Source organism: Somniosus microcephalus, chromosome 5 (genome assembly GCF_052327205.1).
Source record: "Somniosus microcephalus isolate GS21.2 chromosome 5, FLI_Smic_1.0, whole genome shotgun sequence".
NCBI classification, from domain to species: Eukaryota; Metazoa; Chordata; class Chondrichthyes; order Squaliformes; family Somniosidae; genus Somniosus; species Somniosus microcephalus.
The window spans coordinates 65,204,785-65,265,732 of record NC_140991.1 but is presented as its reverse complement, the minus strand read 5'-3'; the positions used below and the strand labels follow the sequence as shown (position 1 = coordinate 65,265,732).

The 60,948-nt window shown below is 45.6% G+C and overlaps 1 protein-coding gene across 1 annotated transcript; it reads left to right on the top strand.

Moving 5' to 3' along the window:
* Window positions 1-17,537: 17,537 nt before the first annotated feature.
* LOC147117080 (patched domain-containing protein 3-like) lies at window positions 17,538-45,320 on the top strand. Its single transcript, XM_085987700.1, has 4 exons — window positions 17,538-18,375; window positions 24,169-24,290; window positions 24,397-24,542; window positions 43,462-45,320. The coding sequence occupies exons 1-4, from the start codon at window positions 17,647-17,649 to the stop codon at window positions 45,123-45,125; spliced, it is 2,661 nt and encodes an 886-aa protein (XP_085843826.1). The 5' UTR covers window positions 17,538-17,646; the 3' UTR covers window positions 45,126-45,320.
* The last annotated feature ends 15,628 nt before the right edge of the window (window positions 45,321-60,948 follow it).

The following is a 60,948-nucleotide window of genomic DNA, read 5'->3' as shown; positions in this document are numbered from 1 at the left end:
CTAGTTGCCACGGCCATGATTCTGCCCCTGCCAGTGATGGCTAGCATGCTTTCTTCTAAGGGGAATGGGGTGTGCGGGTGGGCTTGGCTTCATCCGCTGGCAGTGTGCTCTCTGGAGTTGTGCATGACCTTCTTCTGCAAGGAAGAAGGGAGTGTGATATGGGCTAATTTTAACCCCAATAACTGGTGGGTTTAGGTCGGGTGGGAGGTTAAAATGTTAAGAATCTGAATCGGGAACCCAACACGCCTCGAACCCGCCCACTTCCGTTTTTAACGTAGGCAGGACGAGGGGTGGACGACCAATCCGCTCTCAAAAGGTAGGTCGGTCGTGCCTCCATTTTTACAGAGTTTTTATTTTTAACCCATGTCTGCTGGGTTTCCCGGGCCACGGGAAACCCGGCAGGTAAAAGGAGGCGAGAAGGGCCAGATCATTTAGGTAAGTGCCTTTACAGCACTGCTTGTGGGCCAGCAGGAGTGTTTCCTACAGGCCCAACAAGCTAACCTGTAAACAAGCTCCCAATCTCCCCGCGATCACCGACTCTCAACCGAACCCCCCATCTCATCTCCGATTTCTCCCCGCCCCGTCCCCCCTGATCACCAAACACACCCCTCCCGATCTCCTCCCCCCCACTACAAAACTTAGCTGATCCTAGGCTGCGGCTTTTATTGGAGCGTGTCCCACCCGACAGGCAGCCAATCCTGTCACTCAGGCTGGCTTCTGGGCGAGGAATCTGTTTAAAAAAACCACGCATGCCATGGATTTAAAACTCAGGCGCGTTTGGGGAAACCCAGACTTCCCATTGGCAGAGATCTCGGGGTGGGCACAGATCACGGGAGGGAAGAGAGATTGCAGGGGGATCCAAGAGATTGAGGGTCAAGCATCGGCTCCCGCCTCTCTCTAGCTGCCGGGCTTCCCAAGCTTTGGGAAATCTGGCCTGCAGCTGTTAAATTCAAATTGATAATAAAATCTGAGGCACACAGCCTCATTTAAATATTATAATTACTGACCCATCTCTGCAGAGCGGGTTACTCGTCCAACCCCAAACCCGCCCCGGTTAAACTGGAAGTTCACAGCGGGTCGGGGTCAGCTTTCCTATTTTTTTCAAATTTAGCCCCATCTCCCGCCCATCATGGTGGGGGCAGTGGTGGTGGTTAATATAACTCCCATAGACATGGAGGGAATATGGTTGAAGCTTTTAAATAGATGAAGGGATTGGATGCAGTCCGGTTGCATCACTTATTTTTCAATGGGTAAGGGTGGTAGGACTAGCCAGAGAATCACCTGCAAAGGAGTTGCCGGAGAATCATCCTTGGCCCATTCCTATTTCTCATCTGCATGCTGCTCCTTGCTGACATCATTCCAAATCACAATGCCAGGTTCCAGATGTACGCTGATGACACCGCAGCTCTACCTCACCACCACTTGTCTCGACCCCTCATTCCTCACTGCCTGTTTGGTATCCGTTTCTGGTGGAGCAGAAATTTCCTCCAACTAAATATTGGGAAGACTGAAGCCATTGTCTTCGGTCGCGCCACAAACTCCGCTCCCTAGCCACCGACTCCACCCCTCTCCCTGGCAACTGTCTGAGGCTGAACCAGACCGTTTGCAACCATAGTGTCATATTCGAACCTGAGATGAGCTTCCAACCACATATCCGCTCCATCACCAAGACCGCCTACTTCCACCTCCATAACATCGCCCGACTTCACCCCTGCCTCAGCTCATCTGAGGCTGAAACCCTCATACGTGCCTTCATTACCTCTAACCTTGACTATTCCAATGCTCTTCTGGCCAGCCTCCAATCTTCCACCCTACATAAACTTGAGCTAATCCAAAACTCTGCTGCCTGCATCCTAACTCGCACCAAGTTCCGTTCACCCATCACCCCTATGCTCACTGACCCACATTCGCTCCTGGTCCGGCAATGCTTCGATTTTAAAATTCTCGCCTTGTTTTCAAATCCCTCCATGGCCTCGCCCCTCTCTATCTCTGTAACATCCTCCAGCCCTATATCCCTCCAAGATTTCTGCGCTCCTCCAATTCTGGCCTTTTGCGCATCCCTGATTTTAATCACACCACCATTGGTGGCTGTGCCTATAATATTCAGAGGTAAAAAGTTATGTTAGATGCCAGGAAATATTCTATTTACAGAGAATCATCACCCCCTAAGACATGCTGAGACATATGGTGAGTACGGAGTTGCTACCGACTTTTGTAAAAGGGACTTGCTAAGTTCCTCAGAGAAGAAGACATTTCCATTTCTAAGGGGTAAGTTGCTAGTTAGTTGTAGTAATGAGGAGTCCTGGGCTACTACAATCTCCTAGAGCTTGCTTTAGGAACTTGGAAAGAAATTTTCCAGCTTTTTTCCTGAATTGCCAGCAAGTTTTTTTTCCAGACTTCTTTTGACCAGGACCGAGTACGATAAGTGGGTGCTTCCTGCTGATTACCACCTGCTGCCCTCCCTCAGCTGATGAATCAGTACTCTTCCATGTTGAACACCACTTGGAGGAAGCACTGGGCCACAGAATGTACTCTGCGTGTAGGACTTCAATGCCTATTGTCAATTGTGGGGCTGAATTTTGCTGGAGCTCAGAGTGCGGGTTTGGAGGCGGGTCCGCTGTCAAAATTGAAATGATTGACAGCGGGTTGGGAGCCCGCTCCGAACCCGCCTCCATTTATGTTTCCAAAGTGTCGGGTCTGCAAATTCAGAACAGACCCGACACCAAGCGGCGGGGGAGGCATAGTTAAATGCTTGTTAAACACTTATTAACTACTATTTTGCCAGCATATTTCTATGTTACCACTTTTTTTTTTACAAGGTTCACGTTCAGAGATTACGTCAGGTAAGTAGGTTGGGTTCTCTATGTCTCCCCATTGCTGTGAATAGGTGACAGCTGCAAAAGTGGTATGAAAGCTACCATTTCACAGCTGGTCGCTTTCCAATGTCAGAAGCTTGAGCCTTCAGGACTTGGAAGACACTTTTGAGCTGTATGCAGTTTGGAAGTGTCTGAAGTAAACTCTCTCTCCACGGTCACCTCCTTGGAGCAAGCTCTCTCACCATTGGCAGATCACTTCTGTGATCTCAATTTCAGCTGCCATCTATTCCAGCAACATTGGTCCACTTGAAAAAATCTCACCTTGAGCCTTTGAATCCCTCCACGATCAGCCACAACACCAACATCACCAGGCACACCATCACCAACCTGCTCCGTAATCACCTGATGTTGCACAGGACACAGGCCATCAGCACCCAACCACATTGCTGCCTGGAAGGCCAGCGATGGAATCACCATGGCCAGATTTACTTCACTTGACACTGTACTCCCTGGCTGCCACATGATTTGCCAGGTTGACACCACCCCACACCAGCACCATAAAGCATCCCTACCACGTCCAAGCCATTCCTTTCATGCTCTTCACATTTGTGGGGGGCGGGGCGGGGCGGGGCGGGGGGGGGGGCGGGCGGGAATTATGTCTCAACATTCACTGGAACTCACTAAGACACTTCCAAAGGTGAGCACAGATCTGTTCCATAAGGAAAAGTGTGGAAAATAAAGATTTCAATGTTTGATAACACAATGGCCCAGAAATTCGGGTCCCAACGCGTGAGTACACACGGGGTACTCACGCGTGGACCCGATGGAAGTGCCGGTTTCTTGGATGCACTGCGCATGCGCGGGAAACCGGCACTTCCGTTCCTCTGAAGGAAGGGGTTCAGAGGTCGAACGCGTGCGCGCGGGAGTCTGCACGTGCGCTTTGAACTTACGTTTTTTTTTTACTGGTTTTTCCATGAGGGTAAGTCTTCAGATTTTAGAAATGTAAAAACCAGGCGTAAGGCCTGCATTTTAAAAGGTAAGTGGTCAATTAATTAAAATGAAAACATTTTTTCCACAGGTTTATTATTTTTAAATACTTTAAAGCAAGGTAAGTTTATTTTTAGCCCCGTTTTTTATAAAATTATTTTTTTCAAAAATTTAAATTATTTAAAATAGTTATTTAATGTAATTTATAGTTTATTTAAAAAGTGTGATGAATTTTTAAAATTTATTTGAAGGTTTACTACTATTTTGGGGCCGGAGTATTCATAAGTTTAGACAGGTCTTCCTGTCAATCTTATGAATGGGCTTTTCCCTCCTCCGATTGGCTGCCCATGGCTCACATGATCCCAGGGGACGCATCGCACTAACTACGCCCCTGGGACACGCAAGCACAGTGCGCCGGCAACTGGGCCAGGCCCCGGAGCGGAATTCCACGGGAACCCAGAGCTCAACTGCCGGCGCGCAAGGTAAGTGCAGGTCGGGGGCTTGCACCCGCGGGAAGCCCCCGACCCGAATTTCTGGGCCATTAACAGAAAAATTTCATGAATATTGCATAAGACACCCAAGTGCCTACCCTTGTGTGTTGTTAGTTGGTGTGATTGGACTAGGATAAGGGTGAGTGTGAGGGGTGGCTCGTGAGATGGGGAAGTGATAATGTAGATAGAGAGGGATGGGTGGAGGTGCAAGGTAAGTTGGTGTGAGTAAAGATGTGCATGAGTAGAGTAGGGAAGGCAGAGTGAAGGGGATGTGATGAGTGGCACAGCAGGATGAGGTTGAGTGTGGCTTGGCAGTAACATTTTGTGATCTACTCAGATCATTGAAAGGTTTGCGCCACTACAGCCTGGTCCTCCTGATGACATCCCTGCTTGTGTCCTCCTGTGCAATGTGCAACTAGGCTGCGTTGATGTCCTGAAGAAGTCTCTTCTGCCCATGGGAAGGGAAGAGATATTAATTGGCCAGGGAGTCTGAGGCAATCCTGCTCCTCCTGGCCCCAGAAAAGAAAGTAAAAAAAAACCCCTCACCTTTCAGAGTCTCTTCTCCTGATTTGCTTCAGCCTGGCGGGAAAGCTGCAGCAGCTTCCCTGCTCAGGGCTGAGTTAAAATACCGTTGAACTTCGATTGACTTCATTGGACTCCGATTAGCATATTTAAAGAAGAACCCCACCAGCTTTAGGCAGATGCCTTTGCCACCTGCTCAGAAGAGCAGGTTAAAGTTGGGCGTGGCAGGATCCAGGCACTTCCTGGTGGGCGGGTAGAGTTAAAACCTCCCCCTTTCTGTGCAGTTCGAATTGAGGAGGGTTCTTGCAAAATGGATTCCTGACAATTTACCATTCCTTGCACATCTGTTTCATGCTGGTGGGACTCATTTTACTGGCTGGAAAGTCCACTCCTAATTTTTCCAGCAGCACGTCCCCAAAAGGTGGGAGATTTCCATGCTAATCAAAAAATGTACAAAATTTAAGGGCCATCAGATTTTCAAAAATTTACATGCATAAACACCAATGAGAAAAAAAAGCCGGCTCATCTCTCGCACTAGTGCTTATGAGATCCGCCCTTTCCTGGAGTTTGCTTCCCCTGTGGCAAGTCACATGTCACTGATGCTGCATTTTACCTCAGTGAAACCAGAAGCAGCTTGTGCCTCTGAAGAAAAGGAAAGGCCTTTTCAGCTTATTGCATGGAATAAACTTATTTGAAATTGATTTTACCCACATGTTTCTACAGTTGGAAATGTCTGCATCCATCAGGTAGGCTTCTTTATACATTTTTGATATATTGCCAATCTGCTTAGTCACTATAACGTTGACACAATGTTGTTAATCTGTACACATCCCCTTTAAAATGGTGGAACATCTGTTGCAAACTGTAGCCATGGCAATTAGACCATTTTTTCTTCATTAAGTTTGTTGAGTTTTTTTTGTATGTTAGTAATTATTGTTAATGTGTTATAGTTTCATTGAGATAATGATCTGCAAGTCAGTTGCAATTGTTCTGCTTTTTAGCTAATCTGCTGTGGTGTAGTTTTAAGTTGACAAGCACTAAGTAAGTGTAAGGTCAAAGTAGAAACCACAACCTGAATCAGACATCACGAGTAAGTCAGTCACAAGTTGTACAAAATTCAAATTAAAAAAATAAATTACAGAATAAAATGCATCACTATCTATAGTATAATTATCCTGATAGCTGCACACTTTGTACGTGCATGCAGTACATGAGGTAACAAATTCTATGGGTTGGGATTATTTATTTAGAGTTTTATGATTGTCAGTGCTCTACCCCCTTCCCACCACCGACTTTTTTTTTACTTTATTGGTGAATATAGAAACAAGCTTAGATTTTTAACACGGTTGAACATTTTTGGCTCCAGAAGGCTGAATAAGAGCAAAACCCATTGTTTGGGGAGGGGGGGGGGGTAATATCGAGGCCTGTGTGTCCAATCCAAATTGAATCAAATTCCTGACAGTATTTTAATGCATTATCAAGTTCCAATTTTTGTTTCTGGGACATATATTTATCCTGATATATCCATGATTGTGTAACATTTCCCAACTTACTGCATTTACAGAGTTTTAATATATTATTTTTGGTTTAAGAAACATATAAGATTATTGCAAATGTACCACAGAACAGGAAGCACCAATTATATTTGTGCCTTTCAACTTGCCCTCCACACCTGTCTCTGAACGTGGACATCAGTTCGTCGATGCTCTAAGCTGACTCCACCCATTCTGCATCAACTTTATCCCACCACGAGACCACTGACTTTAACTTTGGATTCCCTCCTTTTGTCCCCTCTCTATTCCCCTATATATCCTAATCTTGCTTTGTAACCATGGCTATGTGACTTGAGATCACCTGTCCATTGGCGTGCATGTTTTGGCTGCCGCTCCGAACCCCAGTCCATCACTTCTATTTCCCCTTTTTTTCTTCTTTTCTCTTTACTCCTTCTAGGCCCCTTTCTCTTGTCGTCATGCCTCCTTTCATTTCTCTCCTCTTGGGTACTCTGCCCCAAATCCCCACCCCAACGCTTCAGCACTCCTCAACCTTCATACTTTCCTGTCGCCATCCCAGGCTTGAATCCCTTAGATAAGTGTAAAGCTTCCCTTTATGCCTCCCTTGGTATCCTCCGAAGGGCCCATCAAGGCACTCGTCTCTGCCTCCTTATGAGCAGCAACCCAAACTTCCCTATCCTACTCTCTCACCGACCTTTGTGCCCAGCGTGTCTGCTGGGGGCTAATCTTGCCAATCCCCTTCCTGTCCCACTCACCCCTGCCAGCGCTGACACTGTGGACTCTGCCAGTGGATCAGCGATCACCCCACCCCCCCAACCCCCGCATCACCCTCCCGAATGTGCATTCATGTGTGAACAAGGACCTTGCCATCCATGAGCTTATTGTGGATGATTGCATAGACATCATGGCCTTGACAGAAACTTGGCTAATGGCCCCCTTAATGAAGCCTCCCCGCCTGGCTATACCTGCCACCATTTGCCCTGTTCAGATCGCCGTGTTGGCGGTGTGGCCCTTATCACCAAATCACATGTTGGTCTGTCCCCTACTCCTCTGGCACCTTCTCCTCGTTTGAGCATTTCACTTTGTTCCACCCCTCTCACCTCTCCTTTAAAATTTTCATTCTCTACCACCCACCCAAGATTCTCTTAGAGTCATAGAGTCATAGAGTTTTACAGCACAGAAAGAGGCCCTTCGGCCCATCGTGTCTGCGCCGCCCATCCATCCCTGTCCAGTCTAATCCCATTTTCCAGCATTTGGTCCATAGCCTTGTATGCAATGGCATTTCAAGTGCTCATCCAAATGCTTCTTGAATGTTGTGAGGGTTCCTGCCTCCACCACCCTTTCAGGCATTGAGTTCCACATTCCAACCACCCTCTGGGTGAAAAAGTTCCTCCTCAAATCCCCTCTAAATCTCCTGCCCCTTACCCTGAATCTATGCCCCCTTGTTATTGACCCCCCCACTAAGGGGAAAAGTTCCTCTTTATCTACCCTATCTATGCCCCTCATTATTTTGTACACCTCAATCAGGTCCCCCCTCAGCCTTCTCTGCTCCAAGGAAAACAACTCCAGCCTGTCCAGCCTCTCTTCATAGTTGAGGCGCTCCATCCCAGGTAACATCCTGGTGAATCTTCTCTGCACCCCCTCCAAAGCAATCACATCCTTCCTATAGTGAGGCGACCAGAACTGCACACAGTACTCCAGCTGTGGCCTCATCAGCGTTTTGTACAGCTCCATCATAACCTCCCTGCTCTTATATTCTATGCCTCGGCTAATGAAGGCAAGTATCCCATATGCCTTTTTAACCACCTTATCTACCTGCTCCGCTGCCTTCAGGGATCTATGTACATGTACACCAAGGTCCCTCTGACCCTCTGTACTTCCTAGGGTCCTACCACTCATTGTGTATTCCCTTGCCTTATTTGTCCGTCCAAAATGCATCACCTCGCACTTTTCAGGGTTAAATTCCATTTGCCACTTTTCCGCCCATCTGACCAACCCGTTTATATCGTCCTGTAGCCGGAGGCTTTCCTCCTCGCAATTTACCACCCCACCAATTTTCGTGTCATCTGCGAACTTACTGATCATACCTTTTACATTCTCATCCAAATCATTTATGTAGATCACAAACAATAAGGGACCCAGCACCGATCCCTGAGGTACCCCACTGGACACAGGCTTCCAGTCACAAAAGCAACCTTCGACCATCACCCTCTGCCTCCTGCCACTCAGCCAGTTTAGGATCCAACGCGCCAAGGCACCCTGGATCCCATGGGCTCTTACCTTCTTGACCAGTCTCCTATGTGGGACTTTGTCAAAAGCTTTACTGAAGTCCATGTAAACCACATCCACAGCATTTCCCTCATCCACCCCACTAGTCACCCCCTCGAAAAATTCGATCAGATTTGTTAGACATGATTTACCCTTGACAAAGCCATGCTGACTATCCCCGATTAATCCTTGCCTCTCCAAGTGGAGATTAATTTTGTCCCTCAGAATTTTTTCCAATAATTTCCCCACCACAGATGTTAGACTCACTGGCCTGTAATTCCCTGGTTTATCCCTGGTTTGTCCCCACTAAAACCATTACTCGCTCTCACCCTGGTCATTCCCCCTGGTACGGCCCTCATCTCTGCTCCCTTAAGGCCATGGGATGCAGACTTGAACGTTTATGGCGGACAACTGGTTTAGCCATTCATCGCCAGATTTGGCTGGATGACAGAAAAGACTATCGGGTCCTGCTCTCTTCTGCCAAAACTGCTCACTATTCCAGAATCATTCTGGAATGCAAAATAACCCTGGCTTCTCTTCTTCACTACAAAGTGTCTCCTTAAACCCCTCTCCCCTGCCTCATCCACCCTCACCTCCAACAAGTGCGAGGAGCCCATGGACTTCTTTGTCACTAAAATTGAGACCATCCATTCAGTTGACTCTGTCAGTTACCTCCCTTCCTGTAGCCTACCAAGCCAAACTTCCCCATAGGTTGCTCCCCTGCCCTTGCCCTGAACTCACACCTTTCTCTAGTTTCTCTCCTAACTCCCCTCATGTCCTCTCCATGCTCATCTTGTCCATGAGACCATCTCCTGTTCCCTCAACCCTATTCCCACCAAACTGCTGACCAGCCAACTTCCCTTCCTAGCCCCCATGTTAGCCAATATTGTTAACGGATCCCTCTGCTTAGGTACTGTCCCCCTCTCCTTCAAATCTGGTGTCATCAACCGCATCCTCAAAAAACCCACCCTTGACCTCTCTGTTCATGCAAACTAACGCCCCATCTCCAACCTCCCTTTCCTCTCCAAAGTAATTGAACATGTTGTTACCTCCCAAATCCATGCCATTCTTAGCTATTCAGTCATAGCCAGAGAATCACTTGCAATGGCTTCTCTTCCCGCTCCCCCACCATTACCTCTGGAGTCCTCCACGCACCTATTCTTGGCCCACCTCCTATTTCTCATCCACATGCTGTCCCTTGGTGACATCATCCGAAAATACAATGCCAGGTTCCAAATGTACGCTGATGACACCCAGCTCTACCGTACCACTAGCTCTCTCGACCCCTTCCATTGTCTCTGATCTGTCACACTGCTTGGTCAACATCCAGTTCTGGATGAGAAGAAATTTCCTCCAACTAAATATTGGGATGACCGATACCATTGTCTTCAGTGCCCCCCCCCGCCACGAGCTCCATTCCCTAGCCATCGACTCCATCCCTGGGCACTGTCTGAGGCTGTACCCAGACCGTTTGTAACTTTGGTGTCCTATTTGACCCGAAGATGAGCTTCCAACCACATATCCAATCCATCACCAAGTCTGCCTACTTCCACCTCGGTAACACTGCCCGCCTCCGCCCCTGCCTCAGCTCATCTGCTGCTGAAACCCTCACCCCTGCCTTTGTTACCTCTAGACTTGACTATTCCAACGCTCTCCTCGCTGGCCTCCCATCTTCTATCCTCCATAAACTTGAACTCATCCAAAACTCTGCTGCCCGTATCCTAACTCGCACCAAGTCCCATTCACCCATCACCCCCGTGCTCACTGACCTACATTGGCTCCAAGTCCGGCAATGCCTCGATTTTAAAATTCTGATCCTTGTTTTCAAATCCCTCCATGGCCTCACCCCTCCCTATCACTGTAACCTCCTCCAGCCCTACAACCTTCTGAGATCTCTGCGCTCCTCCAATTCTGGCCTCTTGTGCATCCTCGATTTTAATCACTCAACCATTGAACATAAGAACATAAGAAATAGGAGCAGGAGTAGGCCATTTGGCCCTTTGAGCCTGCTCCACCATTCAATATGATCATGGCTGATCTTCTACCTCATCTCCACTTTCCTGCACTATCCCCATATCCCTTGATTCCCCTAATATTCAAAAATCTATCAATCTCTGTCTTGAATATACTCAACGACTGAGACTCCACAGCCCTCTGGGGTAGAGAATTCCAAAGATTCACTGCCCTCTGAGTGAAGAAATTTCCCTCATCTCAGTCCTAAATGGCCGACCCCTTATTCTGAGACTGTGACCCCTGGTTCTAGACTCTCCAGCCAGGGGAAACATCCTCCCTGAATGTACCCTGTCAAGCCCTGTAAGAATTTTGTATGTTTCAATGAGATCACCTCTCATTCTTCTAAACGCCAGAGAATATAGGCCTAGGCTACTCAATCTCTCCTCAGAGGACAATCCCCCCATCCCAGGAATCAGTCTGGTGAACCTTCGTTGCACTCCCTCTATGGCAAGTATATACTTCCTTAGGTAAGGAGCTCAATACTGTACACAATACTCCAGGCTCACCAGAGACCTATATAACTGCAGTAAGACGTCTTTACCCTTATACTCAAATCCTCTTGTAATAAACGGCAACATATCATTTGCTTTCCTAATTGCTTGCTGTACCTGCATGTTAACTCTCAGTGATTTGTGTACAAGGGCATCCAGGCCCGTGTGAACACCAACATTTCCCAATCTCTCACCATTTAAAAAATACTCTGCTTTTTTATTTTTCCTACCAAAGTGGATAACTTCACATTTCTCCACGTTATATTCCATTTGCTATGTTCTTGCCCACTCACTTAGCCTGTCTATATCTCCTTGAAGCCTCCTTGCATCTTCCTCACAACTTACATTCCCACCCAGCTTTGCATCATCCGCAAACTTGGATACATTATATTTAGTCCCCTCATCCAAATCATTGATGTAGATTGTGAATAGCTGAGGCCCAAGCACTGATCCTAGTCACTAGCACTAGTTGATGTGCCTCAATAAATCCGAGACTCGATGTTAACTGAACAAAGCAAGGCTTTTATTAACTTAGAAGGTAACACACAGTGGAGAAGTGTCTCCCATCCAGAGGTCGGCTGTACTGGATGTGAGACACGCTGGGCCTGCTTAAGTAGGGGCCAGGTATGGGCGGAGCCCTACACACAATAAAATACAGGTGAGGAAATGGAACTGAGGTAAGGGAAATGAAACTGAAACTAAACCACAGTCACAGGCACAATCACACACAGAGAATACAGATGAGTGATGAATGGCATATTTCATCACACTAGTCACAGCCGGCCAACCTGAAAATGACCCGTTTATTCCTACTTTCTGTTTTCTGTCTGTTAACCAATCCTCAATCCATGCTAGTATATTACTCCCAATCCCATGAGCCCTAATTTTGTTTAATAACCTCTTGTGTGGCACCTTATCGACTACCTCCTGAAAATCCAAATATACCACATCCACTGGTTCCCCCTTATCTATTCTGCTAGTTACAACCTCAAAAAACTCATCAGATTTGTCAAACATGATTTCGCTTTCATAAATCCGTGTTGACTCTGCCCAATCCTATTATTATTTTCTAAGTGCCCTGTTACCACATCCTTAATAATAGATTCTAGCATTTTCCCTACTACTGATGTCAAGCTAACTGGTCTGTAGTTCCCCGTTTTCTCTCTCCCTTCTTTCTTAAATAGTGGGATTACATTTGCTACCTTCCAATCCACGGGAACCATTCTAGAATCTATGGCATTTTGGAAAATTACAACCAATGCATCCACTATCTCTGTAGCCACCTCTTTCAAAATCTTAGGATGTAGGCCATCAGGTCCAGGGGATTTATCGGCTTTCAGTCCCATTAATTTCTCCAGTGCTATTTTTTTACTAATACTAATTTCTTTCAGTTCTTCATTCTTGCTAGACCCTTGGTTCTCCACTATTTCCGGGAAGTTTTTTGCGTCTTCTTCTGTGATGACTGACACTTGGGCCGGAATTTTGACGGCGCTCAGAGTGCGTGTTTGGAAGCGGGACAACTGTCAAAATCTCAAAGATTGACAGCGGATGGGAAACCCGCTGTCAACCCGCCTCCAATCAATCTTCCCAAGTGTCGAGTCTCCAATTTGTGCATGGACCCGACACCTAGTGGCGGGAAGAGGATTAAAGCCACTTACATGCCTGTTAACAGATACTTGATAGTAGTTAACAGGCTCTTTTTCAATTTTGCCGCTTCTGCCTCGGGCTTCCCAACATCCGGACACCATGCCAGGTAAGTGTGGCGTGTTGTGAGTCTGCTCTAATATTTCTGCATTGATGACAGCTGCAGAAGTGGTTTGAAGGATCCAATGGTGCAGTGGTGAGTTTCAGAGGTAAGAAAATGTTGGGAAAATAATTTTTAATGCATTTACACTTTTCTGTAGGTAACAAGTTTTGAATTGGATGTCTAGTCCCACCTCATTGGGAGAACCTCTCTCACCAGTGACAGATCGCTTCTGTAACCTCACCTGCAGCTGCCATCTGTTCTAGCCTATGGAGGGAGTCATTGGAGAGCCTGGGTGCAAGAGCTCACCTGTGAACAGTCATTGTCAGTATTTGCAGCACCTCAATGCTGTCAAACACTGAGAAATGAGCTGTCAAAAAAAAATTGTGCGTGGTTCCTTTAAGAAAACCGGCAGATGACGCGTCATCAAATGGCGTCATCTGACCGGCTTCCTCCTAATTGGCTGGCCAGCCCGCAGGGCAGTGGTCCCGCTTCCAAGGTCAATCAAGGGAAAATCACATCCGTGAACCAAATGCAGTTGGGGGCGGGACTGGAACACGGAAACCAGCTGACCTGCTCTCAAGCCGCATCTTTTTACAAAATTGCGGGCAAAGTATTTGTTTAATTTCTGTGCCATTTCCTTATACCCCATTATAATTTCTTCTGTCTCAGTCTGTAAGGGACCCACATTTACTTTCGCTAATCTTTTCCTTTTTACATACCTATAGAAGCATTTTACAGTCTCTCGCTAGTTACTCTCATATTCTATTTTCCCTTTATCAATTTCTTGGTCCTCCTTGGCTGAATTCCAAAATCCTCCCAATCCTCAGGCTTACTACTCTTTTTGGCTACATTATAAGCCTCTTCCTTTGACCTAATACTATCTTTAACTTCTCTTGTTAGCCACAGTTGGACCACTTTTCCTGTGGGGTTTTTATGCAAAGGAATGTATATTTGTTGTAAATTATGTATTAATTCTTTAAATGCTAGCCATTGCTTGTCTACCATCATACCTTTTAATGTAGTTTCCCAATCTATCTTAGCCAACTCGCCCTTCATACCTATGTAGTTTGCTGTTTAGATTTAAGATCCTAGTTTCGGATTTAACTAAATCACTTTCAAACTCAATATAAAATTCTATCATATTATGGTCACTCTTCCCTAAAGGCCCCTTTACTGCAAGGTTATTAATTAACCCTTTCTCATTGCACAATACTAGATCTAAAATAGCCTGTTCCCTAGTAGGTTTCTCAACATACTGATCTAGAAAACTATCTTGCATACATTTCATGAATTGGTCCTCCACACTATTACTGCAAATTATTATTAAAGTCCCCCATGATTACTGGATTACCCTTGTAACATGCGCCTCTAATTTCCTGATTTATACTCTGCCCTGCATTACAACTACTGTTTGGGGGCCTATAAACAATTCCCACCAATGTTTTCTGCCCCTTGCTGTTTCTTAGCTCCACCCAAACTGATTCTACTTCTTGATTTTTGGAGCTAAGATCCTTTCTCTCTACTGTCTTTAACCCATCCTTTATTAGCAGGGCTACCCCTCCTCCTTTTCCATTTTGCCTATCTCTTCTAAAAGTTAAGTATCCTGGAATATTTAGTTCCCAACCTTGGCCACTTTGCAACCACGTCTCCATTATTGCTATTAGATCAAACCTGTTCATTTCCACCTGCGCTATTAATTCATCTATTTTGTTGCGAATGCTTCGCGTATTCAGATATACTGGCTTTAGCTTTGACTTATTTCTATTTTTCCCTGATGTCACCTTCATCACTGATGCCTTATTACCTTTGTTACTCTCTCTGTCCCTTCCTGACCCACTTTGCTTATTTTTACCCAAAGCTCTACTCTGCTCTAGAGCCTTGACATTTCTCTCGCTGCTTTTAAATTTACTCTTTCCTGAATCCTTTCTCCTCCCTCCCCTTCATTAGTTTAAAGCCCCATCTACTGCCAGTTATTCAGTTCACCAGGACATTGATCCCAGCGGTTTAAGTGGAGCCCGTCCCAATGGTGTCAGTGCCCCATGGACTGAAACACCTTCCTCCCACACCACTCTTTCAGCCACGCATTTAAACCTCTAATCTGTTTGTCCCTATGCCAATTTGCATGTGGTTCAGGTAACAATCCAGAGATTATTACCTTTGAGGTTCTGCTTTTTAATTTGGATCCTAGCTCCTCAAACTTCCTCAGCAGAACCTCATTCCTAGTTCTACCTATGTCATTGGTTCCTTCGTGGACCAAGACAACTGGATCCTCCTCCTCCCACTCCCACTCCCACTCCAAGTTCTTCTCCAGCTGTGAGGAGATGTCTTTAACCCTGGCACAACCTTCGGAACTCTCAGTCGCGGCTGCAGAGAACAGTATCTATCCACTGACTACACTGTCCCCTACCACAACTACATTCCCTTTCACTCCCCCCACTTGAATGGCCTCTTGCACCATGGTGCCATGGTCAGCTTGCTCATCCATCCTGCAGGCTTTTCCCTCATCCGCACAAGCAACAAGGGCACAGGCTGAGGCTGCTCCAGCACTGCACCTGGGGTCCCCTTACCTGCCTGAGCAGGAGTCACACCCTCCTGTCCCTGACCACTAACCAGACCCGTACCATTACCTAACCTAAGGGGTGTGACTGCCTCCTGGATCAAAGTGTCCAGGTAACTCTCCCCATCCCCGATACCCCGCAATGTTTGCACCCCAGACTCCACCTCAAAAACTCTGAGCTGAAGTTCCTCAAGATGCAGGCACTTACTGCAAACGTGTTTGTCCGGGATCACAATGCTCTCCACAAACTCCCACATGCTGCAGTTGCGGCACACCACCTGCACTGCCATCCCTATATGACCTTGTTTTATTTAATTAAATTTGTAATTAGGCTACTTAGTTTACAGTGTAGTTTCTTGACTACTTACTTGATCTAGATTAAGGTAAGGATATTGAAATTAAATATCTACCTATAACACAAAGCACTACAAGTAGTGCCGGCAAAAAGCAGCAACTCCTTCCCCCCTCTTCTCCAAATTTCCACTCTTTCCAAATTCCCAAATAAAACACTCTGTTCAATTCCACTCCGTTTAATGCTGTTCTGTGCTCTGCAGAAATGTTTACTTTTATACACGAGGAGCTTCACTCAATTTACAAGAGATGACTCAGCTCCCCTGCTCTTGGTGATCAGCGCCTATTCAACATAAACACTTACAGCTGACTGACAGTTAACTGCCACTGGTGGTCAGCTTCTGTTAACTACAGTTTTTATAGTTCTAGGTTAAAATCAAAATCTTAAACTAAATTTCACTTTTTACAGCTTCGACTGACCCAATCCTCACCAGAAATTCCCACTCTTTGCAAATCTTTGACGGCCATGCCTTCAGCTGCTAGGCCCTAGGCTCCTGAATTCCCTCCCTCAGATGAGGGGACCACGTGTAATTTATCCAAGTTTGCTGATGACACAAAGCTAGATGGGAAAGTGAACTGTGAGGAGGACTCAAAGAGGCTGCAAAGGGGAAGAAGGTGGCAGATGGAGTATAATGCTGGGAAGTGTGAAATTATCAACTTTGGTATGAAGAATGGAAAAGCAGAATTTTTTTTTAAAGGTGAGAGACTAGTAAATGTTCGGATTCAGAGGGATCTGGGTGTCCTTGTACACGAATCACAGAAAGTTAACATGCAGGTACAGCAAGCAATTAGGAAGGCAAATGCTATGTTGGCCTTTATTGCAAGGGAGTTGGAGTATTGGAGTTAGGTAGTCTTGCTGCAATTATATTGGGCTTGGTGAGATCACACCAGGAGTACTGTGTACATTTTTGGTTTCCTTACCTAAGGAAGGATATATTTGCCTTAGAGGGGCTGCAATGAAAGTTCACTAGATTGATTCCTGGAATGAGAGGGCTGTACTTTGAGGATAAATTGAGTAGAATCGGCCTATGTTCTGCGGAGTTTAGAAGAATGAGGAGTGATCGCATTGAAATGTATAACATTCTTAAAGGCTTGACAGGGTAGATGCAGAAAGGATGCTTCCCCTGGCTGGAGAGTCTAGAACTAGTGATCATAATCTCAGGATAAGAGGTCGGCCATTTAGGACTGAGATGAGGAGAAATTTCTTCACTCAGAGGGTTGTGAATCTTTGGAATTCTATACCCCAGAGGGCTGTAGTTGCTCAGTCGTTGAGTATATTCAAGACTGAAATCGATAAATTCTTGGGCACTAAGGGAATCAAGGGATATGGGGAAAGTGGACTGGATGTAGCAGTTCAGCCATGACTTCATTGAATGGCGGAGCAGGCTCCAGGGGCCTTGTGGCCTACTCCCGCTCCTATTTCTTATGTTATTATGAACTTCTGTTAAATCTACCCGCCTCTCTACCTCTTTTTTCCTTTAAGATGCTCCTTGGAACCTATCTCTTTGACCAAGCATTGGCTCGATGTCAAATTTTGTTTGATGACCCTCCTGTGAAGCAGCTTGGGACATTTTACAATGTTAAAGGTGCTATATAAATGCAAATTGTTGTTGATGATATACTTGAGATGGCCAAATTTTACCAGTTCCGAGCTCCTTTTACTGAATTGAACCCAATCATGGGTAACCAGAATGGTGGGTAATCTCTCTGCCCAGACATTTCTAATTTAGAATCGGTTATTCTGTAGTTGACAGGTTTTACGCATCACATGATGTAACCCAAATGTAAAGATCCATGTTATGAAAATCACTTATTCCTGTGTTTGTTTTACAGAACATTGAGTTTGCTGTGTTGAAAGTCTTGGGGCCAAAGCTTCAGTTCGAACTTTTATTATGGCTTGGTGTCAGACGGACTGTATTGAAAAACCTCTCTGTACAGCATTCAGGAAACTGGGAACTTGTGTTGGTCAAAACCCCTGGTGGTTCTTGCTGATCCCTCTCTTGGTTTCTGGAGGAGTAGGGGCAGGATTTTGTTTCTTTGCTCAGAATGAAAGCAATAACATAGAGGATCAGTTCACTCCTATTAACGGGCCAGCAAAGTCTGAGAGAGAGTTTATTAAAGAACATTTTCCAACCAATGATTCTCGATCCTTCTCCAGGCAGAGGCTTTACACAGAGGGAACATTTGCTTCTTTCATTGCTGTTTCAAAAGATGGCAACATCCTTACAAAAGCAGCATTTGAAGAAATTCTATCACTTGATAAAAAAATCAAAGACTTTCAATTTTATGACAATGGCACTGCCTACAATTATTCTAATCTTTGCGCAAAAATAGGAGGCACTTGCTTCTCAAATGCACTCTTAGATTTGGTAAATTATGATCCCTACCTGGTTGAGAGCACAAATATTTCTTACCCAATAGCAAATCATGCTTTTATAGCTATTACAGTTGGTGGTGTTGAGTTAGATGAAATTGGAACCGTTATCAAAAAGGCAAAAGCTTTTAGGCTGCGTTATCCTTTGAGAGAAGATGATGAAAAAGTGAAGAGACTCAGTTTACTGTGGATTGAGAAGTTTCTTAGTGAATTCCCAATGGACTTTACACATTCAACACATATTGAGGTAAGGATTTTAACTAAGCACATTAAACTATTTTGGAGGACCCCCTCTCTTCCCCCAGCAGAATCTGGCCATCTGCCACGATGGGAAAAATTCTATTTAGTTTCCTATCACATTTTTAAAATCACTCTCCATCCTTGTAAATATAAATTTGAGATATTTGGATAATAATCTGCCTGTGACAAGCCTGAAAATTTTCCAAACTCGTACAATAATTTTGAAAATATTACACTGCAAAAAATTGCAACTTTATCACATTACAATGAGAATTGGTACAAGGAGGTGTAAAAGTGCCGTGCTGAGGGACTGCTGCACTGTCGGTGGTGCCGTCTTTTGGATGAGATGTTAAACCGAGGCCCCGTCTGATCTCTCAGGTGGACGTAAAAGATCCCCCACGGCACTATTTCGAAGAAAAGCAGGGGAGTTATCCCCAGTGTCCTGGCCAATATTTATCCCTCAACCAACATAACAAAAACAGATAATCTGGTCATTATCACATTGCTGTTTGTGGGAGCTTGCTGTGCGCTTTGGGACGTCCTGAGGTAATGGAAGGCGCTATATAAATGCAAATATTAATTTTTTTCTTTTTAAAAATAACAGGGAGGTCCTGAAAATGTCCACATATTTATACTGTTGCCTTACTAACTTGAAATTGTATTTACATTTCATCAAGCTATTTTAAAATGTTTTGGAAACCAGCTGTGCCTTTGTCTAAGTGTGTGCAGCATTGTTTTCAGTCTATATATTGTTTGCATCAGGCGAGGTATTTCTAAAACATATTTTTAAAGGTCAATGATTTGGGTTCGATTAAATCAAAGTTAATTATGTTAATAAGTTTTCAGCAAGGCAGAGTTAGTCATCACTTGCTGAACCAGGATTGTCATATTAGATTGTAAGAAACCTACGACATTGTCATTTATATATCTAGTATAATTTCTCCAAATTCAACTGTGGTCCTCACTCAAAGGGTACTAGAAATCTGGAACTCTCTCCTTCAAAAGGTTTTGGATGCTGGGTCAGTAAAGCTTTCAAGACTGAGATCAATAGATCTTTGTTAGGTAAGGGTATCAAGGAATGTGGACCAAAGGTGGGTAAATGGGGTTGAGTTACAGATCAGCCATGACCTAAATGAATGACTGAACAGGCTCGAGGGGCTGACTGGCCTCCTGTCCCTATGTCCCAAGAGCCAAGTAGGTCAAATTTATGAGCGGTCTGACCTTGTTCCATTTGCAACTCCTCAAATAACGAAGCAGTCCATGCCCTCATGCAATACCTTGACAACATTCAGGCTTGGGCTGATAAGTGGCAAATAACATTCACGCTACCCAAGTTCCAGGCAATGACCATCTCCAACAAGCGGGAGTCTAACTGCCTCCCCTTGACATTCAACGGCATTATCGTCGCCGAATCCCCCACCATCAACATCCTGAGTGTCACCATTGACAGGAAACTTAACTGGACCAGCCACATAAATACTATGGCTACATGAGCAGGTCAGATGCTGGGTATTCTGCCACGAGTGTCTCACCTCCTGACTCCCTAAAGCCGTTCCACCATCTATAAGGCACAAGTCAGAAGTGTGATATCATACTCTCCACTTGCCTGGATGAGTACAGCTCCAACAACACTCAAGAAGTTCGACACCATCCAGGACAAAGCAGTCCACTTGATTGGCACCCCATCCACCACCTTAAATATTCACTCCCTCCACCACCAGCGTACCGTGGCTGCAGTGTGTACCATCTACAAGATGCACTGCAGCAACTCGTCAAGGCTTCTACGCCAGCACCTCCCAAACCTGCGACTGGGTCAAAATCCTGGAACTCCCTCCCTACCAGCACTGTGGGAGTACCTTCACCACAGAGACTGCAGCGGTTCAAGAAGGCGGCTTACCACCGCCTTCTCAAGGGCAATTAAGGATGGGCAATAAATGCTGGCCTTGTCAGCGATGCCCACATCCCAGGAACGAATAATAAAAGAAAAAGTTGTTTCTGCAGATTCCTATTGCTCGGGCAACATATATAGTGCCTTTATGTAACGCCTTTATAAAACATTTATCGTACCTTATGTCTGAGGAACATCTCAAAGCACTTCACACACAGTACTTTTGAGGTGCAGTCGCTGTTACGTAAGCAAACAGCAGCCAATTTTCACACAACAAGCTCCCACAAAGCTCCAGTAATCTGCCATGCAAAGAAATTTTTCCTAACCTCACTCCTCTTAGTTACAATTTTAAATTGATGACTCTTCATCACTGACTCCCCAACCAATGGTAATAGTCTTTCCCTATTCACTCTATCAAAATTTTCACAAAACCTCTATTAAATCTCCTGTTTTTTCACTCCAGTGGAAACAGTCCCAGTATTTCTCCTTGTAAATATAGCTTCCCATCTCTGGCTTATCCTGGTGAATCTGCATTATATCTCCAAGTTTGCAGATGACACAAAGCTGGGTGGGCATGTGTGCTGTGAGGAGGATGCCGAGAAACTCCAGTATGATTTGGACAGGTTGGGTGATTGGGCAGATGCATGGCAGATGCAGTATAATGTGGATAAATGCGAGGTTATCCACTTTGGTGGCGAAAACAGGAAGGCAGATTATTATCTGAACGGCAATAGATTGGGAGAAAGGGAAGTGCAACGAGACCTGGATGTCCTTGTGCACCAGTCGCTGAAGGTAAGCATGCAGGTGCAGCAGGTGGTTAAGAAGGCAAATGGTATGTTGGCCTTCGTAGCGAGAGGGTTTGAGTACAGGAACAAGGATGTCTTGCTGCAGTTGTACATGGCCTTGGTGAGACCACACCTTGAGTATTGTGTGCAGTTTTGGTCACCTTATCTGAGGAAGAATGTTCTTGCCATGGAGGGAGTGCAGCGAAGATTCACCAGACTGATACCTGGGATGGCAGAAATGACGTATGAAGAGAGATTGGGTCGATTGGGCTTATACTCGCTGGAGTTTAGAAGAATGAGAGGGGATCTCATTGAAACTTATAAAATTTAACAGGACTAGACAGACTAGATGCAGGAAGGATGTTCCTGATGGCGGGGGAGTCCAGAACCAGGGGTCACAGTCTAAGGATAAGGGGTAAGCCATTTAGGACAGATGAGGAGGAATTTCTTCACCCAGAGCGTGGTGAACCTGTAGAATTCTCTACCACAGAAGGCAGTTGAGGCCAATTCATTGAATATATTCAAGAAGGAGTTAGATATATTTCTTAAGGCTAAAGGGATCAAGGGATATGGGGAGAAAGCAGGGACAGGGTACTGAGTTTGGATGATCAGCCATGATCTCATTGAATGGCGGAGCAGGCTCAAAGGGCCGAATGGCCTACTCCTGCTCCTATCTTTTATGTTTCTATATGCTCTCTATGGCTTTAATGTCAGCTGTGGCTCAGTTGGTAGCACACTTGCCTTTGAGTTCTAGAAGGTTGTGGGTTCAAGTCCCACTCCAGGGATTTAAACACATAAAGCTTGGCTGACACTCCAGTGCAGTGCTGAGTGAGTGCTGCACTGTCAGAGGTGCCGTCTTTCAGATGAAATGTTAAACCGAGGCCCTGTCTGCTCTCCCAGGTGGACATAAAAGATCCCATGGCACTATTTTGAAGAAGAGCAGTGGAGTTATCCCCAGTGTCCTGGCCAATATTTATCCCTCAACCAACATAACAAAAAGATTATCTGGTCATTATCACATTGCTGTTTGTGGGAGCTTGCTGTGCGCAAATTGGCTGCTGCGTTTCCCACATTACAACAGTGACTCCACTTCAAAAGTACTTCATTAACTGTAAAGTGATTTGAGACGTCCAGTGGTCATGAAAGGCGATATATAAATGCAAGTCTTTCTTTCTTTCTTTAATATCCTTCCCAAAACCGTGCACAGTACTCTTAACTGTGGCATAATCAATGTTTTGTACAAATGTATCATTAATTGTTTACATCTGTGCTTTGATCATAAAATCACAAATGCTGATGGACTGTTTTTTATGGCTTTAACTTCCTGCACTTGCACTTTCAGGGAATTATATATTTTAACCCAGGTCGCTCTGTTCATCCACACTCTTCAGTGTCTTTCCATTGAGTGTATTCTTCCATTTCTTGCTTTTCTTCCCAAAATGTATTATCTCACACATCCACATTAAATCTTCCATCTATCGGCCTATTTCACTAACCCATCAATGTCTTCCTGAAGTCTTTTGTAGTCACTGTACTATTTGCCAAACCCCTACTTTTGTGTCATCAGCAAATGCTGAGATTGTGCTCCATATGCCCAAGTTCAAATAATCTGTATATGCTGAGAAGCTTCTGAACTGTGCCACCATGGAGCATACAAATGTGGACATTGAGTCCTCAAGCGATCAGTTTCCAGTTAGGATAATGAAAACCCACCTAAGCACCAGATAACAGGGGCTTCAGCTTCTTTCAGACAAGCTCCAAGCACAGTTATGGATATAGAACAGAGTAAATTAAATAATAGCCAACAACAATGATACTAGTGAGCAAATACAATAGCTCTTTGCTTTCTATCTTTTGCTGTCTCCTTGCCCTCTTTACTGACCTTTCTGGGTTTTACTTTACATATCTAACTCTTCTTCCCTTCACCACAATCCCATCTTCCCACTGCCCAGCTCCCAGGATCATTACACACGACTCCCATAATATCCAAAGGATTTTTATGTTTGTGCACAAATTCTGTGTCTGTCACCAGACTGATAATGGATCAAACCAGTTATAAATGTTTTGTTTGTTCAGCTGGATGGCTGACACATGGAAATCCATCACCATATTTAAGAAGTTCCAATTCAAGTTGCTTGAGAAATCTGTATCCACCTGTAGGGTTTCTTTTTCCCCTAAAATGGACTGCCTTGTAAAGTGCTTTAGGAGTTTTAAGGCAAGCAATCTCAGCTGTTGTGCTCTCCCTCCCCGAAGGGAAACATCCAACTTACATCCAGAGAGCTCAGGTGTGGGTTGGTAAAGTCACAGTTTGAGGACCCCTTAGGTATATAGATTCAAAGGAAATAAAACTTGGGAGAGGTGTAAGATGGGCTGTCGATTCACTATCACTCATTTTACATTATTGCACAATGTCAAAATCTACCCCATTGTGTGCAGTTGATGCAGTGGCTTTTTTATGACAGTTATGCATTTTGTGGCAAATTGTTTCAATTGTGTTACTATATTTTACAAACAAAAATGTTTGCCAAATACAATTCTTGAAGTCGACACTTATTTTAAATATAAGATAGTCACTAATAAATCCAACAGTGAATTCAGGAGAAACTTCTTTACCCAGAGAATGGTTAGAATGTGGAACTTGCTACCACAGGGAGTAATTGAGGCGACTAGCATAGATGCCTTAAGGGGAATCTGGATAAGTACATGAGGGAGAAAGGAATAGAAGGACATGCAGATAGGGTTAGATGAAGTAGGAAGGAAGGAGGCATGTGTGGACCATAAACACCAACACAGACCAGTTGGGCCAAATGGCCTGTTTCTGTCCTGAAAATTCTATGTAAAACATGCTAACACACTGTAAAAAAAACTTTGAAAAATTATTAATTGGCTGGTAAATCCTACAAATGATCTCAATGCATGTCATATGTAAAATATATAAATGCTTATCATGTATATCAAGCATAATGTTGGATTTAAGTCATTGAATATGCCCAATGGCTTCCTTCTGTGCTATAAGATTCTATGAATGGGACAACATCAAGTGGTCTTCTCATTTGCTAATGTAAGGTGATGCATTTGCTTACTTAATGATAGTATGTAAATAACTTTTATTTTTACTGAATTACAGGTTTCACATTTTACCTCTGTCTCAAGGCAAGAAGAATTTGGAAAAAATTCCAAAAGAATTATTCCTCTTTTTTCTGTCACATATTTGCTTTCAATATCCTTTTCCATCTTGTCTTGTATGAGGTAAAGTCAATTTCTATGAAACTTGCAGCACACTTTTATTCCATAAATATGTCACACAAAATGTTAAAGCTTTTCATTTTACCAAAGGTATGTCATTTATTTTCAGGTTTGACTGTGTGAGGAATAAGGTCTGGGTCGCTGCTCTTGGAGTCATATCAGCTGGATTAGCTGTACTAACTGGCTTTGGATTGCTGCTGTATTGTGGGATGTCATTTGCCATCAATACTGCCAATGCACCCTTTCTGATTCTAGGTCAGTATCTCCTCGGCAATTTGTGGAATATCATTGTCCGTCAGGCAGGCTTGTGTTTAGATTTTGTTCTGGCAGGTTTTAGAGAAATTGGTAGTACAATACAAACTGGCAGTATTTTGGCCATTGCAGGTGCCTGTGATTGAAACCTACCCTAAACAAAAGACATAAATACTGGGGTACAACTTCGCATCTATATATCTCCACATATAGTTGAGTGTGGCTAACTCTAATGTAATGTTACATGACAAACATAAGTAAAGCACTGCATTGTATTTATGTTAACTAGCATATCTTTTACAATTTATATATGCTACAGAAAGCCCAGGTGTAATTTCACTAATTTTTCTCTTTTGCTAATAGCCAACCCAAAGCAGCAAAACATAGAAACATAGAGATAGGAACAGGAGTAGGCCATTCGGCCCTTCGAGCCTGCTCCGCCATTCAATGAGATCATGGCTGATCTTCGTCTGAGATCATAGCTGATCTTACCAGTTCAGTACCCCGTCCCCGCCTTTTCTCCGTAACCCTTAATCCCCTTAGCCTTCAGAAATATATCCAATTCTCTCTTGAAAATATTTATTGAATTAGCCTTCACAGCCCTCTGTGGCAGGGAATTCCACAGGCTCACCACTCTTTGAGTGAAGAAATTCTTCCTCATCTCTGTTTTAAATGATTTGCCCGCTATTTTTAGACTGTGGCCCCTGGTTCTGTGCTCCCCGGCCATTGGAAACATTCTCTCTGAATTCAGCCTGTCCAGGCCTGCCATAATTTTATATGTTTCGATGAGATCCCCTCTCAATCTTCTAAACTCCAGTGAGTACAAGCCCAAACTATTTAATCTCTCTTCGTAGGTCATTCCCGCCATTCCAGGTATCAGCCTGGTGAATCGCCGTTGCACTCTTTCCATGGCAAGAACATCCTTCCGCAGATGGGGCGACCAAAACTGTACACAATACTCCAGATGCGGTCTCACCAGCACCTTGTACAGCTGTAGTAAGGTATCCCTATTCCTATACTCGAACCCCCTTGATATGAAGGCCAACATACCATTTGCCTTCTTAATCGCCTGTTGCACCTGCATGCTCTCCTTCAGTGACTGGTGCACAAGAACACTCAGGTCCCTCTGCACTTCCCCATCTCCCAATCTATTGCCATTTAGATAATAATCTACCCTCCTGTTTTTACCCCCAAAGTGGATAACCTCGCATTTATCCACATTATAGTGCATCTGCCACGTATCCGCCCATTCCCCCAACCTGTCCAAATCGCACTGTAGCCTCCTGACATCCTCATCAGAGCCCACCCCTCCTCCTAGTTTAGTGTCGTCAGCGAATTTGGAAATATTGCATCCAATTCCCTGATCCAGATCATTTATATATATTGTGAACAGCTGGGGTCCCAGGACAGATCCTTGCGGCACCCCGCTGGTCACTGCCTGCCACTCCGAAAACGAGCCGTTTATTCCAACTCTCTGTTTTCTATCCGCCAGCCAGTTCTCTATCCACGTTAATACTTTGCCCCCAATCCCATGAGCCTTAATTTTGCATGATAATCTTTTGTGTGGAACCTTATCGAAGGCTTTCTGGAAGTCAAGGTACACCACATCCACTGGCTCTCCCCCATCTATTTTACCAGTTACTTCCTCAAAAAATTCCAGCAGATTAGTCAAACACGATTTACCCTTTGTAAATCCATGTTGACTCTGTCCGATCCTTTCCCCATTTGTCAAGTGCTCCGCTATTTTATCCTTAATAATGGACTCTAGCATTTTGCCCACAACCGATGTAAGGCTTACTGGTCTATAATTCCCTGCTTTCTCTCTACCCCCCTTTTTAAATATTGGGGTAACATTAGCTACCCTCCAATCCACGGGTACTGTTCCCGAGTCAATGGAGTTCCGGAAGATGATCCTTAGAGCATCTGCTATCTCCAGGGCCACCTCCTTAAGTACCCTAGGATGTAGTTTATCAGGCCCCGGGGATTTGTCGGCCTTCAGTCCCCTCAACTTACCCAACACCATATCCCTAGAGATACTAATTTCTGTCAGCTCCTCCCTCTCATTAGTCCCTATGTTTGCCGATATTCCTGGGAGGTTATTTGTGTCCTCCTTTGTGAATACAGAACCAAAGTATGAGTTTAATTGGTCTGCCATTTCCTTATTCTCCATTATATATTCTCCCGAATCGGACTGCAAGGGACCGACTTGGGATTTTACCAGTCTTTTCCTCCTGATATACCGATAAAAGCTTTTGCAGTCTGTCTTTATGTTTGCTGCAAGTTTACTTTCGTATTCTATTTTCCCCTTCCTGATTAATCCCTTTGTCCTCTTTTGCTGTATCCTGTACTGCCCCCAATCTTCCGGTCTGGTGCTTTTTTTTGCCAGTTGATATGCCCTTTTTTTTGATTTTATGCTGTCCCTAATTTCCCTCGTTATCCACGGTTGAGTCACCTTTTTAGGTTTATTTTTATGCCAAACCGGTATAAACATGTTCTGGAATTCTTCCATTCTATCTTTGAATGCTTGCCATTGTCTATCCACTGTCAATCCCCCCAGAAACACCACCCAATCAATCTTACCCAATTCCCGTCTCATACCCTCGTAATTCCCTTTATTTAAGTTCTGGACCTTAGTCTCTGATTCAATTTCCTCACTCTCCATCTCGACTGAGAGCTCGATCATATTATGATCGCTCTGGCCCAAGGGGCCTCGTACAAGAAGATTGCTGATAAGTCCCTTCTCATTGCACAATACCCAGTCTAAAATGGCCTGATCTCGAGTCGGCTCCTCGACATATTGGTCCAGATAACCGTCCCGAAAACATTCCAGGAATTCCTCCTCCTCAGAATTTTTACTAATTTGGGTAGTCCAATCAATATGTAAATTAAAGTCACCCATGATGACAGCTGTGCTCTTATCGCACGCTTCTCTAATTTCCCTTTTTATGCCTTCCCTCACCTCCATATTACTATTTGGAGGCCTATATATCACACCCACTAACGTTTTCCTCCCCTTGCTATTTCTCATTTCTACCCATACAGATTCCGTTTCATCCGAGTTAATATCCTTCCTTTCCATTGCATTAATCCCCTCCTTTACCAGCAATGCTACCCCACCTCCCCTACCTTTTTGCCGATCCTTCCTAAATATTGTATATCCCTGGATGTTAAGTTCCCAGCCTTGCCCACCCTGCAGCCACGTTTCTGTAATCCCAATCAAATCATACTTGTTTACCTCTATTTCCACAACTAATTCATCCACCTTGTTCCTAATGCTTCTAGCATTAAGATACAAAGCCTTCAGGCTTGCTTTTTTCACACTCTCATTATGAATTAGTTTGGCCCTTTGTGTTTCTCTCCTTTGCTTATTGCTTCTCACCTTTCTACCATCTATTTCTGACTTCATATGACTTCCCTCTTTTCCACTACCTAGGTTCCCATCCCCCTGCCAAATTAGTTTAAATCCTCCCGAACCGCCCTAGAAAATATTACCCCGAGGACATCGGCTCCCTCACAGTTCAGGTGTAGACCGTCCCCTTGGTACAGGTCACTCCTCCCCAAGAACTGGTTCCAATGCCTCAAGAATTTAAATCCCTCTCCCTTGCACCACTGCTCAAGCCACGTATTTAGCTTATCTATCTTACTCTCTCTAAACTTATTAGCTCGTGGCACTGGTAGCAATCCAGAGATTACTACCTTTGAGGTCCTACTTTTCAATTTAGCTCCTAACTCCCTAAATTCAGCTTGTAGGACCTCCTCCCTCTTTTTACCTACATCGTTGGTACCTACATGTACCACGACAACTGGCTGATCGCCCTCCCCCTTCAGAATGCTCTGCACCCGCTCCGAGACATCCTTGACCCTTGCACCAGGGAGGCAACATACCATCTTGGAGTCTCGGTCTCGGCCACAGAAACTCCTATCTATCCCCCTTACAATTGAATCCCCTATCACTATAGCCCTATCCCTCTTTTTCCCGCCCTTCTGTGCAGCAGAGCCAGTCATGGTGCCCTGAACCTGGCTGCTGGTGCCTTCCCCTGATAAGTCATCTCCCCCAACAGTACCCAAAACGGTAAACCTGTTTTGGAGGGAGACGACCGCAGGTGACTCCTGCACTACCTTCCTGCCTTTACCCTGCCTTTTGGTCACCCATTTACTGTCTGAGCTAGCCTTTACCTGCAGTGTGACCAACTCACTGAATGTGCTATCCACAACATCCTCAGCATCGCGTATGCTCCAGAGTGAGTCCATTCGCAGCTCCAGCGCCGCCATGCGGTCCGCTAGGAGCTGCAGCTGGACACACTTCCTGCACACATAGTTGTCAGGGACAGTGTCCCTGATTTCCCACATGGCACAGGAGGAGCATGACACGGGTCCGAGCTGCCCTTCCATGACTTAACCCTTACAATACCCTTTTATTTACTACGATTTAGCTTAATTATTGAATTCTACTTAGAATAAGTTTGTGAAAGTACTCACCAACCAGTCACCTACCTGTTTTCTGGTGTTGTATTTTCACTGCCGCCTCCTGTCCTGGAACCTTTTCCACCTAGGTTAGGCTCCTGAAATAAAATAAATTGAACCTACCTTTTCAACTTCCCCTAACCCCTAAAAGGTTAGAGGAGGTGGAAGGGTGGGAGACACTACACTGTAGTGTTTCGGGTTTAGCAACAGCTCCACCTATATAAGAGTTACTGGCCTCCTGCTCTCCCGACTGCACCAGCTGTGAAAGAAAAAGCCCGCGAAAGGTGAGCTTTTAAACTCACCAGTTACTGGCCTCCTGCTCTCCCGACTGCCCCAGCTGTGAAAGAAAAAGCCCGCGAAAGGTGAGCTTTTAAACTCACCAGTTACTGGCCTCCTGCTCTCCCGACTGCCCCAGCTGTGAAAGAAAAAGCCCGCGAAAGGTGAGCTTTTAAACTCACCAGTTACTGGCCTCCTGCTCTCCCGACTGCCCCAGCTGTGGTCTCGGGCCTCGCCTCTCTCCGGTTTTTATACCGGGCTCCGACTCACTGCTCCCGACTGGTCTCGGGCCTCGCTGGTCGCCGGGTTTTCTCCCGAGCTCCTCCTCGCTGCTCCCGCTGGTCCCGCTGGTCAACTCTATCCCATGGGTGGTATAGAAAATAAAAGCAAGTTTGAAATTGCATTTTCATTTGTCCTCCAGTTTTCCCACAAGACATGCCAGTAACAGAAGCTTCCATTCTATCCATGTTGTCAATCAAACTTTCCCAGACAACTCTACTAATGAAGAGCTATTGATCCTCCACAAACTTTCCCAATGTCCAGCATTGTGTGACTGGGAGGGATCACTTCCAGAAGAGACACAGACCCTTTGAACTCTGAACGTTCCACATTTTATTGTTAACTGCAGACCTCTTATTACTAAATCCCCTTTCTAACCAAGTACTCTGGATGTGTGAGTCAATGTACCAACACATTGGACTGACCTAGCCACATTAACTATTTTGCTTTATCTGTACAGAAGGAATTTAAAAAATGGTAGGCACTCAATTCTAGAACGAGGTAGCCTATAGAACCTACTGATGCATATTAAACCACCTTTATGAAAGGTTGTGATAATATAAATAGGGAAAAACATTTCCACTGTTCGGTGAGTTGGCAACAAGAGGATGCAAATTTAAGATCAATACCAAAAAAATGAAGGGAGTGGTTAGGATAATATTTTTTATATAGAGGGTTGTTAGGACATGGAGTGCCCTACAGAAACACTGATGGTGGAAGCAAAATCTATAAAAGTTTTAAAATGGTAAATGGATAAATATTTGAAAACGAAAAAAGAAAAACAGTGTGGGGACAGGGCAGTGGAATGGGACTAATTGGAAAGATTTTGCAGAGAGTTGTTGCAGAGAGTTGGTACAGGTGTGAGGGGCCAAATGACCTCTCTGATTCTTTGATACATGGTTGCAATTATGTTCATTAAATAGATTGTTGTTTGAGAAATAATCTGAATTCGTACTTGTGTAGTGGATAAATTTATTGGGCCAAATATTCCGATCCCTACGGGTGGGTGCGTGCTGTGTACCCACCCGTAGGGACATCAGAAATGCCGGTATCAGGCATGCACTGCGCATGCGCTGGAAACCGGCATTTCCGATCTGTCAAGAAAGCTCTTGACAGATCCTCCGGCTGCCCGGGAGAGGGGCCTCTGCAGGCGGATAATTCCGCTTTTTGGAGACCCTCTGCCCACAGAAAACCCTTACAATTTTTGCGCCTGGTAAAAGCAGGCGCAAAGCCTGCTTTTACCAGGATAAGAGTTGAAGAAGTAAAAAAAAAAATTTTTTCCCACTGATTTATCATTTAAAAATACTTTAAAAAAAGTACGTTTATTTTTAGCCCCGTAAAAAACTTTAAATTATTTTTTTCAAAAATTTAAAGTTTTGTTTAAAATAGTTAATTTATTGTACTTTCAAGTCATTTTAAAAATGTGATTAAAAAAAAAAATTATTTAAAGTTTTACTATGTTTTGGGGGTGATCCCCATCAAATGTGTTGTGTCGGTACCTTTCTACCTAGACACAATTTAGGACTCAGAACTCAGAGATTCAAACATGAAGTGCTTTATTGGAAGGAAAGGAAGTTCTGGCAAGTTCCGAACAAAGAGAGCTAAACTTAACAGAGAACACCCAACCATTTATCTCCTGTGACAGGTGGGAGGAGAACACACAATAGAACACACAATACATAACATTTCCTCCCCTCTTAAATGGAAGGTCCACGTTATTCCTCAACAGGTAAGTTACTTTCAATGCACTCAACGAACCTAGGGTAGAGGTAGACTGCCTCAAACCCTGACTTTACCCTGGGGTTTATTCTGCCCCAGTCTTGTGGGTAAGTCACTAAGCCTACAGATCCAAGCGTCTTGGAGGCTGCCGCTCTCTGACAGGATACCGGTGGTCATCGCTGGCTTCCACAGCAGTAGGCATTGACACAGGCCTGGATGGAGAAGGTGCCTGTGTCAGTCGAAAGTCAGGAGTTTGCACAGGTGGAACAGTCTCTTTGACTTCCTGTGTTGGAGAAGAGCACTGTGGCAAAGGATGCTGGTTTGCGGTATCATCCGGAAACAGTTCAGGCCAACCAGCCGTTGGAGCCTCTGTGGCTGTCTCTGCTCCTAGCAACAGTTGATCTGTGTGTCTTCTCCAGACGACGTCCTCAGCAGTCTCAACCGTGTAAGACACAGGGCCCGTCTGCGCGATCACCGTAGCAGGAACCCATTTCGGTCCAGTGTTGTAGTTTCGAGCTAGGACGTGCTCTCCAGGGTGAAACCGTCTCTCCTTGGCTCTTTTCTCTCTCTTTTCAACTTGAGCTTGTTGTTGACAATGGACAACCTGTTCTGCCCTTGGAGGTTTGAGTAAGTCAAAACTTGTCCGCAACTGCCTCTTCATCATGAGCGAAGCGGGGGAAGTTTTGGTTGTGGCATGCGGCTCGTTCCTGTAGGACAACAGGAAGCTGTTCAGACGTTGGTGGATTGAGCCCTGACCTTGCGATGCCTTCAAGGCGTGCTTCAAAGTTTGCACAAACCTTTCTGCCTGGCCGTTAGTAGAGGGATGATAGGGCGCAGACCTGATGTGTTGGACACCATTCACATGCAGGAAGGTTACAAACTCCTGTGATACAAATTGTGGACCGTTGTCACTTACGAGTTGTTCCGGTGAGCCATAACAGCTGAACATCTCACCAAGTTTCTCAATTGTTTTCTCTGCCGTGGTAGACCTCATCACAGCGACCTCCGGCCACTTGCTACGAGCGTCCACAACCACCATAAACATCTTCTCTTCGAAAGGACCGGCGAAGTCCACATGTACTCGCTGTCACACTTCTGCAGGCCAATCCCAGGGGTGTAGGGTTACCAGCTGTGGAACATTCCGGACCCTTTGACATGGGGAACATGTTTTGGCTTTCTCCTCAATATTCCCATCGAGACCTGGCCACCAGAAGTAGCTTCTTGCCATTTCCTTCATCCGAACCATCCCACTGTGGCCTGTATGAAGTTGTTGCAGTATAGGTTCCCTCAGAGGTGGCGGAATGATGACACGGTGTCCCCAAAGAAGACAACCTGCCTGGACGGAGAGCTCATTTCTTTTTGAAACGTAAGGTTTCAAACTAGGAGAATCTCCTATAGCTCTCCCTCGAATGACATCGTCCATTACCTCAGACAGGACTGGATCGTTGCGGGTGTACCTCCGCACCTGAACTGCAGTGACAGGTGCTCCCTCCACTTGTCTAAAGTAGAAGATGTCTATCTGACGAGGCTCTGGGGGAGTAACAGGCAAGGGTAGCCTCGAGAGACCGTCTGCGTTGCCGTGCAAGTCTGATTTGCGATATTTGATGTCGTATGTGTGTCCTGACAACAGTGAAGCCCACCTTTGCATCCTGCTTGCAGTGAGAGACGGAATTCCGGTGTGGGGCCCGAAGATTGAAGTCAATGGACGGTGGTCCGTCAGGAGTGTGAACCTTCTCCCAAACAGGTACTGATGAAATTTTCGAATTCCAAAAACGATTCCCAAGGCCTCGCGCTCGATCTGCGCATAGTTACTCTTGGCCTTGTTCAAGGTGCGTGATGCGAAGGCGATAGGTTTCTCTTCACCCGAAGGCATGATGTGGGATATGACTGCTCCCACACCATATGGTGATGCATCACATGCTAGCTGCACGGGTAGCTTTGGGTCGAAGTGTGTCAGGACCTCCAATTTCAGCAATGCTTTCTTTGCTTGGGCGAAAGCTTCGTTGCACAGTTCAGTCCATTTCCATGTTTTGCCTTGACATAGCAACTGATGTAACGGCTTCAGCAATGTTGCTAAGTCTGGAATAAACTTCCCATAGTAGTTAAGTAGCCCCAGAAATGAACGTAACTGGCTCACATTCTGGGGTGCTGGGGCCTCCATGATCGCCTTGACCTTTGACGGCGCCTTATGCAGGCCAGTAGCGTCAATCACATGCCCCAGGTACTCAACTGAAGACTGAAAGAATTCACATTTGTCTTTACGAACTCTAAGTCCGTACTCTTTCAGTCGTTGTAGTGTCGCATCCAAGCTCAGAAGATGATCCTCCTCATTTGTCCCAGTGACAAGGATGTCATCCAGGTAGCACTGGACTCCTGGCAGTCCACTCAAAATCTGATCCATTGCCCTTTGGAATAGAGCAGGGGCCGATGTAATTCCAAATGGAAGGCGGCAGTACCTGTATAGCCCCTTGTGTGTCACAATTGTCAGCAGCTCCTTTGATTTGTCATCGACATGCATTTGTAGATAAGCCTGGCATAAGTCTATTTTGCTGAACTTTTGCCCTCCGGCCAGGCCCGTAAAAAGATCATCAATGAGGGGAAGAGGGTACTGTTCCGCAGACAGCACCGGGTTAATAGTCACTTTAAAATCCCCGCAGATTCGAACAGATCCATCCTTTTTCAGGACAGGAACAATGGGTGTGGCCCATTTGCTCACGCTCACAGGCTCCAGGACTCCATTCTCGACTAAGGCCTCCAAGTTAGCCTCAACTTTTGGCCTAATTGCATATGGTACAGGTCGGGCTTTGTGAAACTTCGGCTTGCTGTCAGGTTTAATATCCAGTCTCACGCTGATCTTTTTCATGCTCCCAAGTTCCCCATTGAAGAGTTCTGCATGTTTGTTTAACACTGCAGTCAGACCTGACTCCCCTTTTGACATCATGCGGACTGCAGGCCAGTCCAGCGTGATTTTCTCGAGCCACGCACGTCCCAGTAGCGATGGGTAATTTCCCTTTACCACATATAGTGGCAGTTTTGCAGTCTGTCCATTCAATTTAACTGTCACCTCAATGACGCCTCTCATGGCCACAGGTTCGCCGGTATACGTCTTTAGCACAATGTTTGTTGGCTGAAGGGTAAGATGCTTTAGCATTTTGTTGCAGACAGTGTCTGAAACAAGGGACACAGCCGCGCCTGTGTCCACCTCCATCCGCACTGATTGTCCCTCCACCAGTGGTGACACCCAGTAGCCATTTGAATCACCTGCAACCATCAGTATGTGCACCTCTTCCTCCTCAGAGGTGTCGCTCCCCTCTGTTTTGCTTGTTCCATCATACTGCACTGAATGAACACTCCTTTTCCTCTCTTGTCCAAATACAGACATTTTGCTTTCATGCTTCCCAGCTCTGTCTGTTCTTTTTTTACCTCTACAGGTGCGTTCAATGTGACCCTTTTTGCCACAATTTCAGCATTCCAGCTCCGTACACCAGCAGTCATTAGCGTGATGGCCTGTTTTCCCACAACGGTAACATGTGCCGTTCCGCGCACCTTTAGGCTCAGACGACACCTTGTGAACTCTCCCTGTTGAACTCAACTGGTGAGCCTCCTTTTCCGCCATCTCCATGTAGACACTAACTTCAATGGCCTTTTCAAGAGTAAGGTTGTCCTCAGTAAGAAGGCACTTCTGTGTGGCTGCATTTTGCAGACCACACACAAGTCTGTCTCTAATGGTGTCATTCAGCACCTCCTTGAACTGGCAGTGTTCCGACAACCTTTTTAAAGCAGCAATAAACATCATCACTGATTCCGCCTCCTCTTGATTCCGTTTGGTTATTGCTGAGAGATTTAGATTTCACAGAGGTTTTGGTGAAAAATGTGTTTCAAGAATTTCCACTAGTTGCTTATATGTTTTAGTTCCTGGCTTATCTGGTTGCACGAGGCTGCGAAGTAAATTGAATGTCTTCGGCCCGATTACACTTAAAAAGGTAGGCACGACCTTTTCATTTGCCACCGCATTCGCCAATACAAAGTAGTCAAAACGTTCCGTATAAGCGCTCCATTGCTCCACATTTTCATCAAAATCACCGATGTTTCCTAATATAGTAGCCATCTCACGTTTCAAATTAAATTTTCTGTTTACTCACTGCACCCGTAACATACGCAGATTCATCCGCTCCTCGTTGCCACTTGTTGTGTCGGTACCTTTCCACCTAGACACAATTTAGGACTCAGAACTCAGAGATTCAAACATGAAGTGCTTTATTGGAAGGAAAGGAAGTTCTGGCAAGTTCCGAACAAAGAGAGCTAAACTTAACAGAGAACACCCAACCATTTATCTCCTGTGACAGCGCCACCACAGGTGGGAGGAGAACACACAATAGAACACACAATACATAACATGTATGAAGGGAGATTCCCTTCTTTGATTAGCTCCCCATGGCCCACGTGATCCCAGGGACGCTGCAAACTACCTGCGCCTCTGGGATACGTGGGCCCTGCACACCGACAGTTTGGAGAGGCCCAGCATTGGAATTGAGCGCGTCCCGGGAGCCCTCAGGTAAGGGCGCAGATTTTTCCAGATCGCAGGTCTCCGCCCGCGGGAGGCCTGTGATCGGAATGTATGGGCCATTGAGTCATCAACACAGTACTTAGTTACAGTAGAAAAGACAACTGATGTACCAGATCGCAGGTGGCACAATGCAATCAAAAAAGTATATTGTTACCTTGTAAGACCCTATTCGGAGTAAAGTGCAGTACTAGTCACCTAATCAAAGGAAGGATATTATTACCCGTGAGGTACAGGGGTGAGCCACAAAGTGATAAAGACATAGTAAAAATTACTTTCGTTAGAAAAAAGAAGTCTTTGAGGTGATGTAATTGAATTTTTCAGGACTATGAAGAGAATTGACAAAATTAATCCAGGTTTATTTGTTACTATGTTGAAGCTTTCAAATCCCAGGAGACACATGTTAAAAATTAGGGAAGTTAAGAGTAAGAAGGCAATTCAAGCAGGGCTTTCTAATCCAAATTGTTATAGAGATGTGGAATAAGTTGCCAGAGGGGCCACTTAAGCAGACAATATGGCCGCGATTTTACCGGCGCTCAGAGGGCGGGTTCGGAGGCGGGTCAGCTGTTAAATTTGGAATGATTGAGGGCGGGTTGCGAACCCGCCGCGAACCCGCCGCAAACCCACCTCCATGTGAGTTTCCAAATTGTCAGGTCTGCGAGTTCAGAACAGACCCGACACCAAGTGGCGGGGAAGGCATTTAAGATACTTAACTGGTTGTTAAGTGTTTGTTACTTGCTATTTTGCCAGCCTTTTTCTATTTTGCGACATTTTCAACAGGTTTCACACTGTTCGCAGATCACGTCAGGTAAGTATGTCGGGAGGTACAACGAGCTCAATAGCTCACAGCTGCAACTTCAGTATAAAAGCTAAACTCTCACACCTGTTTACTGTCAAATGTCAGAGGTTGCTGATTTCAGGATTTGGAAGACAGATTTGATCTGTATTGAGGCTGCAAGTGTGTGTTGTGAACTCTATATGCACTGTCACCTCCTTGGAATAACCTCTCTCCCCATTAACTGGCTGCTTATAACATCTCATCCTCAACTGCCATATATAACAGCAGAATGGGAACCATTTATACTCTGTCATCCTGGCCCTCAGAATCTGAAGAGGATCAGCCGCAGCAGCAGCAGAACCAGGCACATCAGCATCACCAACAACAAGAGCGCCAACCTTCTCCTCAACCACCTGATGCTGCACAGGGCAGCGCAGTGCTGCACCGTGCTGGAGGCGATACCCCCAACACAGGGTTTACAGGCAGAGGATGAGCTTCCTCAACATGACTGAGCAGCAGTGCCAAAGGAGGCTGAGACTTTCGCGAGAGGTAGTTGCAGACATTTGCACAATGCTTGATCAGGACCAGCAGCCCAGAGGAGCAGGTGGACACGCCTTACCAGTGGCTGTCAAAGTCACCACCGCCCTCAACTTCTTTGAACCAGGCTCCTTCCAGGGATCAGCAGCAGACATTAGCGGCATCTCCCAGTCGGCTGCCCACAGATGCATCACGCAGGTCACCGATGCCCTATTTTACAAGTCCGCAAATTACATCGACTTTTCCACTGATGAAGCCAGCGTTACCGAGTGGGCGCTTTGTGTTGTCTGTCTGGTTGGCTTCCCACGGGTGCAGGGCATCATCGACTGCACACATATGGCCATCAAGACACCCCATCAGAACCTAGCAGTATTTGTAAACTGCAAGGGCTTCCACTCCCTTAACGGGCAGCTGGTCTGCAACCATAGGAAGAGCATCGTGCATGTGTGCACAATATTCCCTGGCAGCTGCCATGACTGTTACATCCTGTGCCAGTCCACCCTCCCTCAGCTGTTCACACCATCAAACAAAATTTCCGGCTGGCTCCTTGGAGACAAGGGCTATCCCCTGAAGACATGGCTAATGACACCATTGAGGAGGCCCTTAAATGAGTCCGAGGAGCGCTACAATCAAAGCCACGTTTCCACCTGATCTCTCATAGAGCAAACAATAGGGTTGCTCAAAATGCGCTTCAGGTGCCTGGACAGATCTGGCGGAGCCCTTCAATACGCACCAGCCAGGGTCTCGAGAATCATCGTTGTCTGCTGCGCCTTGCACAACATCGCACTGCAACGAAGATTAGCGCTGCATGAGGAAGAAGGCGCAGAGCTCACAGCCTCTTCTGAGGAGGAGGAGGTGGACGACCAGAATGCGGGTCAGCAAGAGGAGGACCTGGAGGAGCCGGCTGCCCCAGTGCGACCAGCACACGAGCAAATTGCTGCCCGTGATGCCAAGGATGCCCTAATCAATGCCAGATTCACGAACCTTTATGCAGCACAGTCATGTGGCTGCCACATACACATGAAGGTTAGCATTACAGAAGAACATAACATAAGAAATAGGAGCAGGAGTAGGCCATTTGTCTCTTCGAGCCTGCTCCGCCATTCATTAGGATCATGGCTGATCTTCTACCTCATCTCAACTTTCCTGCACTATCCCCATATTCCTTGATTCCCTTAATACTCAAAAATCTATTGATCTCTGTCTTGTATATACTCAATGACTGAGCCTCCACAGCCCTCTGGGGTAGAGAATTCCAAAGATTCACCACCCTCTGAGTGAAGAAATTTCTCCTCATTTCAGTCCTAAATGGCTGGCATCTTATTCTAAGACTTTGACCCCTGGTTCTAGACTCCCCAGCAAGGGGAATCATCTACCCTGCATCTACCCTGTCAAACCCTGTAAAAATTTTGTATGTTTCAATGAGATCACCTCTCATTCTTCTAAACTCGAGAGAATATAGGCCTAGTCTACTCAATCTCTCCTCATAGGACAATCCCCCCATCCCAGGAACCAGTCTGGTGAACCTTCGTTGCACTCCCTCTATTGCAAGTATATCCTTCCTTAGGTAAGGAGACCAAAACTTTGCACAATACTCCAGGTGTGGTCTCACCAGGGCCCTAAATAATTGCATTAAGACATCTTTACTCTTATACTCAATTCCTCTTGTAAAAAAGGCCAGCATACCATTTGCTTTCCTAATTGCTTGCTGTACCTGCATGTTAACTTTCAGTGATTCGTGTACAAGGACATCCAGGCCCCTCTGAGCACCAACATTTCCCAATCTCTCACCATTGATTTCAGTTTTACTAGGGCTCCTTGGTGCCACTCGGTCAAAAGCTGCCTTGATGTCAAGGGCAGTCCCTCTCACCTCACCTCAGGAATTCAGCTCCTTCGTCCATGTTTGGACCAAGGCTGTAATGAGTTCGGGAGCTGAGTGGTCTTGGCGGAACCCAAACTGGGGATCAGTGAGCAGGTTTTCGGTGAGTAAGTGCCGCTTGGTAGCACTGTCGATGACACCTTCCATCACTTTGCTGATGATTGAGAGTAGACTGATGGGGCAGCAATTGGCTGGATTGGATTTGTTCTGCTTTTTGTGGACAGACATACCTGGGCAGTTTTCCACATTGTCGGATAGATGCCAGTGTTGTAGCTGTACTGGAACAGCTTGGCTAGATACGCGGCTAGTTCTGGAGCACAAGTATTTAGCACAATAGCCGGGATGTTGTCAGGGCCCATAGCCTTTGCTGTATCCAGTGCGCTCAGCCATTTCTTGATATCACATCAAGAAACTCGACACCATCCAGAACAAAGCAGCCTGCTTAATTGGCACCCCATCCACCACCATAAACGTTCACTCCCTCCACCACCGGCGTACCATGGCTGCAGTGTGTACCATCTACAAGATGCACTGCAGCAACTCGCCAAGGCTTCTTCGGCAGCACCTCCCAAACCTGCGATCTCTTCCACCTAGAAGGACAAAGGCAGCAGGCGCATGGGAACACCACCACCTCCAAGTTCCCCTCCAAGACACACACCATTCTGACTTAGAAGTATATCGCTGTTCCTTCATCGTTGCTGGGTCAAAATCCTTGAACTCCCTACCTAACAGCACTGTGGGAGCTCCTTCACCACACGGACGGCAGCGGCTCACCACCACCTCTCAAGGGCAAATACGGATGGGCAATAAATGCTGACCTTGCGATTAAAGTTAAAAAAAAAATACTCTGCTTTACGACACTGCCACACCACAGAGCATCTCTACAATGAACTGTTCAATCCTTGCACTGTCACCACCATTGCTGGACAGTAAAGGCACCCTTACCCTTGTCTGCACCACCTCAATTTGTGACCATACATATGGCAACATCATCAATCTTTCACAATACATTACTTTATTATAACAAAATAAAAGAACTGACACTGTCACATTCATTTATAGGAAAACACCCAAGTGACTACTCTAGTGTCTATTTATGTGTGAGCTTTCTTTTACGCGTGCTTCTACGAGGTGCTACCTCTGTGGCTTCAGCAGATGTAGAGGCAGGCTGCTCACTTCCCTGCTGTGCCTGCTTAGACGCCTTTGGTGGTCATCCTCTGGGTTTTGGAGCCCTTAAGGGCCCCACCAAAGTCTGCTCCTCCTGCGGCCCTGCAGGGCAGACTTGGCCATCTCTGTTCGGGGAGGCATATGGGGCTCTGACCAAGGGGTTGGTAAGTTGGGGGAAATTGGAGCGCTTGGAGAGGAGCCCCCACTGCCATGTCCCCGCCCACCATCATCCCTCTCATGGGTCACCCGCACTTCTCTGCTAACAAGTAGCTGGAGAGCACCTTGCTGCACATCAGTGGGGCCATGAGGATCCATTTCTGTGCTGACATTCCTCATAACAAGGACGTCCATGAGCCTCTGGTTTCTCTCCTCAATAGACTCCCATCTATCCTCCATAGATGACCATCTATTTAGAAGCGTTACTATGTTCTCCTGAGTCTGGCAATTTATGTCCTCCATGGAGGTTGCCATCCTTTCCAAGGCAGAACCTACAGTTGCCAGTCTGCGCGCCATGGCATTGCTCATATTTGAAATGGACTCCTCCATTCTCTGCACACTCACAATCACCGTGGTTGCAAACCCAGTCAGAGCCTCCTGAACTTATTCCGGAAGCTCCAGGATCGCTCTCTTCCTGGATGGCCCCTGAGGCTCAGCGTCTGCGTGCAGCTCTGCAGAGCTAGGAGACGCCTGCGGCCTCTGACGAGGAGTCTCCACTGCTGTCCCTGTCTCCACCATCTGATCTTGCTCACTTGTGACTTGTGATACACCAGGTGACAACACTACTCTATCTCGCATAGGACCCACTGAGTTGTGCGTCTCTGCGCTGGTGCTGGGTGCGCTCATTTCTGCTGACGCTGATCCCTCAGAGGTTGGAACACCCTCTGAGGAGTGCTCCTGATCTTTTGTCTGGACAGTGGGGGGCCGAGCTCTTGATGGTCCTGTGGGAGAGTAAAGACATGAGTTAGACATGTGATATGTAGATTGCAGACACATCCCATTGTGCACGTGATTGGCACTCAATTTCTATTGACATCAGGTCCCAATCGAATTATTCATGAATGCCAAATAAGATGGATGGAAAATAATTCTGTCACCAGGTTGTTCTAATGAGCCGCTCTCTCTGCCCCCCACTTCAGGCTGCTCAACTTCTCCTGCGATCTCCGGAGCTGCCTCCTCAGCGCTGGTGAGATCAGTGGTCCTCCTCCTGTTCTCTCCCTCTCCCTCTTATTGTGGGCTCTCTTTTCCTGCAATGAGGGAAAGAAGTGCAGTTTTAGTGAGAGTGATGGAATGAGTGTAAACAATGGATAACATAAATGGTTAGAGGGAGACTATGATGGAGTGGGGTGCCAATACCAAATTTCCTCCTTTTCAGTTGTTAGGTGTTGTCATTACATAACGTTGAGGGTGAGTGTGAGGGGTGCATAGTAAGATGGGGATATGATTCTGTAGATAGGGAGAGAGGGATGGGTGATGGTGCAAGGGATGTTAGGGTGAGTTGGGATGTGTACGAGTAGGGTTGGTAATGCAGAGTGATGGGGATGTGATGACAGGCACAGCAGAATTAAGGTAAGTGTGCTCACTATTCCTGAATGCAGGAGATCATTGAACCTCTTCCTGCACTGCACCCAGGTACAAGCAACAACAGACCTTGCAGTGACCTCCTCAGCTATTTGCAGCCAGCCTGCCTTGGTCTGGTGAGGAGGTCTCTTCCTTCCATTCCCAGGGAATAGTACCTCCTTGCGTCCTCGGACTCCCTCCTCAAGAACATGGAGGGAGTCATCGTTGAAGGGTGGCGCAGCCCTGTGTCTCTGTGCAGTCAGTTTACTCTCAAGCAGCATTCAGGAGTGTAGAAGTAGAAGTGACAGCAAATGTGGACATGGTCGCCTTAAATACAACGGCAGCAAACGCATCATCAGAGGAGCTGAACAGACCCACACCAAGTGATTGGGCCGGGCAACACGCACCGAGGGCTTAACAAGCCCAATTATCGCAAAATTCTAAACGTAGAGTGGTTGCAGCCGGGAGCGGGACTGGAACCCGTTAACTACCTATCCCGATGCTAACCCGCCTCAGCTGGGAAAATCCAGCCCTATAAATAGGTTCAAGAGGCAATTGGATGGCGAGGGATTGAAGGATATGGTCTTATAGTCTCCTCTAGGTGTAAACCATTCCAAAAATGGTGGACTGCATAAAGTGGTGAGAACATTTGTTTGCATAAATTCCCTTATAAGGGATTTCCTCTTGTCCAGTGCTGATATGTAAATAATGAAAGCAGAAAGAAAAAAATCTTATGTTTGTTAGACACTTGCTAAAATAGGGAACATGCTTTCTGAACCATTTTGCATAAACAGTTGTTGCTTTCTTCTACTTTGAAACAATTTGAAAAGGGCAATATCGTCATCTATCACAGGTTCAGCTATCCAAGTGCTATTTTCTTCTATGTATCAATGTTAAGAAAGTACTGTATTCAGTTACAAAACTCATTATAAGCTAATGACAGTTTAGTTCAATGATTTCTCTTTAGCTGTCATACACATGATTATATAGCCCCAGGTGTCAGCAGACCACACTATTTAAGACCACTGTTCCCCTATTAGACTATTAGGAAATTCAGATGCAAACTCATCACTAGACAAGTCAGAGCAGAGACAAAGACCTCCCTTCCTGACTACTCCTCCAGACCACATGAAAGGCAAGAACATGGATGCATTCCTCTCGCAAGACTACAAAATGATCCAATCTCTCTCCTTTAAAAGAGTGCTAGAAAATGGATCCGTTTTTGGCTGCTTTAAGTTGATTCAGTCTGTCCCTCATTTCAATAGATTCTAATAATTACCTTCAATTAATTTTATTCCTAACAGAATTCTGGCAGGAACAGCCATGGAAATTGTTTACTAATGGATTATCTATTCACAGGGGTTTAACAACAGCAGAAAGTATGATGTAGCACTTTTAAGGAACAAAAGAAAATATTGCAACCCTTAGTTGTGTAAAAATAGATTCTATCCTCAGCATGTGTCACTGTTCTCTTGTAGTTATCAATTAGCACCTACACTCAATAACAGTAAGAATCCCTGCTCTATACAACTGTCGGACGATTGTATATTTGGATACATATTATTAGCCTAAAAAGAAAGTCATGGTAGAATTTCTTTATAGAAATATTCTTTAATTAAATTATTAGTACACTGGACTGAAAATAGTAAAAGCCTAACAACTGAGTGACTGATTTGCCATATATTACAATTCTAATCTGCAGGTATCGGTGTAGACGATATGTTCATTATGCTCGCCAGCTGGCAAAAGACAAAAGTTCATGATAAAGTTGAAGATCGCCTGGCAGAGACATACGCCGAAGCAGCTGTTTCCATCACAATCACCACTCTGACCGATGTTTTAGCCTTTTATATTGGCATCCTGACACCTTTTCCATCAGTGCAGTCATTTTGTGTTTACACAGGTACTACTGTGCTGTTCTGCTTCATTTACAACATTACATTTTTTGGAGCTGTTCTCGCATTGAATGGGAGAAGAGAAGCCAGTAACAGGCATTGGCTGACATTCAGAAAGGTTGAAGAAGATCATAAACCAGGAGAATCTAAACTCCATGGATTATGTTGTGTAGGTGGGGCTTACGATCAGGAATCCGGTGCAGAATCAGAACATCCAGTTTATTTCTTCTTTAAGAAATATTATGGTCCATTCCTTACAAATCGATGGACCAAGACAGCTGTGGTGCTGCTGTATACAGGCTATTTGGCCGGCAGTATTTATGGTTGTTTACACATCAAAGAAGGAATAGATCTCAGAAATCTGGCCTTTGATGATTCATATGTGATTAAATTCTATGATGATGAAAGCGATTTTTTCTCAGAGTATGGACCACGAGTCATGGTTTCTGTCACTGAACCTGTGGAATATTGGGATTCCACGGTTCAGGATGAAATTGAAACTTGTATGGGCAGATTGGAAAACAATTCTTATGTAGATAGTCAGCTGTCAGAGTCTTGGCTTCGTGCACATGTTGACCATTCTAAAAAGATGTCTATAGATATAAGAGAGAAAAATACATTCATAGGAAGTTTATCTAAATTGTTTAAGTTTGTCCCTTCATTTCAACAAGACATTGAGCTCTCAGAAGATAGTATGAGCATTAGAGCTTCACGGTTTTTTATTCAAATTGTGAATGCCAGTGATTCATTTGATCAAAAAAAGATGCTGATTGAATTAAGAAACTTGGCAAAGGAATGTAGAATCCCTTTGCTTGTGTATCATCCTGCATTTATCTACTTTGATCAATTTCTTGTGATAGTATCCAACACAATCCAGAATATAATTGTGGCAACTATTGCTATGTTGGTCATTTCTTTATTATTAATACCTAATCCAATTTGTTCTTTATGGGTAACATTTGCTATTGCATCAGTTTTAGTGGGTGTGGCTGGTTTTATGGCTTTCTGGGGTGTCAATTTAGATTCTATATCTATGATTAATTTGGTTATTTGTATCGGTTTTTCTGTGGACTTTACAGCTCACATTTCATATGCATTTGTTTCAAGTGTCAAAGAAAGTGCCAATGAGCGAACTATTGATGTGCTGTACACTCTTGGCTACCCCATTATCCAGGGGGCTCTTTCAACTATACTGGGTGTTGTCGTGTTGTCTGCTGCAGAAAGTTACATATTCAGGACATTTTTTAAGATCATGTTTCTTGTCATATTTTTTGGTGCAGTTCATGGCATTGTATTTATGCCAGTGTTTCTGACATTTTATCCAGCTTGTGGCAAACAGAATAGTGGCCCCTCAAATGGACTGGAACACAGTAAAGAGAGGAGCCAGAGCAGAAATGCCCACATCTATCAGTATGTTCATCATAGCAAAGTAAATGGAGCCACCTCCTGTGAACTGAAAGAAAGATTGTAGCAGGTGCCTGTTCTAATAGATCAAGATCTGTAGCAACTTTATTAACATATTATTTTCTTAACTGTGATCCCAGGACTTAAAGAAAAAAACTTACTTGGGAACACAGGACTTACTCTTTTTCCCAAAGTTCTATAATAATGTCACAACTGGCATAAATTGAGATATTGAAAAAGAAAATAAACACCCTAACCAAAAGTTTGAACAAGCACTTCTATATCAAAAAGAATTAATTGTTGTAAAGGGCCGACTTGTTCTTCATAAGCCACAAATACGCCATCCTACGTGGTCGTCCTCCCTGCATTCCCAGGGAATAATTGCATCACCTTCTGCTCATTTGTATTTTCTCAAGATCTCAAAACTGTAGAGCTCCTTAATTTTCTCAGTTTTCCTTTTCTCTTACAGGTTTGAAAAATCCCAGGTTGCTGATACTTAACCAATACTTCTTGAGTTATCTCTTTTTTTCCCTATTCTTTTCAGTCTTAGCATGCCATCTACTGTTGGCTTTGGCCCTTCACTTTGGTTCCTCAATCAAAAGCTTTTTCTCCCAGCAGTTTTTATATAAAATATTAACTTTTTTATTTTAAACATTACAGATAATACACACAAAGCAAAAAAGTTTGTACAGAATGAAGCAGATATGAAGAATATTGAGAAAGTTTTTCATAACGTGCAGTGAGCATCACACTTATGAGACAGATATTCAAATAATTTTACAAGTGTATTTTGGAGTTTTTTTAAATTTTTCTCAGGTGGGACACTGGCAAGGCCAGATTTATTGCCCATCCCTACTCACCCTGAGATATAATGGGGAACCTCCTTCTATGTAGTGATTGTACAACTGAGTGGCTTGATCGACTACTTCAGAAGAAATTGTGAGGACTAGAGTAAGAGTCGCAGACCAAGTTAGGGTGACAGGTTACCTCCTTGAAAGACATTAGTGAACCAAGAAGCACTCAAGAAGCTCGACACCATCCAGGTCAAAACAACCCGCTTGATTGGTCCCCCATCCACACCTTAAACATTCACTCCCTCCACCACCAGCCTACCGTGGCTGCAGTGTGTACCATCTACAAGATGCACTGCAGCAACTCGCCCAGGCTTCTTCGGCAGCACCTCCCAAACCCGCGATCTCGTCAACCTCGAAGGACAAGGGCAGCAGGCACATAGGAACACCACCACCTCCAAGTTCCCTTCCAAGTCACACACCATCCTGACTTGGAAGTATATTGCTGTTCCTTCATTGTCGCTGGGTCAAAATCCTGGAACTCCCTACCTAACAGCACTGTGGGAGTACCTTCACCACATGGACAGCAGAGGCTCAAGAAGGCGGCTCACCACCACCTTCTCAAGGGCAACTAGGGATCGGCAATAAACAAATTTAAAAAAAGTTGGGTTTTTACAGCAAAAATAAAATTACCAGGTTTATTGAATTCAATTTCGTAACTTATAATGGTGGGAATTGATCTTGTGACATCTAGGGTACTAGGCCAGGGCAATAACTAACTATACTACCTAAATGTGAATGCAATAGGTAGAATTATGTCAGATAACAAATTCCCTTAAAAATGTATCCCATAAATCAGGGATGTTCTTTCCTTTGAGTTTCAAATGATTTTTTGTGGTGGTTGTGTAATCAGAATGTTAACAAACTTCACACCTTGGCAGACAAAATGGTAATACCTTGTACCTACTGACTTCCTGACAGTCTGGTTGTTTTGACACCTCACAGTAATCGAAAATTACATTTTTGTATGAGTTTGTGAGCCATGAAAACATTTTTTTATCTTAATTGCTTTGTCATTACAGGGACAATGTAAAATTGGTGCTGCCAGCTGATTATCATGAGTCAGGTGTGCAGCCAGCTATTCATTGGCTGCATACCTGTTGGGGGGGGGGCGCTGGAGGTGGGGAGGGGATTTGGTTTGACTGATGACACTTAAAGGCAGACAGCAGCGCTGAAAGAGGAGGCGCACTCTGGCTGCAGACAGCAGGGAATGCTACTGAAGAAAGTAATGGGTGCAAGACCTACAGATCAGGTCCCCAGGATCACAGATGCCACTTTGGATGCTCTGGTCCAGGTGGTGGTTATGATGAAGGAGATTCTGTCTCTTCCCCCCTGCTCCTGCCCCCCACCCCATCCCCCACCATTCTGGGGGTGCAGAATAGCCTCCAGGCAACACCTCTGCTGCTAGTGGGAAGAGGTTGTAGAGGAGGTTAATGCCAGACACTTTGCTCCCAGGACATGGCTGGCATTCAGGAAAAGGTTCAATTACTTCATAAATTGTCAAGGTAATAATCCAAATTCAACTCTCTTATTTCCTGCTCACACCACCACCACCTGTAGCCTCTCTACTCACAACACTCCCCTCCCCTGCTTCTCTTCAATTTCTACAATCAGTGCACCACATTTCACTCCATCTCCTACTCGTACACTCTGCACCTACTCATCTCACCACTATTGCAGCCCTTGCACGCCACATCTTCCACACAACATATGAACTATTCTACCATAACCCACTATTCTGCCACAGAGATCCTAGCTATTGAGTGCATGTCCCCTTCACCCATATCTATACATCTCTAGCTATTGCTCACTGTAATGTTGCCATCTTGATTAATTCCATCCATCTGTGTGCAAAAGATTCATGTTATTCAAAGAGAATGAAGTCTTGATCAACACCCCCTCCTCAACCAACACCACAAAAACTGATTATCTGGCTATTCATTCATTTGCTTTTTGTGAGACTTTGCTATGTGGAAATTGTTTGCTGTAATCCATTGACTGTGAAGCAAGTCCAGACGTCCTGAGGCTGTATTACGGCATCATTTAAATGCTACATCTTTCTTTACTCTTCATGCAATAGAAGTAATTGATTCAAGTTTGGTTGCTTAACTGTACGTGCAGTGGAGTTTGCTGAAACATACTTAATTGAGTGGATTATTGAGATTGCTTTCTAAATGGTGCATCAGATTAATCGGATGATGATATGCTTTTCTTCTGTAACAATAAAAAATTGCTTGGTTTTCATATAACTGTGTCCATAATGGGTGTCAGGGCCTAAAAATGAGATGCGCTATGAATCCTGTTACAACAGGTAATACATGCAATAGTCATCCGAACAGGTTGAAGTGTGATACTACTTTCATTGCCAAATACCATCTGAAAACATCTCATTTAAATAAAGAGCATGGCTTCACTGCAATGATACAAAAATAATTTGTACTCACAAACTCTCCACCTACTACTCTCACCACCAGTGCCTCTATATCCTTTTTATAATATTGAGACTAGGGGCTAGAAATTTAGCTTTGCAGCGCCCAATCTTTTAGTGCTACGGGTGCCGTTTTGTGACAAAAATGGTGTCTACGCCATGTGAGCACAGTTCTGGTGCGTGCTGTGCCGGTCGCCATCTTGGTGAGGGTGGTAGGGCGGGTGTTAGGAGCGTGCGCTGGAAGTATGTTTTGATACCAGCACTGCCATTTTCATCCACAATGCTGGAGCTAATGCCCTGTCTTAACCTCGCACAGCTGAACATGCGTTCAGTTGCTGCAAGGACCTCCCACCAGTGATTTTGAAAGGGATCAGTAACCATGCTAAGGTTAGTTGCTGATTAATTTCTACTGGCTTCTAGCACAATGTATTTAAAACTATTGCAAAATATCACGGCAAGTCTAATTGTGCCTAATGCAATTTGCGCTTAAAATTCCGCGACCTTTTCTGCCAGTTACACTGATATCGAGAGAATTGAGCTGAAAAAAACAGTGCAATTGAGTGGAAACTCCAGGCCCATGCGTTTCATACTTTATACTCGCATGGAAAATCTGCATAACATTTTACGTAGAACTAAATATCACAAATGCTTGGCAGTTGTTTCCATGGCACCAGAATCATGTTTGGGTATATTGTTGTCTGTGGCAGCTGTAAGGTGTTTGGTTTCCTTGTCCTTCCTGGGTTTTACAGCAACAAAATGGTAGACAACACAAAGGTTTAGGTTCAACCCAAAACTGTTAGTTTATTAAAACCAACAAAACACAGACAAAACCCTGTTGAGATTTGGCTGAAACTTACAATCACCCATACGGCCTGTCGTTACCATTGTGGATTGTAGGCCTGGATCGGAGATGACCTGTCCCTGTCCTCCTTTATCTGACTGCAGCTGCCTACACAGCGCAAACCCCTTGTAGAGTCAACTGATACTTACAATCACCCGTCCGGCTGGTCGTGGCCGACGTCGATTGCAGGCTGGGAGCTGGAGATGACGTCTTCCCTTCCTTCTTACACCTGTAGTCAGAGCTAGCTTCCGAGAGAGAGAGAGAGCTGTGATGTGGTTCCTTCTTATAGTTCTTTTAGTCACCTGGCCCCATGCTGGGCCTCCCCCAACCAGTTTCGGTTGTCGGTTTGCTGAACTCTCCGACATTCACACCTCATCAACCTGTAATTCAATTACCGGAGGTGTACAGAGTTGTGAGATCGAAGATAATTCCTTATCTCCTCTCCCGCTTTCTGTAACGCATATTCAATGTGATTTCCATTACTGTTGATTGGCAGTTGGCTGATTGTCTGCTCGGGACTTGTGTATCTTCCATTCATGTCAGGAAGTCGACCGTGACCCCCATTGTTTCAGTTAAACTTAGAGCATTGTCCAGATGTTAATTTTTCCCATCAAAACCAATCAAATTTTTCAAATCAAATTCAAATGCTTTATTGGCATGAAAGTTTACAGGGAACCATATTGCCAAAGCTTACATAACAAAAAGTACAGGTTTCCAACATTCTGTAGGTGTCAAACAATTTTGACCTTCGTTGGGTACAGACAGTATTAATTTAAACAGTCATTGACCCTCGTTGGGTACATTCAGTATTAATTTAAACAGTCGTTGGGTACATTCGGTATTGATTTAAACATTTTTAGAGTATATATGCTATGGGTGTGCTCGTTAGTCACTCACTGTTCCTCAGGCTGTGACATGTTGTTACATATTGGGCACCAAGATATGGTCTGTCTCCTTCCCCCAGGACTATTCTTAATTTTGACAGGTCATCCAATTCTTTGAAATCTGGGGTTGTAAGGCTGAGCTTGTCAAAATATATGTTTCTTGTTTTGTTGAATTTTTCGCATTTTAGGAGGAAGTGCACCTCTGTCTCAACCTCGCCAGCCAGACAGTGATCACATATTCTATTTTCTTTAGGTTGCCAGGATTTCTTGTATCTTCCTTTTTCAATTGCCAGTTGGTGGTTGCTTAGTCTGTATCTGGTGAGGGTCTGTCTCTGTTTTGTGTCTCTGATGGTCGAGAGATAGTCTGCCAGTTTATATTCTCTTTTTAGGGCCCGGTAGCATTCTAATCTGCTTTGGCTTTTGGTTATTTTGTTCCAATGTTCCAGGTAGGTTTCTTTGCATTGTTTAATGATTTGGTTCACTCGGATTGGTGTTTGGAGAGCAGTGTTGGTCTGGGACTGGTCAGGGTCCGGCTGGGTAGGAGTACTTAGTTTCAGTAACAACTGACTCAGGGGACTCATTTCTGGGTTCAGCTCTTGGGTCTGGAGGGCTTTAAAATGAAGGGTGTCTGGGGAACTAGATTTGAGGTGATTTAGAAAGTTTAGTGCTCGTTTTTGGATGTTTATTATCAGTGGGTATCTGCCTAGTTCGGCTCTACATGCATTTGTTGGTGTTTTCCTTTGGGTGCGAAGAATGCTTCGGCAAAATTCTGCATGTAGGGCTTCTATTGTGTGTTTTTCCCATTTAGTGTAGCTATGGTGATTGAGTGGGCCCCATACTTCACTACCATACAGCGCAATGGGCAGGATTATACTATCAAATATTTTGAGCCAGATTTTGATTGGGATTTGGATGTTGTAGAGTTTTCTTTTTATTGCATATAGGGCTCTTCGGGCTTTTTCTTTTAGTGCATTCAAGGCCCCACAGTTCAATGTCAATGTCCTTTTCAGAGTTAATCATGAGTCAAAGCTTTCATTGTCCAGTATCAATGTGTCCTCCAAGAACTGCAGACTTTAATGACTGGCACCTTTTCTGTGCCTTGAAGTTTAACCGTATCATGCCCTTACCACTGGGCCAAACAAACTTTCAGCATTTTGCTATTGTACAGGGTTTTAAAAAAAAAATCTACATTCCCCCCTTTAATGTCTCTTTATAAACTAGAGACAGTACTCTTGACGAATTCTACTTCTTTGCCTTTGGGTGCATTGCCGGTCTCAACCAAATCTTTACATTTCACTTTTATTACATAAAAACATACATTCGGTTCAAACACTCTGAACCTCCTGTTTCAATCTTTTAAGTTTCCCCCTTCTTGTCTTCCTTTTTAATTTACACGTCAAGATTAATAGATACAACATAATACACAATTGTACAATTACCAACACATGCGACGCGATTCCAATCCAAGGAGGGATCTCAATGTTGAGTCCCACATCCCACCATGGAGGGGTAATCATCTCTTCGATTTCCTCCCTTTCTTTCTCATTCTTTTGCTGTAACACGTAATAATGCTTTTGGGACAACTCTAGGTTCTTTAATAGTTTAACCAAATGTTTGGGTAATGGCGGGATATTGGCCCAGAAATTCGGGTCGGGGGCTTCCCGCGGGTGCAAGCCCCCGACCTGCACTTACCTTGCGCGCCGGCAGTTGAGCTGTAGGGCCCCGTGGAATTCCGCTCCGGGGCCTGGCCCAGCTGCCGGCGTGCTGTGCTTGCGTGTCCCAGGGGCGTAGTTAGTGCGATGCGTCCCCTGGAATCACGTGAGCCATGGGCAGCAAATCAGTGGAGGGAAAAGCCCATTCATAAGATTGACAGGAAGACCTGTGAAAACTTATGAATACTACGGGCCCCAAAATAGCAGTAAACCTTCAAATAAATTTTTAAAAAACATCACACTTTTAAAATAAACTATAAATTACATTAAATAACTATTTTAAACAATAATTTAAATTTTTCAAAAAAATAATTTTATAAAATAACGGGGCTAAAAATAAACTTACCTTGCTTTAAAGTATTTAAAAATAATAAACCTGTGGGAAAAATGTTTTAATTTTAATTAATTGACCACTGGTTGATGTGAAACCATTTTACTCGCATCGGCAGCTGGATCACATAGACCATAGGACTTGCCTTATCCACGATATTATAGGGTCCTTTAAATAATGGCTCAAATGCCCCTACTCTGGCATAATTCCTGACCATTACCTGGTCCCCTACCTTCCACTCCTGTGTTACCCGTGGTTCCAACAGTATTTTATTCTGTTGGTGCTGCCTTCCCATATTGTTAGAACATAAGAACATAAGAACATAAGAAATAGGAGCAGGAGCAGGCCAATCGGCCCCTCGAGCCTGCTCCGCCATTTAATAAGATCATGGCTGATCTGATCCTAACCACCAATCTACTATCACAGAACCATCTCCTGAGTCTAACAGAATTAGACACACGAAATAGGAGCAGGATCAGGCTACACGGCCCCTGGGCCCGCTCCGCAACCCACAGGGCCATGACCGATCCGAACCTAGACTCATGTCCAAATTCCTGCCCGCTCCCCGTAACCCTTAATTCCCTTTACTTCTAGGAAACTGTCTATTTCTGTTTTAAATTTATGTAATGATGTTGCTTCTACAGCTTTTTGGGGCAGCATATTCCATGGACCTACCACCCTCTGAGTGAAGTAGTTCCTCCTCATCTCAGTTTTGAAAGAGCAGCCCCTTATTCTAAGACTATGCCCCCTAGTTCTAGTTTCACCCATCATCGGGAACATCCTCCCCACATCCACCCGATCCAACCCCTTCACAATCTTATATGTTTCAATAAGATCGCCTCTCATTCTTCTGAACTCCAATGAGTAAAGTCCCAATCTACTCAACCTCTCCTCATATGTCCATCCCCTCATCCCCGGGATTAAGTGAATGAACCTTCTTTGTACTGACTCGAGAGCAAGTATGTCTTTTCTTAAGTATGGACACCAAAACTGTATGCAGTATTCCAGGTGCGGTCTCACCAATACCTTGTACAACTGAAGCAATACATCCCTATTTTTATATTCTATCCCCCTAGCAATGAAAGCCAACATTCCATTGGCCTTCTTAATCACTTGCTGCACCTGCATACTAACCTTTTGAGTTTCGTGCACCAGGACCCCCAGATCCCTTTGTACTTCAGTACTTTCCAGTTTCTTGCCATTAAGATAATAGCTTGCTCTACGATTTTTCCTGCCAAAGTGCATAACCTCACACTTTCCAGTATTGTATTCCATTGCATAACCTCACACTTTCCAGTATTGTATTCCATTGCATAACCTCACACTTTCCAGTATTGTATTCCATTGCATAACCTCACACTTTCCAGTACTGCCTCCCAATGCAGCCCCCTTAGAGTATCGTACAGATCTCTAACAAACCTGTCCCGTGTGACTTTCTTAACCTGTGCTTCGGTCAGAACCGGTACCAACACATGAGTCGGATCCTCATCAACCTCCCTGTCTTTAACTCATGCGGGGAGTGTCCCGTACTTTTAGAGAGACTGGCTCTGATGCTCATTAGGATCAGGGGTAGGACCTCATCCCATCTCTTCGGGACCTCTCCTATCTCTTTCCTAAGCCTCTCTTTTAAGGTCTGGTTCATCCTCTACTATACCCGATGATTGGGGGTTATGCACCACATGCCACTTTCCCTGTATTCCTAGCAGCTTCAAGGTGGCCTGCATTACTAGTCCGGTGAAATGACTTCCCTGATCTGACTCTACTATCAGGGGCAGTCCCCACTGGGAAAACACTTCCTTCACTAGAATCATAGCCGTGTTTAACGCTGTTGCTGCCCTACAAGGAAAAGCTTCCACTCATTTCGAGAAAGTATCCACTAATACCAGATATTATTGCCCCTACTTGTGGTCTGCAGTAGCCCAATGAAATCTACCTGTATAGACTGCCATGGTCCCTCTACCCTCCTCGTGTGTCCCAACGGAACCTTCCTTCGGTGGGGGTCTGGATTATTCGCCGTGCACACTAAACAGTTCTCGCAATAATCCCTTACATCTTCCCTGAGCTGGGGCCACCATCCCACAGCCTCCACTTTATTCCAAGTCGTTTCTGGCCCTGGATGCCCGGTCCCCGGACCCCCAGTTGGCTGCAAAAATTATTCCCTGTACTGCACGGGCACAACCCACCTATTCCCCTTGAATAACATCCCCTGTTTCACTGCTACGTCTGCTGCTCCAAAAGGTCCCTCTACAGGCTTCCCACATTCCTTATCCTTAATTACCGTTTTAAGGACTGCATCTTGCAGCTGAGCCTGTTTCAAATCGGGTGGCAATTGTTCCTCCTTGGGTCCCTCTTTTCCCTTTACAGCCATGATCTGTCCGGATCGGCACGGGTCCCAAGGTATCCCTTCCCCTGCCCCCATTTTGGCCAGTATATCAGCCTTCTGATTCCCTTTCCACTTAGGCTCTGTCTTGGAATGTGCTTTAACCTTTTGGATGCAGTATTCCTGCTGGCTACTACCCGTGACGTTCAGAATGACTTTTAACAGAGGGGCCGTCACCAACGGCTTCCCGTATGGGAACTCGAACCCTCGCCGAGCCCATATTGCTAGATACTCCGTGCAGGAGTTGCAAGTGAACATTGAGTCCGAACATATTGTATAGGAGGTTGGGAATTCACTCGGGTGTGTGACTACATATGTTACGGCCGCCAGTTCGGCCTGCTGTGCACTCAAAGTGTTGGGGAGTTTTATGGCCTTCTCTATCCCTGCCTCTGGATCATAAATCCCGCAACCTGTCCTTCGTTCTCCGTTTCTCACCGAACTAGACCCATCCACGTAAATGTCTCTACCTGTCGGGTGTTCCCCGGCCTGGAATCCCACATCTACATCCCACACTCCTTCTACTGAGCACACGTGAGCTGTCCCCGGATAAACCAGATTCGGGGCTAGCTTTGGCTCCCCTAGTCTTTCCACTTTCAGGTTCAACTGAGAAAGCAGCAATGACCAATGGGCAATCCTCCTGTTAATCACTGTCCCATCCTTCATCCTACCATCCAGTAACATTTGTGTCGGGGTGTGACAGGTCAATAGGGTCACTGTAGCTGACCCTGTGAACGACCGAAAATGTTTGACGGCCCAAAAGGTCGCCAAAAGATGCCGCTCGCAATTAGAAAAGCTCCTTTCTACCTCTGTAAGAACTTGGGAGGTGTAGGCCGCTGGTCTCAACTTGCCGTGCCGCTCTTGGAGTAATACTGCGCTTAAACTGTCCCCAGTAGCCGCTACCTCCAGGTAAAAGTCCTGGTCCCTATTTATTGCTCCTAACGTGGGTGCCGTTTGTAGGTCCTCTTTTAAGTGCGTAAATGTTTCCTGGCAACTTTCACCCCACTCCCATTCTACTCCCTAAGCAGCCTCAGCAAAGGGGCTGCTGTGGCTGCATATCCTTTGATAAACTCCCTGCAGTAACCCGTTATTCCCAGGAAAGACCTTACCCCTGACACATCCTTCAGAATGGGTAGTTCCTGGACTGCCTTTCTCTTCGCTCCATCTATAGCTCTTTCTCCTGTTCTAATGGTCAATCCTAAAAATTGCACCTCCCCTTGTCCTACTTGGGCTTTCTTTGGATTTACTTAAAAACCTGCTTCCTTTAACAGCTCCAATAATTCACTCAGTAATGGCCCGTGATCCTCCGTACCTTCGGAGAATAATAACAGGTCATCCACATATTGGATCAACCGGTCAGGCTGACTAAAACCCTTTAGTGCCTCGGCCATGCTTTGGTGGAAAATTGAGGGACTATTGTGAAACCCTTGTGGAAGACACGTCCACGTATACTGCTGTCCTTTAAATGTAAAGGCGAATTTATACTGATCCTCCCGCCTCATGGGAATGGACCAGAACCCGTTTGAAGTATCCAATACTGTAAAAGTTGTTGCCGCCGTGGGGATACTCCCTATTAAGTCTGCTACTGCCGCTACCGTGGGCGCACAGGCTGGAATATTCTTATTCAGGACCTGGTAATCTACTGTGACCCTCAATGATTTATCGGACTTCTTTAGCGGCCAAAGGGGTGAATTTACATGGGTGGCTATCGTTCTTAATACACCTTCTTCCACCAGGGAATTTATATCAGTTTTCAAGTCCTTTTATGCTTCCCGGGGAAAGTTATACTGTTTCTGGGGCCGTGACATTGGGTCCCCATCTACCTCCGTCACTCTCCCGCAATCATGTCTGTGCGTGGCAAACACGTCTATATTCTCCCGTACATGCCTTTGATGCCTGGTTGGGATGCTATCGACCAATTGTTCCAGGTTATAGCTCCCTTTCGGCTTCATCGTACAGGTGCTGCCTTTATCCTTACTGTCCCTGGGAATTACTGCAACCTCACCTATCCTATCTGCATCGACTGCCCCCCATAGACAGTTGTTTTTCATGTCTACTATGGCGTGGTGTGCCAACATGTAGTTGGCCCCGAGAACTCCCGAACCGGGCTGTTCCCACTTCATCAAAATGCATTCCCATTTTGTTACGTTGGGTCCTAATTCTATCGTTAAGGCTTTCGATACCGCCCCAGCCTGTTCATTACCCGTGAAACCTGCTAGTGTAAATGGGACCCTGCTCGACCATGAGGAAGTGGTCGGATTCGGTGAGTGGACCACCATGCTAGAGGCTCCTCTATCTACCAAATACCTTCCCCTAACGATCACCACTTTCACATCTACACATGGTCTGCCCCACTCATCGTAGATGAGCGGACACAGGTACTCGGGCTGGGTGCGACCCCGTCACAGTGAGGGTGCAGACGTGCTGGGTCCTCTGTCATCCACAGCAGCATCCAGTTTCCCTTTATCCTTGCCCATAACCTGCTGTAATGCGGCCACTAGGATTTTTACTGGGTCGTCTTCTACCTTCACTTGGTTCATCTCTACCTCGGGACCCTCGTGCCCTGGTTTCCCTCCTTTTGGGAGCTTACACTCCTTACTCCAGTGTCCCAACTTCCCACAGTTGAAAAACACCTGGGATCTACCCGCATTACTTCCCTCCTGTCTCCATTCCCTTTTACTCCTCACATTCCCTTTCACTTCGTGCACCTTCCCCCTGTGTTTCTCCTCTTCCCCTTGTCCTGACTTGAAAGCTAGAGTCAGCTTCCTCAGCACACCCACCTCCGTATTGTGGAGGTCCTCTGGGTCAAATCATGACTCGGCCTTTGCCCTGATTTATGGCAAACTGTTGGACACTACGGTCCTCAGCCAATGATTCCTGGGAGCCCCTCTTAAGTCTGCCTGTACTAGATCTCCTCCAGTGGCCGTCACGTAAGTCGGCCACAATCTATCTGCAAACGTATCTGGCGACTCGCCTGCCTGCTGCCTAGTCTGCTCTACCTGCAAGAACGGACTACCTTGGCTGTGCCCTAGTGCTACCAAGATCTCATCTTTTAAGCCGTGCATGGTTCCTCCCCCTAACGTGGTGGCTGCCGACAAACTCTGATATAGCTTCCCATCGAGGGAGAAAGTATCAACTTTCTCATCTCCACCTCATTGCAGTTATTGATGCCCCCTGCCTGCTCTACATTGGTGAAGTGAACGGAGGCGTCCCCTCCCTGCTTTAATTTAGCCACACTCATCAGCATTTCCTGTAGCTGAAGCGACGTAAATGGGAGCACATGATCGCTCGGCAACGGTGCCGGGCCACCACCCATTGGTGTCGGACTGAACATCTGCTGTCGTAGGGGACACATCGGTCTCGGTGGTCCCAGTGCTTCGGGGGCCGGCCGATGCTCGCTATACGGGGGCCCATCATCTGATTCTTTACCCTCCATATCCCAGTCTTCCCCAACTTCTCCAGGCGCCATGAGACAAACCATCCCTCTGGACCCGGATAGTTTTAAGGTCAACTTACGGATCTTTTCATTACAAGGCCTGTGATCTGCCCCCTCATAACCCAGAGTTCGGGCTACTCGATACACTACCTTGATATCTTTCAATTGCTCCTCCGCCTCTTCGCCTCTTTGTAGATTCCTTTCACTTTGTTCGCAGCGAGTCTGACTCTGCCTCTTACCCTCTGTCACCTGACACTGTAAGTATTTGAGATTGTTCTGTGCCCTCTCCTCCTTAATCTTTCTCTCCTGCCTTTCCTCACTTAAATCTTTCGTCAGTCGCTCTATGACGGTGTCCTTATCGCTTGCCTTGGTTTCTAGTTCCCTTTTCTCATCTTCCAGCTGTTTCACCTTTTCCCTGAGAATCGAGGTTTGCTTCTGTAGACACTGTAGCCAAATCGCCTTCTCTCTCGTTCTTTTATGGTTAACACTAACCGTCCACTCTGCCGCTTTTTCCTGCGGATCCTCAGAGTGTAACATTTCCCGTGCCCATGGCTCAGAAATGTCTAACTTGCTATATATATACGAGGCTACCTTAGCCTCCATAGACTTCCTACGGCTACTACTAACTGCCCGCTCTGCTGCTTTCTCCTGCGGAGAGTACATCATTTCTTTTGTCCTGGCTCAGAAATGTTTACTTTGGCTACCTTAGCCTCCCTGAGACTACCTTAGCCTCCCTGAGATAACAACAGAAAATGCCAGAAAAACTCAGCAGGCCAGGCAACATCCGTGGAGAGAGAAATAGAGTCAATGTTTCAGGTCGAAACCCTTCGTCAGGACTGAAAAAACACAGGAAATGAAACCGATTAAAAGGCCAGTTTGGGGGCTGGGAAATGGGGATGAAAGAACAAAAGAGAAGTGAAGAGACATTAAGAGGTATTCAAAACGAGACGAGATGGTGGTAGGACTAGTAAAGAGACAGAAGACGGCCCTAGATGAGGTGTGAAATGCGCTGGCAGAATGAGAGACAGCTGCCATGTGGGAGAGAAAAAAGGGGGGAAGGGCACAAAACAAAGGTGTGGATAAAAAATATATATAAAAATGTAATGGGGCCGAGGTTGTGATCTGAAATTGTTGAACTCGATATTGAGTCCAGAAGGCTGTAAAGTACCTAATCGGAAGATGAGGTGCTGTTCCTCGAGTTTACATTGAGCTTCCATGGAACAATGCAAGAGCCCGAGGGCGGTGAGGTCTGAGTGGGAATGGGGCGGTGAATTAAAATGACAGGCGACCGGAAGCTCGGGGTCACCCTTACGGACTGAACGGAGGTGTTCCGCAAAGCGGTCACCCAATCTGCGTTTGGTCTCCCCGATGTAGAGGAGACCACATCGTGAGCAGCGAATACAGTATACTAGATTGCAAGAAGTACAGGTAAATCGCTGTTTCACCTGGAAGGGGTGTTTGGGGCCCTGGACAGTGGGAAGGGGGGCAGTATAAGGGCAGGTGTTGCATCTCCTGCGCTTGCACGGGAAGGTGACGGACGAAGGGGAAGGGGTGCTGGGGGTGATAGAGGAGTGGACTAGGGTGTCTCGGAGGGAATGGTCCCTACGGAATGCTGAAAGGAGAGGGGAGGGGAAGATGCGTTTGGTGGTGGGATCACGTTGGAGGTGGCGGAAATGGCGGAGGATGATCCGTTGAATATGGAGGCTGGTGGGGTGAAAGTTGAGGACAAGGGGAACCCTATCGTGGTTCCGGGAGGGAGGGGCAGGGGTGAGGGCAGAAGTGCGGGAGATAGAACGGACATGGTCGAGGGCCGTGTCAACCACGGTAGAGGGGAATCCTTGGTTGAGGAAAAAGGAAGACATGTCGGAAGCACTGGTGTGGAAGGTGGCATCGTCGGAGCAGATGCGGCGGAGACAGAGAAACTGGGAGAATGGAATAGAGTCCGTACAGGAGGCGGGGTGGGAGGAAGTGTAGTTCAGGTAGCTGTGGGAGTCAGTGGGCTTGTAGTGAATGTTGGTCAATACCGTATCCCCAGAGATGGAGATGGAGAAGTCGAGGAAGGGAAGGGAAGAGTCGGAGATGGACCATGTGAAGGTGAGGGAAGGGTGGAAATTGGCGGCAAAGTGAATGAAATTGTCTAGTTCAGGGCGAGAGCAGGAAACGGCACCGATACAGTCATCAATGTACCGGAAAAAGAGGTGAGGGAGGGGACCCGAGTAGGACTGGAACAAAGAGTGTTCCATATATCCCACGAAAAGGCAGGCATAGCTAGGACCCATGCTGTTGTGTATGTACCTTTAAGAGAATAACTGGTCTCAGACTGCAGTACCGGCAGTGACCACCCCTGTATAAAAGGCGCTAGTGAGCCTCTGTAGTTTCAGTTTCCCGATTGACTTCAATCAGTAAAGACTTGTTTTGTTCAACTCCTGCGGTCCGTGTCTCAATCATTCACGGACATAATACCGGCGACGAGCAGATACGAACTTACCTACAGTCTGCACCACCTCCTGGGATCCATTCCTGCAGCGAAGTGAGCAGAGGTTGAGGCCAGAAGGAAGAAAGAAGCAGTAGAAACGGGCGTCGACCGTGGGCATCCGCCCCTGTGTTAGCGGAGTTGAAGATTGCTGGAGAAGCTGTCGAAAGCGGGGCCTGGTTCCTGTCGACGGTGCTTCAGCTAATCGGGCTGGTGGCAGGTAGTATACTGATCCTTCCTGGGCTGCGGCGTTCGCGAACTCGAGCGGGTGGCTTGCAATGGGGCCGAGCAGCGTTGTCGGGAAGAGGAGAGAGAGAGGGTGGAGCACACAGGGCGCGGCCGGTGCTACGAAGCCGGGCTGCGTATAGACCTGAGAAGAGGGAGGCAAGAGTCCCACAGGGTTGTTCCACAACGGGAAAATAATAAAAAAAAGAAATATTAAACGCGCAAGAAACCGCAAGGAGCTGCAGGTTGCAACGGGAACCACGGAAAGCAGCGCTAGCAACAGCGGGGAAGAAGGCAAAGCTCGGGAGGCGCCATTTTGTTAAATCGGGGAA

What these genes read in the sequence shown, in the direction of transcription:
- LOC147117080 (XM_085987700.1), top strand. Translation starts at nt 17,647, where the DNA reads ATGGCTTGGTGTCAGACGGACTGTATTGAAAAACCTCTCTGTACAGCA. An exon ending in TCCATCTTGTCTTGTATGAG is followed by an intron (nt 24,291 to 24,396) that starts GTAAAGTCAATT and finishes ATTTATTTTCAG; the next exon opens with GTTTGACTGTGTGAGGAATA. An exon ending in TGCACCCTTTCTGATTCTAG is followed by an intron (nt 24,543 to 43,461) that starts GTCAGTATCTCC and finishes TCTAATCTGCAG; the next exon opens with GTATCGGTGTAGACGATATG.